Source organism: Lissotriton vulgaris, unplaced genomic scaffold (assembly GCF_964263255.1).
Source record: "Lissotriton vulgaris unplaced genomic scaffold, aLisVul1.2 SCAFFOLD_3487, whole genome shotgun sequence".
In the NCBI taxonomy this organism is placed as follows: Eukaryota; Metazoa; Chordata; class Amphibia; order Caudata; family Salamandridae; genus Lissotriton; species Lissotriton vulgaris.
In genome coordinates, this window is record NW_028254135.1 from 151,035 (window position 1) to 223,123 (window position 72,089).

The 72,089-nt window shown below is 48.0% G+C and overlaps 1 protein-coding gene across 1 annotated transcript; it reads left to right on the plus strand.

Moving 5' to 3' along the window:
* Positions 1-7,138: 7,138 nt before the first annotated feature.
* Positions 7,139-51,526, plus strand: LOC147659665 (transcription factor LBX2-like). Its single transcript, XM_086951566.1, has 2 exons — positions 7,139-8,726; positions 50,705-51,526. The coding sequence occupies exons 1-2, from the start codon at positions 8,402-8,404 to the stop codon at positions 51,181-51,183; spliced, it is 804 nt and encodes a 267-aa protein (XP_086807692.1). The 5' UTR covers positions 7,139-8,401; the 3' UTR covers positions 51,184-51,526.
* Positions 51,527-72,089: the final 20,563 nt, after the last annotated feature.

Consider the following 72,089-nt stretch of genomic DNA (forward strand, 5'->3'; position numbering starts at 1 on the left):
ATCGGCCCCCTCCCTCATAGACACACCCACGCAGTACAGAGGTGACAGTCAGATGCACCCCTGAGAAGCTGCCTCAGGAGACAGGCGTCCGTGGAGACACAGCCAGGATGAGACAGGCACACACTGTCTCAGGAGCCGTCACGGGTGGAGCGAGCCTCTCGGCTCCAGCTGCGCGTCAGCAGAGAGGCCTTAATTCAGGGTTATTCACACATTCACGGAAAGGTGAGAGGAGGGGGTGCAGACTGCAGGCACGAGCAGAAATGTGCACAAACGCGTCTGCACGTATGTGATTACACACTGAACATACGTGTGTGTAAATAATATCCAATGCATAGCTGTATTAAACTGCCTCTCTACAACCACATATAAATGATATTATATGCATATCTATATGAGCATAGATTATCCAGCCCCATATCACGGAAATAAACGCCCCCTTCATCGCCGTTCCTGCCCGGATCTCACTGTCCTCAAGAGCAGGTTCAAGCCTCGGTTGTTTTAAATGTCTATGCTTCTCAGAAGCAGCGCCCAGACGCCCCACCCGGGGTGAGTTGTGCTATACCAACTGTCCGTAAAAAAAAAAAAAAAAGATGTTTGTATGTGTGTTCGTAAATATACTATGTGTATATATTAATTTTAAATACATGTGGGATATATATATATATATATATATACATATATATATATATATATATACATATATAAATATGGTGATCATGTCTGCATTAAGCATAGATATTTATGTGAATATATATATATATATGTGTGATTATAATGTATGTATGTGCAATATGCAAAATATATATTTTATATACTCAGATACATATCTATGCACACACAAACACACGTATGTGAATAAGCGAGTTTTTTTTATTATAAACAAACTAAAGAATATACATGTGTTCGTATGTTGGTGTGTGCGAGAGCTTTGCTCATTTGTTCATATTTTTCTAGAAGTCGTTAAAAGCCTGTGGCTAATTTTAAGACGCAGCTGTCACTATAATAGTGTTTGTAAGACGGCCGTTAATCAGAATATATATATATATATATATATATATATATATATATATATATATATATATATATATATATATATATATATATATATATATGAGTGTGTGTGCGTGGGTGGCTGTATTTGCGTGTGAAATGTATAAACAGAATAAATGATGTATTAATATAGTCATTTTCTTCTTGCGCACACACAGTTCGTCGCAGCCGCACCCCTCAATGCAGGCAGGACCGGGGTTTGCGGGTCCCCGAATGTCCGGCGGAAAGTCCACTTTGCTGGCTTCAGCGGCTTCAGACAGAGCGCGAGTAGCGCCCTGAAGTGGCGGCGGCGCTACAAGGATCGGGTGTGCGCAGACATTCGTGGTCGGGGGGACTTTGAACAGCTTCAAGGCAGGTGGAACCTGTGGCGATGCTGCTTTGACAAGGATGAAGGTAGAGGGGGGGGGGGGCGTGCGCACGTCTGCCCCCCCTCCCCACGACAGGACTCGGGGACGCCCCAAGAAAATGAAGCATTTACCATAAAGTGATCGCCCACCTCGTCTACATTCAGAATGAAATGTACCTGGTTTATTCTGGCTCACTGAGTGTGATACGTCTATCGAGTTTGTTTTCCAAATTGAATTAAAGCGTTTTAACCGACAAGAATTGACGCAGAATTTCCGTTTCTTCCAACAGTCACGGATGCCCTGAAGCCGCTCCTTCGAAAGCCTTTGTTTTATGTATTTGTTTTACCTGCGCGCAGGGTTGTTTGAAATGCTGCACTCTCTATAGAAAGCGCCTAGACGTCGACAATGCGGCACTCGAGACCCTATAGCGCTTCAATAGATAACTACAATAACATTATCTTGACCGTGTCACGGCCGCCGCGGACCGTGGGGGTCTCAGACACGCAGGGTGCGTGAGGGGGAGCCTGCCTCCGGGCGTGAAGGAAGCCCCCCCCCCCCCTCAACAATAGCCCCTCTCACTGCCCCAGGCGTCTGTTCGTTTACACACAATGCAATGATGTTGGGCGCCATATAATGTAATTATCCTATAGTGAAACGGAGGCCAGAGGGAACAACAAAGGCTGCCCGTATGCGAGATAGATGAATAAATCTGTACACATCTCTCTCTCTCTCTCTCTGTCTCACTGTCTGTATATATATATATATATATATATATATATATATATATATATATATATATATATATATATATATATATATATTCTCTGTCAAAAAACAAAACAACATTATATATATATATATATATACAGAGAGAGAGAGAGACAGGCATGCAGATACATACATACTCTGGTCGAAACGCGTCCTTTTTGTCATCGAGTTAATTAAAATAATGAATACCTGATCGCCGTGAGTGCTGGGAGAGGAGGCAGGGAGGAGATATTTAAATTAACATACATTGGAAACTAGCTCACGCCTTTCCTCTTGCACGTGCTTATCACACTTACCGTTCCTCGTTCTACTCACCACTCACTGTTGCTGTGTCAGTCATAACACTTATAAAACATGTGCCTTGTGCCCCCAAAGTCCCGATAAGGGGGCTCCGCATTGAACCTTTGGAACTTTAAAACTAGTTTATAATGTAACAAAAACTATGAGGTGAGCTCCGCGCGCCCCCGCTGGCAGCGGCGCTTTGCACGATGTTGTAGCGCCTTTCTAGATTAAAGGGGCTCTGTATTTCATAGCGCGGACTATGGGACTCCGCCCCAAACAGCGCCTTGAGGCAGAGTCCCGCGCACACAGATTCAGTATAAACAAGTAGAGTGCTACTACATGTAATTCAACTCTACTTGTTTATACTGAATCTGTGTGCGCGGGACTTTGTTTCTTAACTCTTAGATGTGAATTTTCACATTTAAATTGAGGGTTCTTGGGGTCCCCCCTCCCTGCTAGCACCAGTTACTGTTGTATTTTCATTTTATATTCACGCTAATACTGTCTGAGCGCCAATATTTCCCGAACACTTACTACCCTTTCTCTGTTGTGTAGCGCCTTGAGGCAGGGCGCTGTGGTCGCGTCCGCCTGCATGCTCGGGGTGAAGATGCCGACAGATTGTTAGGACTGTGGGTGTCGAATACTTTGATTACGGGTGTCAGGTAGACTTTTATAATTGTGGGTGTTAGACATAATTGTGTGTTTGCGCGTGTCTGACAAAAGTTGTGTTTGTTGGTTTCTGACGCAATCTTGTGATGGCGTCTCTGCCACGCCGCTGTGACTGTAGGACTCTGCCAGAATGGTGTGATTGTGGTATCTGTCACACTGTTGTGGCTGCAGGTGTCTCCCTCAATGTTACAGTTGGGGTGCCAGGGACCACGCTTTGTTAGTGTGTTTGCGCTTGATAGGCGTGGGTGTGTTTGTCTGACATAATGTTATCATTGTGGGTGTCTGACAGACCGGGGTTCGCGATCTGTGACGTACCACTGTGGGCTCGCCATAACGGGAGCGCGATGTGTTTTCCAGGTGTGAGGTATGGAATATGAGGCCGAGTGTCTGACGTACATCGTCGGCTCGGTATGTCTGCAGACGTGTTTCCGGGTGTCTGACAGGGTCTATTGATGTGATGTCAGAGTGCCTGACTGTAGACTGTGGCTGTACAATGTCACATGACGTGGGGTATGGGGGTCTGGCTGTAGATTGTGGTTTCAACACAAATAACAATGCTTGCGTCACACGGCGCCCAGCTTTGTGTTTCCAGGAACAAAGGTTTGATTATTTTTTAGCGCCGGTCTCTGTGCTGTTCACGGCCCTGCAATGTCTGTCGAGTCAGTGATAGTTGGGTAAGAACACACATACAACAGGAAGCCCCAGTGTGTGTGTGTGCGTGTGTGTGTGGTGTGTGCATCGGCGCTCTTATCGATGTATCCTTAAAAAACGAGAAATGTGGCAGTATTATTATAATTATGGATCGTTTAAAAACCTATTTTACAGTATTTAAAAATGCAAAACTCTACAACCCCGCACCCCACGCACACAGAATACACACCCAGGTGACGTGGGGTCTGCTCCAAAGACAGGGACACGAACCCAACAGGCTGACAGACTCGTTTGTACAGTTCACCACCACCCGCATTAGCATTTCAGGGTTTTTACATTGGAGAGACTTATGTGATATGTTTCTCTGGCCGCCGATAGAAGGAAAGGTGCTTGTTTTTCCGACCAAGAAAAGGTTTTTTTTGTTTTTTGTAACCGGAAAGTGCAGTCCGGCACAGCCTGTTCTGCTGTCTGTGTACACAGCACAGGCAGTATGTCAGTAATCATGGCAGGCACTACAGACAGCATATGTTGACTACAGAGGTGTGGGGGGGGGGGGTTAAAGCTGCTCTCTGCGGCTGTCACTGGGGTTCAGACCTTGTTTACATGTCATACACAAGACACTTCTTGATCAAAGGGCGTGACGAGGAGCCGGCATCGTGTATGACGTCTGAGTGTCATCATAATTACGTCACATGCTCAATAACATAAAACCACCGTGGAATATGGGCTTTGAAACCTCTGCTTTTACGAGAAAACAACCCCCCCCCCCCTCTGTAAATAAGCACGGGTGTGTACGTACATGTACATGTATGTGCATGGCATGATTATAGACATTCCTTCTCACACAGGTGTTCACATCTGCACGAGTACAGATGTGCGCCTTGATAACAGCACGTGGCCTGTGACCGAATGAATGTAGTGTACCCCGGATGTGCACGCGCTTTGAAAAGAGGCCCCGACGGCCCGACCTTCCAGGCCCCCGCCATACCCTCCGCCCCCCCCTCCCCACCCCCATAAAATGGACTTTCTCTTTAGCCCTCCTGACATCTCTACCCGTCTCTTTTCTTGCCCAGAGGCGCTTTCTCGAAGCTGTAAGTGTTTGTCTCACCATTCGTCTGGAAGTTTGTTGTGCATCATACCACCTTGAGCAAACAAAAAATGGTTTAAAAAAATCAACGTGTAATTCCGAACAGGGGCCCCTAAGATATGTGTTGCCCGGCCCCAAAAATCCTAAAATGACGCTGGCTTTGCATACTGACTGCTGTGCACCTTTGTACCTTGTACACTTGTGCATTGCACTACGGGCCCTGCCTGACTTTTCTCTGCTCTAGACTCCCCTTTGCTGTCCCCCTACAACTCCCCCCGGCACTTAAGTACTACACAGCTGCTCAGATAACGATCATTTTATTACACCCCCCTGCAGGTAGCACCTCTCCCGTTTCTAAGCGCTGTGAATGCCAGCCATCCCTCAATGTAATGGTGTTCATCTTACCGACCTCGGAAGGATGGTCTTGATGCGAGCTCGGGAGCAGGGAGGGGGGAACCATCTCACTGAGCCATCCTGACCAATGCCTTATTATCAGGTCCCACGGACAAAAGAAGAACACGTTTAATACAAGTGAGCAGTCTGTGGATAAAAGTGAACAGTCTGTGGATAAAAGTGAACAGTCTGTGGATAAAAGTGAACAGTCTGTGGATAAAAGTGAAGTCTGTTGATAAAAGTGAACTGTCGGTAATAAAATTGAACAGTCTGTTGATAAAATTGAACAGTCTGTTTATAAAAGTGAACAGTCTGTTGATAAAAGTGAACAGTCTGTTGATAAAAGTGAACAGTCTGTTGATATAAGTGAGCAGTATGTTAATAAAAGTGAACAGTCTGTGGATAAAATTGAACAGTCTGTTGATAAAAGTCAACACTCTGTTGATAAAAGTGAACAGTCTGTTGATAAAAGTGAACAGTCTGTTAAGACATGTGAACAGTCTGTTGATATAAGTGAGCAGTATGTTAATAAAAGTGAACAGCCTGCTGATAAAAGTGAACAGTCTGTTGATATAAGTGAGCAGTATGTTAATAAAAGTGAACAGCCTGCTGATAAAAGTGAACAGTCTGTTGATATAAGTGAGCAGTATGTTAATAAAAGTGAACAGCCTGCTGATAAAAGTGAACAGTCTGTTGATAAAAGTCAACAGTCTGTTGATAAAAGTGAACAGTCTGTTAAGACATGTGAACAGTCTGTTGATATAAGTGAGCAGTATGTTAATACAAGTTAACAGTCTGTTGATAAAAGTGAACAAACTGTTAATAAAAGTGAACAGTCTGATGATAAAGGTGAACAGTCTGTTAATACAAGTGAGCAGTCTGTTGATATAAGTGAGCAGCATGTTAATATAAGTGAGCAGTCTGTTGATAAAAGTGAACAAACTGTTAATACAAGTGAACAGTCTGTTAATAAAAGTGAACAGTATGTTGATAAAAGTGAACAGTCTGTTAAGACAAGTGAACGGTCTTGATATAAGTGAGCAGTCTGATAATAAAAGTGAACAGTCTGTTGATAAAAGTGAGCAGTCTGTTAATAAAAGGGAACAGTCTGTTAAGACAAGTGAACAGTCTTGATATAAGTGAGCAGTCTGATAAAAGTGAACAGTCTGTTGATAAAAGTGAACAGTCTGTTGATAAAAGTGAACAAACTTAATAAAAGTGAACAGTCTTGATAAAAGTGAACAAACTGTTAATAAAAGTGAACAGTCTGTTGATAAAAGTGAACAAACTTAATAAAAGTGAACAGTCTTGATAAAAGTGAACAAACTGTTAATAAAAGTGAACAGTCTGTTGATAAAAGTGAACAGTCTGTTGATAAAGGTGTACAGTTTGTTAATACAAGTGAACAGTCTGTTGATATAAGTGAGCAGTCTGTTGATAAAAGTGAACAGTCTGTTGATTAAAGTGATCAGTCTGTTGATAAAAGTGGTGAGTGCAGCGATGGGCAGAGGGCGGTACCTCCGGTGGCACCGCCGGTCACACAACCAGGAGGCTGCATCCCACCGAGCCGTGCCAAGGACGAGCAAGGCCCACGTGTCCGACGGCTGGGAGAGGGCTGTGGGGGCGGGGCCCTCTGACACTCACTCCAAACTTTGTCACCCTTCTGCCAGCCCCTCCCCCGGTGCCCACCGTTGGCACGGCCCCTTTAAGCCAGGACAGTGGGGTGGTAAGTGGCCGCCTGCCATTAATTCATCAGCGCCCAATCAGCACAGGCACTCGTTAGCAGGCTGCACTGGGGAGGGGTGTGACTGAGGCCCCCAGACCCCTCCCCAGAAGCAGCAGAGGGGCTGCCCCTTCCTGCCTGTTTATTCTGCATTCGTGCTCAGTGCGGGGCACTGCGGGCTGTTCTGCACTCCCTCCTGCCTGGGGTGGTGAGCCGGACTTGTCTCTCTGTGGGTGGACTGACTGTCCTCTCCGGACACTCTGCCTGTCCACTGGTGATCGGACTGCCTGTCCCCGGACACTCTGCCTGCCTCCTGTGAGTGGACAGCCTGCCCTCTCTCTGGACACTCTGCCTGCCTGCTCTGTGAGTGGACACTCTGTCCTCTCTCTGGACACTCTACCTGCCTGCTCGTTGAGTGGACAGCCTGCCCTCTCTCCTCTATGGTTAGGCAGCTTGCCCTCTCTCTGGACACTCTGCCTGCCTGCTCTCTGAGAGGGGGGCCTGCCCCCTCTCTGGACGCCTGCCTCTTTTGTTAGCGGGCAGCCTGCCTTTCCTAAGGATACTTTGCTTTGCTCCTCTCTGGGTGGACAGCCTGTTCTCTTTCCGGACACTCTGCGACCCTTCTCCGGACACTTTGCCTGCCTCCTCTCTTGGACGCTGCCTGTCCTCTGTGGGTGGACCGCCGGACCTTTCTCCGGACACTTTACCTGTCCCTTCTGTGGGTGGACCGCCTGCCCTCTCTTGGACGCTGCCTGTCCTCTCTGTGGGTGGACTGCCTGACCCCTCTGTGGGTGGACAGCCTGACCCCTCTGTGGGTGGACAGACTGCACTCTTGGTGGGTGGACCGCCTGCCCTCTCTTGGACACTGCCTGCCCGCTCTTGGACACTCCCTTGGACACTGCCTATCCTCTCTTGGACGCTGCCTGCCCTCTCTTGGACACTGCCTGTCCCCTCGGTGGGTGGACCGCCTGTCCCCTCGGTGGGTGGACCGCCTGTCTCCTCGGTGGGTGGACCGCCTGTCCTCTCTTGGACGCTGCCTGTCCCCTCTCTCTGGGTGGACCGCCTGTCCTTCCGAAGGGTCCTTCCTGTCCCCTCCGAGGTGCGCCCTGGACAGACCGTGGACCCCGCGCCGATCCTAGCGCCTTGAAGACCACCCCTGGCCGCAGCAGCGCAGCTTCATGGAGGGGCCCCGGGGAGAGGAGCCACGCCTCGGGCCCTGAGATGAGACTTAAGGACCCCTCGGCTTCCGGAATCTGCCTTTTTGTTTCTGGGGGGGCATCGGAGGACGCCCGGGGCAGAATGAGGATTCGGGGGGCTTGCTGAGGGCCCCTCGCCGCCGGACAGAGCGCGCTGCTCCTCGACGCACACGACCCCCCTCCCCTGCCCCTGGAGAGGGGCTGTCGGGCTTCAGAAGGGTGGGGGGTCCTGGCTATGACCTCCACCAAAGATATGAAGCCCGGGACCCTCCTGCACCCCCGGAGCGAGGAGAGGAGACGGGGCCCCCTCGACCAGCTGCCGCCCCCCGCCAACTCCAACAAGCCGCTCACACCCTTCAGCATCGAAGACATCCTGAGCAAACCCTCGGTGAAGAAGCTGCCGGGCAGCCACGGGGCCCCCAGGGGCCAGGAGAAGGGCCCCAGCCCCGCAGGGCCCAGGAACGGAGTGACCGCCCCCTCCTCCCCCCTCTGCGCCCTGGAAGAGCTGGCGAGCAAGACCTTCAAAGGGCTGGAAGTGAGCGTGCTACAGGCGGCCGAAGGTGAGTCTAGACCCTGGCACCTAGAACCTGGCAGGGACTTGGGTACCGCGCCCCTAACATGCTACAGACCTAAGGTAGACACCCTCAAACTAGATCAGACTTAAATCTGATGCCTAGAACCTGGCAGGGACTTGGGTACCGCGCCCCTAACATGTACACACCTAACTCAGGTACCCACAAACGAGAGCAGACTTAACTCTGATGCCTAGAACCTGGCAGGGACATGCTCCTGCACCTAGAACCTGGCAGGGACTTGGGCACCGCACCCCTAACATGGTACAGACCTAAGGTAGACACCCTCAAACTGGAGCAGACTTAACTCTGACACCTAGAACCTGGCAGGGACTTGGGTACCGGGCCCCTAACATGTTCATACCTAACCCTGGTACCCACAAACGAGAGCAGACCTAATTCTGATGCCTAGAACCTGTCAGGGACATGCTCCTGCACCTAGAACCTGGCAGGGACTTGGGCACCGCACCCCTAACATGGTACAGACCTAAGGTAGACACCCTCAAACTGGAGCAGACTTAACTCTGACACCTAGAACCTGGCAGGGACTTGGGTACCGGGCCCCTAACATGTTCATACCTAACCCTGGTACCCACAAACGAGAGCAGACTTAACTCTGATGCCTAGAACCTGTCAGGGACATGCTCCTGCACCTAGAACCTGGCAGGGACTTGGGCACCGCACCCCTAACATGGTACAGACCTACGGTAGACACCCTCAAACTGGAGCAGACTTAACTCTGACACCTAGAACCTGGCAGGGACTTGGGTACCGGGCCCCTAACATGTTCATACCTAACCCTGGTACCCACAAACGAGAGCAGACTTAACTCTGATGCCTAGAACCTGTCAGGGACATGCTCCTGCACCTAGAACCTGGCAGGGACTTGGGTACCGCACCCCTAACTCAGATACCCACAAACTCGAGCAGACTTAAATCTGATGCCCAGAACCTGGCAGGGATTTACTCTGATACCTAGAACTTGCCACAAACTTACTCTGATACATAGAACCTGGCAGGGACTTGGGTACAACACCCATATTTAATATTTTATTTATTCATGTATTCATTTGTAGAGCGCATGGTTACACCATATACCTGACCAAGATACCCACAAACTGGCAGATACTAACCACTGACACCTAGAACATGGCACAGACTTACTCTGATACTTAGAACCAAGTGGAAGGGACTTGGGTACCACACCCATAACATGGTACAGACCTAACTCAGATACCCACAATCTGCCACAGACCTAACTCAGGCACACATCACTTGGCATGGACTTACTCTAACACCTAGAACCTGGCAGAGACGTAACTCAGACACCCAGAACCTGGCACGCACGCAACTCAGACTCCCACAACCTGGCACAGATGCAACTCAGACACCCAGAACCTGACAGAGACCCAACTCAGACACCTAGAACCTGGCACAGATGCAACTCAGACACCCAGAACCTGGCACTGACCCAACTTAGACACCTAGAACCTGGCACAGATGCAACTCCGACACCCAGAACCTGGCGGAGACCCAACTCACACACCTAGAACCTGGTACAGAATTCAACTCAGGCACCCAGAACCTGGCACAAACGCAACTCGGGCACACAGAATCTGGCACAGACGCAACTCAGACACCCAGAATTTGGCACAGATGCAACTTGGGCACTCAGAACCCACCAGAGATGTAACTCAGACCCACCAGAACATAGCACAGCCACAACTCAGACACCCAGAACCTAGTACAGACGCAACTCAGACACCCAGAACCTAGCACAGATGCAACTCAGGCACCTAGAACCTGGCATAGATGCAACTTAGACACTCAGAACCTGGTACAGGCTCCACTCAGACACCCAGACCTAGTACAGACGCAACTCAGACACCCAGAACCTGGCGCAGACACAACTAGACGCCCAGAACCTGGCACAGACTCAACTCAGACAACCAGAACCTGGCACAAATGCAACTCGAGCACCCTGAACCTGGCAGAGATGCAACTCATACACCCAGAACCTGGCACAGTTGCAACTCGGGCACCCAGAACCTGGCACAGATGCAACCCATACACCCAGAACCTGGCTCAGTTGCAACTCGGGCACCCAGAACCTGGCACAGATGCAACCCATACACCCAGAACCTGGCTCAGTTGCAACTCGGGCACCCAGAACCTGGCACAGATGCAACCCATACACCCAGAACCTGGCTCAGTTGCAACTTGGGCACCCAGAACCTGGCTCAGTTGCAACTTGGGCACCCAGAACCTGACACAGATACATTTCAGACACCCAGAACCTGGCACAGGTGTAACTCAGACACCCAGAACATGGCACAGATGCAACTCATACACCCAGAACCTGGCACAGGTGTAACTCAGACACCCAGAACCTGGCACAAAGGTAACTCAGACACCTAGAACCTGGCAGAGATGCAACTCAGACACCCAGAACCTGACACAGATACATTTCAGACACCCAGAACCTGGCACAGGTGTTACTCAGACACCAAGAACCTGGCACAGATGCAACTCATACACCCAGAACCTGGCACAGGTGTAACTCATACACCCAGAACCTGGCACAGGTGTAACTCAGACACCCAGAACCTGGCACAGACATAACTCAGACACCCAGAACCTGGTACAGACGTAACGCTGGCACTCAGATTTGACTGTGACTTAACTGTGACACCCCAAACCCGTCACAGAACTGAGAACCCAGAAACAGACATGACTTAAGTTTGTCACCAGAATCTGTCAAACATGTAAGGCTGACACCCAGAATCAAACTCAAATGAGGCCGACATGTCCAGAATGGAACCCCGGACAAGCTTAACCCTAACAATCGACAACCAGGCACAAACCCAAAAACTGGCAGGAACTTAACTCTTTCACGCAGAAAGTGGCAGAAAATAAACTCTGACACCCACAACTGGCAGGAACTTAACTCTGACACCCAGAAACTGGCAGGAGCTTAACTCTGACACCCAGAAAGTGGCAGGAACTTAACTCTGACACTCAGAAAGTGGCAGGAGCTTAACTCTGACACTCAGAAAGAGGCAGGAACTTAACTCTGACACTCAGAAAGTGGCAGGGACGTAACTCTGACACTCAGAAACTGGCAGGAAGTTAACTCTGACACTCAGAAAGTGGCAGGGGCTTAACTTTGTACCTGTTGTGAAGCGCTCTGCTACCCTTGGGTCCTGCTAGCGCTATACTAAACTTCTAATACATAAATAAATAAATAAACGTTGACACTCAGAAACTGGCAGGAACTTAACTCTGACACTCAGAAAATGGCAGGGACTTAACTCTGACCCCCAAAACTGGCAGGAACTTCATTCTGACACTCAGAAAGTGGCAGGGACTTAACTCTGACACTCAGAAAGTGGCAGGGACTTAACTCTGGCACCCAAAACTAGCAGGAACTTAACTCTGACACTCAGAAACTGGCAGGAACTTAACTCTGGCACCCAGAAACTGGCAGGAACTTAACTCTTACTCTCAGAAAGTGGCAGGGACTTAACTGTGACACTCAGAAAGTGGCAGGAAGTTAACTCTGACACTCAGAAAGTGTCAGGGACTTAACCTTGACCCCCAAAACTGGCAGGAACTTAATTCTGACACTCAGAAAGTGGCAGGGACTTAACTCTGACACTCAGAAAGTGGCAGGGACTTAACTCTGGCACCCAAAACGGGCAGGAACTTAACTCTGACACTCAGAAACTGGCAGGAACTTAATTCTGACACCCAGAAACTGGCAGGAGCTTAACTCTGGCACCCAGAAACTGGCAGGAACTTAACTCTTACTCTCAGAAAGTGGCAGGGACTTAACTTTGTACCTGTTGTGAAGCGCTCTGCTACCCTTGGGTCCTGCTAGCGCTATTCTAAACTTCTAATACATAAATAAATAAATAAACGTTGACACTCAGAAACTGGCAGGAACTTAACTCTGACACTCAGAAAGTGGCAGGGACTTAACTCTGACCCCCAAAACGGGCAGGAACTTAATTCTGACACTCAGAAAGTGGCAGGGACTTAACTCTGACACTCAGAAACTGACAGGAACTTAATTCTGACACTCAGAAAGTGGCAGGAACTTAACTCTGACACCCAGAAACTGGCAGGAACTTAATTCTGACACTCAGAAAGTGGCAGGAACTTGACTCTGACACTCAGAAAGTGGCAGGAACTTAACTCTGACACTCGGAAAGTGGCAGGAACTTAACTCTGACACTCAGAAAGTGGCAGGGACGTAACTCTTACTCTCAAAAAGTGGCAGGAAGTTAACTCTGACACTCGGAAAGTGGCAGGAACCTGCGGATAGCAGCCCGAATGCGGGGTCAGTTTATCGTGCACTGGAACCAGGCAAGGTTGTAGGGCCGGCGCCGCGACCCTGGACTGTGCTTCGCTCTGAGGCACTTGAACCGAATTCTCGGCGTCGAGCGGGCTTTAAGACCAGATAATGCCCCGGGGGCTCAGACCTCGAGTGTATTTAAAGGGCACCAGGTCCTTTTAATACGTGTTTCCTGAGCACACTTCTAAATGCCCCAGTTCACAGTGACCCCAGGTTGGAGTGCCCCCTCTCCCGCCCCCACTAAAGGGTCTTTGGGCCTCGGTACGTACACGTTTGCCATTCTCACAGCCCAGCGTAATACAAGGGTGGGCTTTACAAGCACCCTGCTCCAGAGTAGAGCACGAGGATGGAAGGGTGGATTTCAGAAGTGTGCCCCCTTCGTTAATGGAGGGTATTAAGAAGCCCCCTACCCCCACACACGGGAACGCAGCGTGGTATTTCGAAGTGTGCCCCCACGGTAGTGGAGGGTGGTGTGTTCAAGTGTACCGCCCCCCTCCCGCCACCCCACGGTAACGAAGGATGGTGTGTACAAGTTTGCGCCCCATCCCCCCCATTTTAGTTTATTTATTTATTTATAACGTTCTATATAGCGCTAACTTGACCCGTGGGTATCAGAGCGCTTTACATATACACACTAAAGACAGAAGAACATTGCATTACATGGTAGGAAGGCGGTAAGGAAGCAAAACCGAGATAAAAATACAACATGAAAAATAGGTACACAGTGCAGGGGAGGGAGAGAAAACAAACGAAGGCTGTGTACAAGTGTGCCCCCTTCCGCCCCCCCCCCCCCCTCTACGACGGAGGGTGGCGTGTAAAAGTGTGCCCCCCTCCCCCCCTGTAACGGAAGGTGGCGTGTACAACTGTACCCCCCCCCACCCCTCGGTGACGGAGGGTGGTGTGTACAACTGTACCCCCACCCCTCGGCGACAGAGGGTGGCGTGTAAAAGTTTGCCCCCCCCCCCCTGTAACGGAGGGTGGCGTGTACAACTGTACCCCCCACCCCTCGGCGACGGAGGGTGGGTGTGTACAAGTGTGCCCCCACGTTCATGGAGGGTGGTATTTACAGGGTCCATGGCGTCCCACAAACCCCCGGATGCGGCAGGGTCGGCCCTCGGCCGTGTAATCCACTCCGGTTCACTCGCAGCCCGGATTACACCTCTCTATCGGTAATTGCCCGTGTCCGGGTATTACAGGGCTTTAAAGCGTCCGATAAGGCCCTCTCTGACAGGGGAGATCTTATCCGTCCGAGGCCTATTACACAGATATTAACGGCCCTCCTGCTAAGCCCCCGCCAGATAACCCCCCTCGCCCCCCCTCGCCCCCCCTCCCCTCGGGCAGGGCTCCCTCCAGCTCCTCTCGCCAACTTTCACCGGCCTTTTGTAACACGACATCGCATCTCTGCTTGTACCCGATGCCGCGGTGTTATTACATGGTCATACCGCGGTTTGTTGCATGTTACACACACTGCGCTGTTATTACATGGACATACCGCGGTTTGTTGCATGTTACACACACTGCGATGTTATTACATGGACATACCGCGGTTTTTTGCATGTTACACACACTGCGATGTTATTACATGGACATACCGCGGTTTGTTGCATGTTACACACACTGCGATGTTGTTACACATAGACACGGGGGTTATTGCATGTTACAGACATCGCAATGTTACTGTATGTTGTAAACAATGCCGAAATGTTATTACATGGAAATATTGCGATTTTTTTCATCCTACACACACTGCGTTGTCATTGCATGCCACACACAGGCCGCGGTGTGTTCACTTGTAGCACACACCTCCTTTTATTGCATTGTTTTTAATATAATTGAGGCTTTTCCACGCGCATTGCAGCGCTTGTTACACACGCGACGGCCTCGCTTGCTGTGCGCACCGCGATGCTTTGCAATATTATGTTGTACACACCGCAAGGGGGATTTTTTGTGTGCAACATTTGTTGCATTTTATATAAATATTGTTGTGTTTTTGTAAGAGCTCGCACGACGCATTTAATTGCATGTTGTAGTTCATTAGACGTTTTTAAATGTTGCACACATTCGAACGCATTGCATGTTGCACCCGTGTTTTAAGCGCACGCCGCGACGTCACTGCCTGTGCTACAAGCCGTCTTGTGACCCTTTGCTACACAATACACACACCCATAGAACTGTACAGTGTACACGTGCACGCCGCGGTGTGATTCAATGTTCTCGCATGTTGAGCACACCGAGATGCGTGTGCGCGCGCGCTGTCCCAGCTCCGGGCTTTAATACTTAAGCATGAATGTGTGCATGTATGATACATGTGCGGGGATCACCCCCCCCCCCCCCCCACACACACACACAGTTTCTAAGGGGCCGGAAGTGCTCAGCCAGACGTTTACATTTACAACTCTTTCCAAACTCCACATTTCATCCCCTCCAGCGCCGGCTTTAGCTTCGTCTCTGTTGTAAACGAGACAGGACAGGTTTCGGTTTGCTTTTAAAGGGGGGGGGGGGGCGGCGGTACTGTGCTTAAGTTTGATAAGTGCACCTTGGTACCCCTGCCCCCAGACACACTTCTATTTATGTATTTATTGTGTGTTAAATGCGCTAACATGCCCATCGCGGTATCAGGGCGCTGTACGGCGGTCGCCGTGCAGTCAAAACCCAGTGACTCGAAAGTATTACACGCACAACACTCTGTTTGACACGAACACACGTTGCGTCCGTCTGTGACACGTGTGTCTTGAGGGTCCTCAGCAGACAGAGCCACGGTGCGACCTTCACTCACACATACATGTTACCAGGACTCTCGGGGCCCCCAGCGCCCCTCTGGTGATAAATGTGTTTTATTGTCTCAGAAACAGCCCTTGAAACACTTCGAAAACCCGAGTCTCCGTCTGCACATAAAACACAGAGTGCGTGGGTTTATGCCACACCCCAGTTTATTATGCCCATGGATAAGGCTGGCATGCTCGAAAGGGGCCACGCGTGTTATAAGCACATGCGTAGTATCCTGATATCGACAGTTTGTAAGTGGAGTATTTCACTTCGAGATATAATGTGCACATGCTCGTGAAAACACGCTGCACGCTTCCGGGCGCACCCGCTCCTCTATTTATGATCTGTGCACGACGAATCTGTGCACTGTCGCAACTTCAGACACACTGCACACGTGTGCACACGCCAGGCCCCCTGCCGCACGTGGGATCGGTGCACGAGGACTCCACAGATACAATGTGGGTTCACACTCGTCGCACCCTCACTTCTTCGGACACACTGCACACGTGTGCACATGTCAGGCCCCCTGCAGCACGTGGGATCGGTGCACGAGGACTCCACAGATACAATGTATGTTCACACTAGGTTCACTTCTTCAGACACTGCACGCGTGTGCACGTCCTCTGTACCTGATCTCGATGCAGGGCGGCTCTCAGCGCCTCGAGGCCTCGCCCAGATTTCTAAGGCACGTGTTTAGCTCGTCATCAGTTCACGTTTCTTTGGTAAGTTTCTTTCTTCTCCTTCGGGCCTGGGCTGCGGGTTCGAGCGGCTCAGCCTCGACCCCGCTCCCGCCGAGGGGTCACTCCAGTTCGGCGCCGCTCGGATCTGTCCTCGTAGAGACGGCCGCAGCCGCGGCAGCGCGAGCACAGCAGAGCGATAATAAAGATATTAATTATAATGACATCATATATTAAGTGACGTCAGTTATTATCGTAATAATAGTGATGTAGATAATAAGAGTAGTATATATTCTATTGTATATGAATTTTATCAGTTATGTATCTGTTTTTATTTATTTTTTTTTAACTCACATATAGTTCAGTATTGTAATATAATGACTTTTAATAACCTGTATTTTTATGATGGTTTTTATCATCGAAAAATAGATTTACTGAACTGAGTAGTAGTGACGTCCGTGATAATAGACTTACGTGGATAATAATAGTTATAATAGTCGTGAGAGCGATACTCGGATGACGCACGACCCTGGCACAGGGAGAGCGCACGGGCAGCGTGAACTACAACGCCCAGACATTAATAATAGTTTATTAGTCAATTAAAAGTATACACATGATTCAAACATACAGTTCAAAAGGTTTTGATGCACAAAAAAACTACAAATGTATCGAACATTTCTTTCAGCCATTGGATAACTTGTGGCGAGACAGACACATTTCGTACCTTTCCTTCCTAAATATATAAGTAAAGACGCCGAATGCAGATATTAAAGGGGTCGGGGTGATAGTCGGGGACTGGTCTTTTCCTAATGAGTAAAGTGCACATTTGCAATAGGAATGGTTCGAATTAACATAGGTAAATCGCTATAGGTAGCAGGTGTATGCACCATGCTAAACGGACCATGTTTTTTTTCCATGGTAAAGTGCCGATGCGCAAAGCTACACATCATTAAAATGGCAAAGTGCAAAATAAAAAAGTGCCAAATTAAAAGAGGTGTTACCTCAGCACAGGGATAGGGAACGGCGGGTGTAGGGCCCCAGCAGCCGTCCTTGGGGGTTGCCTACTGCTGTGAGGTTTACCTTAAAATCTACGGATGTATCACCCCTAAAGCCGGATTCAGGGACCCCCCCCCCCCTCCAGATTATCCAATGCTCAACCTATATCCTGATCGATTCTTTGAAAATGTTCAAACGCTGGGCCCGTCAGTCTATGTTCAATGATGTGTCACGTGAGGCCATAGACCCTCCCCCCCCCTCCCCCCCCCCCAGTGCAGACCTCCATGACCTAACGCCCCGGCGCGTGTGTGGCGAAGTGGCCGGAGTCCAGCAGTCATCATGGCTGCCGCCAGCTGCTCCCAGGAGTGAAGCGGTCGCAGCGGAGTCTGTGGGGCGCTTCCTGTGCTTTACCCCTGTCGCTTCCCTCTACCAAGGGCATCCATGCCACCCTCGCCCTGCAGGAATCCACGTGTCACGGCGCTCGAATCAACCGAGGGTTGGGCCGTATTATCGTTATTTTCTCACACACCCACGCACCCCCCCCACACACACACCCACGCACACATCGAGGGAGAGCGTGAGCCGCGCGCCGTGTCCTCGCCTCTCTACCGGGCATTAATTCAGCCTAATTACCCGGAACGGCCCCTTTGAGCCACTGAGTGCTGCTTGAAGCCCCTCTGTGCTCGAGCGCCCCCCTGGACCCTCCCCCTCTCACTCCTGTGTCACGCGTCACTGACCCCCCCACCCCCCCTCGCTCACTCCTGTGTCACGCGTCACTGACCCCCGCCTGAGGTACCCGCTCTGCTGAGTTTATACAGCGGTTTCAGGCTTTACAAACCCACCTCCAGCAGCCATCTCTAGCGCCTCGAGGTGTGTGACAGAAGCGCTCACAAGAGCCATCTTGTGACTGTGGGTTCACACAAAACCCTCCACTCTCCGGCCCCCAACTACCTGAACATCAAACTGAGTAGAGCAGGTCCAGCCAGAACATTTATTTATTATTTATTTATTTAGAAGTTTTCTATAGCGCTAACAAGACCCGAAGGTATCAGAGCGCTTCACAGTAGTGGGCATGAAAACACTAAGGAGATCCAACTTACTCCTTCTTATCATTTATTATTTATATTATTTATGCGTTTTTCTATAGTGTAAACTTTACCCGAAGGCGTCAGAGCGCTTCACAATAGGAACAGAAAATTACAAATGAGCAAATTACAAAAGCAAAAGTTAAGTTACATGAGGCAAAAGTGACAATCGTGAGCCAACAAAATACAAGAGAAGCAAACATTGTATTACAAGATGAAAAAGTGACGCAGGTTACAAAAGCGTATAAAGTACAAGTAGAGGTATAATACTGCAATAAATGCTAGACGCAGAGCACCAAAACTGAAAGAAAAAAAAAATACCGATCGTTCTCTGGCAACGCTCCCAGGATATGGAACGCTCTCCCTGGAGTCCTCAGATGCGACCCCTCCTTCTCCTGTTTCAAAAGGGACCTGAAACTCCATCTCCTAAACAAATAATTTCATGACCAACGTCAACTTACCTAGACTACTATATCCGAGTTGTCTCCTCTCTCTCTGGACATTCAAGGATAGTGGGTGACCGGACTGTGTCATTCTCGCCGTTTCTTTATGTGCTCTCCCCCTCTGCTCCGCTGCATATTTATCTCCCAGGCTGTGTTTTTGTCTTTGGTTTGCTTCCTTACTGCCGGCCTCCTATGTAATGTAATGTCCTCTGCTGTTTACTGTGTGTATGTAAAGCGCTCTGATACTTACTGGTCAAGCTAGCGCTATATAGAACTTTTAAAATAAAATACAAAATAAAACTGTGAGGGACACCCCTGGTGAGAGCCGAGGGACACCCCTTATGTGAGCTGAGGGGACCACCTCGAGTGAGCTAAGGGACACCCCTGGTGAGAGCTGAGGGACACCCCTGATAAGAGGTGAGGGACACCACTCGTGTGAGCTGAGGGACACCCCTTATGGGAGCTGAGGGACACCCCTGGTGGGAGCCGAGGGACACCCTTCGTGTGAGCTGAGGGACACCCCTGATAGGAGCTGAGGGACACCACTCGTGTGAGCTGAGGGCACCCCTAGTGGGAGCCGAGGGACACCCCTAGTGAGAGCTGAGGGACACCCCTAGTGAGAGCTGAGGGACACCCCTGGTGTGAGCTGAGGGACACCCCTGGTGAGAGCCGAGGGACACCCCTGGTGGGAGCTGAAGGGCGCCCTCGGTGGGAGGTGAGGGACACCCCTGGTGGGAGCCGAAGAACACTCTTGGTGGGAACTGAGGGACACCCCTGATAGGAGCTGAAGGGCGCCCTCGGTGGGAGGTGAGGGGCACCCCTCATGCTTACATACACATGCCATTTATAGAGGAGTTTCCGCACGGTTTATAAAGTGCTATGTGTAGACTTCAGAGCGCTTGACTGAGAGTGACGTGCACAGCAGAGTGGTAAGGTGGGGAGTTTAAAAAAAAAACTTCTCTTATTTTTTTAATTTCTTTGCGGCTGAACCAAAATAACAATATATTAAATACATTAAGGGGCATATTACCAAGCAATAGTGATAATTATCGCTATTGCTTGGTTAGAGACAAAAATTTATCGCCGACCTGCGGCGATTTTCATCGCAGATAAACCTTGGTATTATCAAGGTTTCTCACAAATGCGATAAAAATCGGCCGCAATGCATGAATATCGCTGAAAAGTCAGCGATATTCATGCATTAGCGAGCTAATGCTCTTAGCCATGTTATCCACCTCCCATTGGATGACATGGCTAAGAACTGCTCAGGGCAGGTGTTAGCTTTTGGAGATATTCACGCTTAGCGCGAATATCTCCAAAAGTTGGTAATAGGAGATAGCGATGTTAAAGACTGTTTTCATTCGCTAACATCTTGGCACGCCCACTTTGCATGTCATTAGTGATAAATATCACTGACATGCAAAGTGGGGCCCAAGATGGTCGCTATCTTCTACTAGCCGTCGCTAACTGGTGTTAGCGACAGCTAGGTAATAGGGAGATCATTTTATCTCCGCTTTCTTGGCTTTTAAAGCCAAAAAAGGCGGAGATAAACCCCCTTGATAATATGCCTCATAAAGAGTAACACACGTGTATTGTGAGGCAACACAACTGTTTCAGCTTACTGGTAACATTTCAAAGCATTTCATGGTGACTAACATTTTACTGTAACTTCCTTATGACATCATGGAAGTTTAAGGCACAGGTGCTTTTTATGTGTTATATGTGTGAATAAGTGTACCCAGGACACTTTAAAACTAAAGGAGTTTATCTGTTGCAAAAGTGAAAATATCATAGGATTTGTACATTTCCCCACACATCAGAGAATTCATAACATGAAAGTATTTGTAATATTTTTAGGAAACGAAAACGTTCAAATTTTGAACAGCAGAATAATATTAACATTATCTAAGAGTTGGTCGACACCTCTGTAGCTATTACCCTCACCCGCTGAGCTACCTGCCTGGCCTCGCTCTTCGTTCTGGCTCCTGGGGCACGTGTGCTGTGCACGCGCGCGCGTGCCCGCAGCCCTCGGCAGTGTCACGCTTGCTGCTCGCCCTCGTGAGAGTGACTGCCTGAGATAGTTCAGGAAAGCTGGGGTGACATCCCTGTGACGTCATCAAACGCACGACACCACAGCTATGATGTCAGCAGTGCACAAGAAGACATATTGGATTTACCTTTATTGACGCCTCTGTACGTGTGTGTGCGTGTGTAGACGTGGGCATGCATGCGTATGTTTACATGTGTGTGTGTAAAGATGGGGTGTAGTCTGTGTTGTAAGCAGGCACAGGGGTGGAAAGTGCATTTTCCTGCCCCCCCCCCCCCATCACACACACACACCCCGGGGTGCGCACATTGCCGCCTCTTGTACCCGGTTTATCCCCCTGGGGGGGCCCGGGACACACAGGGGGTCGGCACAGCTGGCGCTCAGAGCAGGGCGCCCCCGGACCCTGGCACAGGGCGGCAGCACCAGGACAGGCCTCGCTTCACCCCACCCCCTCCTGTACCCCGTATTCGCGGACCCTCCCCTCGTTGGACGGAGCTGCTGCCGCTCCTGTGACGGCGGCGCCTGTGGAACTAAATAAAAGAAATGCCGAAAGCGTTACCTATAGGGTCGTGTATCCCTCCGCGGGCTTCAGGGGGCATCGCACCATGAGGGTGAAGGCCCCGAGGCTTGTAAATGCCGCCAGGACCCCGATATGGCAGCACGGGGCATTGCCACATGATATACATTATGCATTTTTATGTTTCATGCAAAGTAGGAGGTGCATTTCTGAAGAAATTGTATCTGTAAGAATGAGATGTTTATTGAAAATATACTGTAAAAACTTGGACTACACTGTGCGGTTGTCTTTCGCAAAAAAGCACACACTAATCGTGTAGTTATGAATGTAGGATTTTAGAATAAAGAACCTTTTGTGGTAAAAATACAACAAGGAACAGAGGAAGTGTTTAGTGAAAATATAAAGTAAAAACATTGGACTGCACTGGGAGGCTGTCTTCCATAAAAGAAGCACCCACTGATGAATGGTGTAGGTATGAATGTAGGATTTTAGAACAGAGACCCTAAATGTTGCAAATAAGACAACGAACGAAAGAAATGAATGGTGAAAATGTAAAGTAAAAAAAATGGATTCCCTCCTGCCGCTGCCTTCCGTAAAAGAAGCACACACTAATGAACTGTGTAGTTATGAATGCAGAATTTTAGAATAAAGACCCTTTATGCTGTAAAAATACAACAAGGAACAAAGAAAATGTTTAGTGAAAATATAAAGTAACACTATGGACTGCACTGTGTAGTTGTCTTCCGTAAAAAAATACGCAATAATTAACTGTGTAGTTATGAATGTAGAATTTTAAAATCAAGACATTATGTGTAGTAAAAATACAACAAGGAACAAAGGAAATGTTTAGTGAAAATATTAAAGTTAAAAAATGGGAGTACACTGTGTCGTTGTCTTCCGAAAAAGAAGCACACACTAATTAATTGTGTAGTTATGAATGTAGAATTTTAGAATACCCTATATGTTGTAAAATACAACAAGGAACAAAGACAATGTTTAGTGGCAATATTTAGCAAAAGAATTGGACTGCACAGTGTCGTTGTCTTCCGTAAAAGAAGCACACACTAATTAATTGTGTAGGTATGTGAATGTAGAATTTTTGAATAAATACTCGTTATGTTGTAAAAATACAACAAGCAGCAAAGGAAATGTTCAGTAGAATTATAAAGTAAAAGAATTGGACTGCAGTGTGTGGTTACCTACCGTAAAAGAAGCGCACACTAATTAATTGTGTAGGTATGTGAATGTAGAATTTTTGAATAAATACTCGTTATGTTGTAAAAATACAACAAGCAGCAAAGGAAATGTTCAGTAGAATTATAAAGTAAAAGAATTGGACTGCAGTGTGTGGTTACCTACCGTAAAAGAAGCGCACACTAATTAATTGTGTGGTTATGACTGTAAAATTTTAGAATAAAGACCCTTTATGTTGTAAAAATACAACAAGGAAGAAACGAAATGTTTAGTGAAAGTATAAAGTAAAAAAATTGGAATAAATTGTGCGGTTGACTGCCGTAAAAGAAACACGCACTAATTAATTGTGTAGTTATAAATGTAGAATTTTAAAATGAAGACCGTATATGTTGTAAAAATACAACAAGAAGCAAAATAAATGTTTAGTAGAATTAAAATGTAAAAGCATTGGACTGCACTATGTGGTTCCCTGCCGTATAAAAAGCACGCACTAATTAATTGTGTAGTGATACACGTGGACTTTCAGAATAAACGCCCTTTCTTCTGTGTAAACAACAAAAGCTGTGTGAGAAGGCGCGGATTGTCGAAGCTGCTCCTTGAAGGTGCTGCGAAGCCCTGGCGGCGGCACAGCGCCTGCCCTCGCTCACGGATGTGTCGTTGATTGAACACTGTGCAATGCCGAGGCTGCTGACACTGTGCGCGTGGCTCAGGGGTGTCATTATGAAGATGAAACACATATTTCACTGGGAATGTGAGATGTTTGCCGTATTTCGAAGGTTCTGTGAATTATCTGTGCAACGTGTATAATAAAAGTACCAACACGTCACGTGTGTGCGCATGTATGTGCCTTGTACTACAAACACGCAGACATTATGTGCATTTTTTGCTACTTTTGTCGCATGGAAACAGCACTTTGAATAGACACACTTCGAGAGAATGGCGCCTTAATTCGCAGAAACAGCCTCCTTGCAAATTCATTTAATCAGGACGGACTGGGAACCGAAACCGGCCCTGGCAAAGTGCTCGGCCGGCCTCCCCCAGGGGGTGGATTGGGGTGCGACCGTGCTCTTTGCCAGGGCCGGTTTTTGCCGATTTTGTTACAGGGCCGTTTTTGCAGCTATGCTGCAAAAAACGGCCCTGTAACAAAAACGGCCCCCTGGGGCCCAAAACCGGCCCCCACCCATGCGGCCGACCGGGGGATTGCCCGGTGCCCGCAACGGCCAGTCCGGGCCTGCGGGCAAGCCGCAGTCTGTTTTTACCCCCCCCCCCTCCCCCTCAGGCTAGTTAGACCCCCCTCCTACCCCCCCCCCCCCCCGCCCCCTTACGCAATGACGCCCAGACCCCTCCGCTGCATGTCACGCCTGCCCTCGTCCACAAACTCCGACCCAAGCGGACCCTCCGACGACTGACAACGCAATCAGGGCCGTTGTTAGCTCTCGCAGCCCCAAAGATCCCTTCTTCGCTCCGTAGAGCTGCCCCGTCCAGATGTCTGCAGCAGGAGAAACTTGACACAGTTTGCGAAATGTGCCCCATTCCGCCCCCTTCATTCGCCAGGTGAAATGCCCCATTACAGCTCCCCGAAGCCTGACTGCGGTGGAGCGCCTCGGCCGGAGACGTTACTATCCTCGGATGAGACATGTCCTTCTCGGACCGGGCTCCTGCTGGTGTCTCAAGTGAGAGTGAAGCACCAGCCACAGGAGACGCCGGCAGGGACCGGATCACGCGAGGTCCGACTCCAGCAACCGCATCTCACGCATCGCGCGGATTTTCACACAAGTGTCAGGAAAATGATTCAACTGAATTTCGCACACGCACTAATTAGACGCGCCCTTCTGGGCAACACACATATTTCCCCCTTACTTAATATGTTCGATACTAGGACGTTCAGCATTTTACTTTCTGCAGTTTATGAATATTCATCTGTTTGAAATAACGCGTCATGGCTGTGGGTTTGGAATGCGCCATACAAACAGACAACTGGTTACAGCGTACCATAGCGCAATGGAGCAATCTAGCGCCTCTGGAGGCGGTTACAAAGGACCGGCCACCCTTCAGGTGCTTGGATTATTTCCTTCCTGTGAATTGTGGGTTTTGAACCCACCCCTTTTAGTAGAACAGAAAAAAATAACTATGTTAGAGATATGTGTACATATGTTTGAGTATTTGTACATACATGTGCTGACTGGTGTGTGCGTGTGAAGTGAGTTTCTTTAAATACTAAACTATCACCTCTAAATCCCGGATATTATCTGTCTTTGATCACACGCGCTCGACAGACGGCGCTAGCTCCAGTGTCCGACTCAAGGCGCTGGAGCACAATTGTAGTGTTTGCGAGTGTGCTCCGGGATTTACAGGGACAGTCGCAGCAGCAACACGCATCGGAATAATAATACAGCATAATAGGAAACCAACAACATTATGGACAACAGCGAGAATCATTACTGCAATAATTGCATTCTCACAAAAGTGCTAAAAATAACTATAATAATACAATGTTGTTCATATTGTTTGTAAGTCGAAGCTTCTCCAGCACGGGCCCCTTGCAGCTGCTTTAATAAAGATTTACATCTCGCAAACTAGGATGTGTTTGCTTTTCAGCAGGACCAATAAGTGTTTTTATGGCGGGGCTCATTGGTACGCATGTTATCTTTCCCGCGCGCCCAGTGCCAGGACCCCTGGCCCCCGCCGAAGCAAGACGATCCGCCGGACCTACAACGCCGCCACCCTCAACGCACTCAACGACGGCCGAATCCCGGGATGCTACCGAGCCACCCCGAGACACACCCACGGACCCTTGGGCTGCACCGCCTGCAAGTTCACCTGCATCCGGACCTGCCGCGCACCAACACCCGCCAAGCCGACCAACAGCAGCAACCACCTCAAGTGCATCCTGCTCAACACCCGCTCCGTCCACAGACACGCCATCGAACTCTGGAACCTCATTGACACCACAGCCCCTGACGTTGCCTTCCTCACGGAGACCTGGATGAACGCCTCTTCAGCGCCCGACATCGCCATCGCTATCCCAGAGGGCTACAAGATCACCCGGAGGGACCGCACCGCCAACCAGATGGGAGGAGGCATCGCCATCATCCACAGGGACACCATTCGCATCACGACCAACACCGACGACATCCTGACCACCGCCGAACACCTACTCTTCCAGATCCACACCGACCCGAAGATCACCCTCAGAGGCACCCTGATCTACCGACCCCCGGGACCACGCACACAATTCAGCGAGGACATCGCCGACTTCGTCAGCCCGCATGCCCTCCCCTCCGCTGACTACATCCTCCTGGGGGACATCAACTTCCACCTGGAGAACAACAACGACCGCAACACCACCACCCTGCTCGCCAACCTCGCCAACCTCGGACTCAAGCAGCTGGTGACCACCCCCACCCACCTCGCCGGTCACACACTCGACGCCGTCTTCTCATTCAGCAAAGACATCGCCTTCACCCATGCCACTGGACTCCACTGGACGGACCACAGCTGCGTCCACTTCACCTTCATAAGAACGACGATCCACCACCACCAGCAACAGGTTGCCCGCAGAAGCTGGAACAAGATCACAGCCGACCAGCTCGCCGCTTCCATGAGCCAGCACCCTCCCGCCAGCTCAGCGAACCCCAGCCAGGCCGCCGACAACCTCACGAAGTGGATCAGCAACTGCGCGGACGAACTCGCCCCACTGAGGACCCCGCCTAGCAGACCCGGCAGCAAGAAGGCCCCATGGTTCACCGACGAACTCATGAGCTCTAAGATGAACTGCCGAGCCCTCGAGAAAGCCTGGAGAAGGGAGCCAACACCAGACAACATGACCACCCTCAAGCTCGCCACCCGGAAGCACCACCAACTGATCCGCGCCACCAAGAAAACTGCATTCAAGGACCAGCTGGACAACAACGCACACAACAGCAAGGAACTCTTCAACATCGTGAAAGAGCTCTCCAACCCCAACGCCGGAAACAACGACATCACCCCATCGCAAGAATTCTCTGCAACTCCCTCGCCTCCTACTTCCACAACAAGATCGCGGACATACACAACAGCTTCAGCACCCAACCGACGAACGCCACGACCGACACGACCGAACCAACGCCCCCCACCACCACCCTCCGCGCCTGGACCCCGATCAGCACCGAAGACACCGTCCGCATGATGAACTCCATTCACTCCGGATCTCCGACCGTCCCCTGCCCTCACCACATCTTCAACAAGGCCGACGCTGTCATCGCACCCCACCTGCGGGACATCATCAACACCTCCTTCACCACCGCCACCTTCCCTGAGAGCTGGAAGCCCGCCCAACTCAGCGCTCTTCTCAAGAAACCAACAGCGGACCCCACCGAACTCAAGAATTACCGCCCCATCTCGCTGCTCCCGTTTCCGGCCAAAGTCATCGAGAAGACCGTCAACAAGCAGCTGGCCGCCTTCCTCGAGACGAATGGATCCCTCGACTCCTCGCAGTCTGGCTTCCGGGCCAACCACAGCACCGAGACCGCGCTCATCGCTGCCACCGATGACATTCGAGCCCTGATGGACAACGGAGAAACAGCGGCCCTCATCCTCCTAGACCTCTCCGCGGCCTTCAGCACCGTCTGCCACCGCACCCTAGCGCAGCGCCTCAACAACGTCGGAATCCAGGAGAAGGCACTGGAATGGATCATCTCCTTCCTCGACGGAAGGACACAGAGAGTCCGCCTACCACCGTACAAGTCAGAGGCCACCGAAGTCATCTGCGGCGTACCCCAAGGATCCTCGCTGAGCCCAACCCTCTTCAACGTCTACATGAGCCCCCTCGCGGCCATCGCACGCCAACACAACCTGAACATCATCTCCTACACCGACGACACCCAGCTGATCCTCTCCCTGACCAACGACCCCGCCGCCGCCAGAGCCAACCTTCACGAAGGGATGAAAGAGGTAGCCGAGTGGATGTCGACCAGCCGCCTGAAGCTGAACTTGGACAAGACGGAAGTCCTCATCCTGGGATCCTCGACCTCCGCCTGGGACGACTCCTGGTGGCCCCCCGCCATGGGCACCGCACCCAAACCGACAGACCATGCACGCAACCTGGGCTTCATCCTGGACTCCTCCCTCTCCATGACCAAACAAGTCAACGCCGTCTCCTCGTCATGCTTCAACATTCTGCGCATGCTACGTAAGATCTTCCGGTGGATCCCCACCGAGACCAGGAAGACGGTCACCCAGGCCCTCGTCACCAGCCGACTGGACTACGGCAACGCCCTCTACGCCGGAACCACCGCCAAGCTCCAGAAGAGACTCCAACAGATCCAGAACGCCTCAGCCAGACTCATCCTCGACGTCCCACGACACAGCCACATCTCCGGACACCAGAGAGACCTGTACTGGCTCCCGGTCAACAAGAGAATCACCTTCCGTCTCCTCACCCACGCACACAAAGCCCTTCACGATCAAGGCCCGAGCTACCTCAACAACCGCATCAACTTCTACGCTCCCAAACGACACCTCCAATCAGCCAGTCACGCCCTCGCCGCCGTCCCCCGCATCCGAAGAGCGACGACAGGAGGAAGGTCCTTCTCCTACCTGGCCGCAAAGACCTGGAACTCCCTCCCGACCGACCTGCGCCTGACCCAAGACCACCTCGCCTTCAGGAAGAAGCTCAAGACCTGGCTGTTCGAGCAGTAGCAGCACCCCCCCCCCCCAGCGCCTTGAGACCCTCTGGGTAAGTAGAGCGCTCTATAAATGTCTATGATTGATTGATTGATTGATAGAAGCATGAAAGGCCGTGCCAACCCCGTATGACCCGGAACTGTCAGTCCTGCCCGTTCTCTACCTCCGGCACAAACACATCGAGTAGGAGCAGAGGTCGGGGTGTGATCATCCAGATTGGACTATGCAAATCGCCTTTATTATTATCTTGGCCTGCCAAAGCACCTAATTAGACGTCTTCAGATGGTACAAAATGCGGCTGCGAGACTGATTCGGCGTGTCCCTCTCCGTACACATGTCTGTCCGCATCTAAACGTGCTCCACAGGCTACCAGTGGCTAAAAGAATCGAGTTCAAGGCCTTGACGCTTGCTTTCCGAGCCACACATGGTAAATGCCGCAGCGACCAAAAACAATGACTACGCGGTTACGCGCAGTCTAGATCCTTACGGTCCAATTCGCCAAAGCTTCTCTGCGCGCCTCGTTTCAAGGAGGCTGGCATGGGGCAGATCCTTTACGGATGAAACTCCTTGCCAAGTGATTTCAGCAGCATAGGTACAGAACCCCTTTTTAGGAAAATGGTTAAAACTTGGCTCTTTAGGGCAGAATAATTGGGCGAGGACGAGGCTGTCCGGTTTGCCATCTACTGATCGCTTTAGCGCCGGGACACCTCTGTTTGAGGTAGCTGTTGCGCTCTATAAGTGTCTGTATTATTATTATTATTATCATGGCACCCGCCCAACAGGGTCGAATCTGATGTCACAGCATGAGACTGTAGCCTAGGAGTGACGTCACAGAGCACGAGGCAGCAGGCCTAGTGTGACGTCACGGCATGAGACTGTAGCCTGGGTGTGACGTCACAGAGCATGAGGCAGCAGGCCTAGTGTGACGTCACAGAGCACGAGGCTGCAGGCCAAGTGTGACGCCAAAGAGAATGAGGCCGCTGGCTGAGTATGACGTCACAGAGCACGAGGCCGCAGGCCGAGTGTGACATCACAGAGCACGAGGCTGCAGGCCAAGTGTGACGTCACAGAGAATGAGGCCGCAGGCCGAGTGTGACGTCACAGAAGACGAGGCCGTAGGCCAGTGTGACGTCACAGATCACGAGGCAGCAGATCGAGTGTGATGTCACAGAGGACGAGGCCGTGGGCCAGTGTGACATCACAGAGCACGAGGCAGCAGGCCTAGTGTGACGTCACAGCATGAGACTGTAGCCTGGGTGTGACGTCACAGAGCATGAGGCAGCAGGCCTAGTGTGACGTCACAGAGCATGAGACTGTAGCCTAGGTGTGACGTCACAGAGCACGAGGCTGCAGGCCAAGTGTGACGTCACAGAGAATGAGGCCGCTGGCTGAGTATGACGTCACAGAGCACGAGGCCGCAGGCCGAGTGTGACGTCACAGAGCACGAGGCTGCAGGCCAAGTGTGACGTCACAGAGAATGAGGCCGCTGGCTGAGTATGACGTCACAGAGCACGAGGATGCATGCCGAGTGTGACGTCACAGAGCACGAGGCTGCAGGCCGAGTGTGACATCAAAGAGCATGAGGCTGCAGGAAGAGTGTGACATCACAGAGCATGAGGCTGCAGGGTGAGTGTGACATCACAGTGCATGAGGCCGCAGGGCGAGTGTGATGTCACAGCGGACGAGGCAGTGGGCCAGTGTGATGTCACAGAGCACGCGGCTGCAGGGCGAGTGTGACGTCACAGAAGACGAGGCCGTAGGCCAGTGTGACGTCACAGATCACGAGTCAGCAGATCGAGTGTGATGTTACAGAGGACGAGGCCGTGGGCCAGTGTGACATCACAGAGCATGAGGCTGCAGGCCGAGTGTGACGTCACAGAGCATGAGGCTGCAGGCTGTGATGTCACAGAGCACGAGGCTGCAGGCTGAGTATGACGTCACAGAGCATGAGGCTGCAGGCCGAGTGTGACGTCACAGAGCATGAGGCTGCTGGCCGAGTGTGACGTCACAGAGCATGAGGCTGCAGGCTGAGTGTGACGTTACAGAGCACGAGGCTGCAGGCTGAGTATGACGTCACAGAGCATGAGGCTGCAGGCCGAGTGTGACGTCACAGAGCATGAGGCTGCTGGCCGAGTGTGACGTCACAGAGCATGAGGCTGCAGGCTGAGTGTGACGTTACAGAGCATGAGGCTGCAGGCTGAGTGTGACGTTACAGAGCATGAGGCTGCAGGCCGAGTGTGACGTCACAGAGCATGAGGCTGCTGGCCGAGTGTGACGTCACAGAGCATGAGGCTGCAGGCCGAGTGTGACGTCACAGAACATGAGGCTGCAGGCCGAGTGTGATGTCACAGAGAATGAGACCGCAGGCCAAGTGTGACGTCACAGAGAATGAGGCCGCTGGCTGAGTATGACGTCACAGAGCACGAGGCCGCAGGCCGAGTGTGACGTCACAGAGCACGAGGCTGCAGGCCAAGTTTGACGTCACAGAGAATGAGGCCGCTGGCTGAGTATGACGTCACAGAGCACGAGGATGCATGCCGAGTGTGACGTCACCGAGCACGAGGCTGCAGGCCGAGTGTGACGTCACAGAGCATGAGGCTGCAGGAAGAGTGTGACATCACAGAGCATGAGGCTGCAGGGTGAGTGTGACATCACAGTGCATGAGGCCGCAGGGCGAGTGTGATGTCACAGCGGACGAGGCAGTGGGCCAGTGTGATGTCACAGAGCACGCGGCTGCAGGGCGAGTGTGACGTCACAGAAGACGAGGCCGTAGGCCAGTGTGATGTCACAGATCACGAGGCAGCAGATCGAGTGTGATGTCACAGAGGACGAGGCCGTGGGCCAGTGTGACATCACAGAGCATGAGGCTGCAGGCCGAGTGTGACGTCACAGAGCATGAGGCTGCAAGCTGTGATGTCACAGAGCACGAGGCTGCAGGCTGAGTATGACGTCACAGAGCATGAGGCTGCAGGCCGAGTGTGATGTCACAGAGCATGAGGCTGCTGGCCGAGTGTGACGTCACAGAGCATGAGGCTGCAGGCCGAGTGTGACGTCACAGAGCACGAGGCTGCAGGCCGAGTGAGACGTCACAGAGCATGAGGCTGCAGGCCGAGTGTGACGTCACAGAGCATGAGGCTGCAGGCCGAGTGTGATGCCACAGAGAATGAGACCGCAGGCCGAGTGTGACGTCACAGAGCATGAGGCTGCAGGCTGAGTGTGACGCCACAGAGCACAAGGCTGCAGGCTGAGTATGACGTCACAGAGCACAAGGTTGCTGGCCGAGTGTGATGTCACAGAGCATGAGGCTGCAGGCCGAGTGTGATGTCACAGAGCACGAGGCTGCAGGCTGAGTATGACGTCACAGAGCACGAGGCTGCAGGCCGAGTGTGACGTCACAGAGCACGAGGCTGCAGGGTGAGTATGACGTCACAGAGCATGTGACTGCAGGCCGAGTGTGACGTCACAGAGCATGAGGCTGCAGGGTGAGTATGACGTCACAGAGCATGTGACTGCAGGCCGAGTGTGACGTCACAGAGCATGAGGCTGCAGGCTGAGTATGACGTCACAGAGCATGTGACTGCAGGCCGAGTGGCATGAAAGAGAACAAGGCCACAGGTGGAAAGTCACTTCACAGAAGGTAAGGGTGTTTCACCTCAAGGAAAGCGAGGTTGAATGTGACAGATGGGGCAATGGGAGGCAGGCAGACAAGCAGGCATGCAGGCAGACATGCCAGCAGACAGGCAGGCAGATAGTGATAGACAGGCAAGCAGGCAGATCGACAGGCAGGCAGACAGAAAGGCAGTCAGCCAGTCAGTCATTCGGACAGACAGGAAGTCAGACAGACAGACAGGCAGGCAGGCAGATAGAGATAGACAGACAGACAGGCAGTCAATTCAATTCAATTCAAAATAACTTTATTCGGTTTTTAAAAGGAAAAACCATAAAAGTTCATAGAAATACATTTTTATACATTGGTTCAATTAAAATAAAAAATAAAAAAAACTGTTAAGAGTCATAAGTTTAAAATACAATTTATAAAATCACAATGTGTTTTTTTTAAAAAAAATGGGTAAACTTTTACTGCCATCCCTTACGGTCTCTTCATTCATTTAATTATCAGAGATTAGACCGATGGCGTATGCAAAATTTCAGGAAGCGTACAATTGCTTTTGCTATCAGTTCATTTTCAAGGTATTGTAGCGCCAGGTAAGCTGGGCGACATTGGCGTAGGCCCCAGTATTTGAGTATGGGCAATAGCCATTGTCTGCGGGGAGCCTCAAAGAATTTACAAAATAAGACTGTATGTATCGTTGACTGTTGTGATTGGGAATCGCAAGGGCACAACAACAGTTTTGATGACCAATCATTCTGTGTGGGGAAACAGACCATTAAATGGAACATATTGAACCTGAAGCGTGTCAAAAGTAGTTTTTCAAATTGAGTCATATTATACATCAAATAGGGTTCGACAGATGATACTGTTTGCACCAATAAACTTTGTTGTACAGAGGGTTTATGGATTTCTTTTATCAGACGTATTTGATGCAGATGTGAAAGACATGCTTTCCTCAGTTCTAGTTTGGGAATACTGCTTAAAGATGTTGGATCTGTATAGTAATGACTGTAACCCATGTCTTTTAGAAAGGCTTTTACGTAGGCTGTCCATTTCATCCGCCCATAGTGCTCAAGCGTCTGTATGTCTTGGATAATGAGTCTGGTTAGGTGGCATTGTTCAGTGACCCAAATTCTGCGCCAGAGCATTATAGGTTGGGTTCTTATAATGTCCTCCAGATGGTCTATGCCCAGCTCTTCGTGACAGGCATATGTAGAGGAATTTTTCGGTAGCCCTAGTAGGGATCTTAAAAAGGCGTTTTCTATTTTTTGTAAGTCAGTCACATTTGCGTACCCCCATATCCCTGCCCCATAAATAGCGGTACTGACACATTTTGCCTTGTAGATTTTTAACGTTTCTAGAGGTGGCTTATGACCCAGTTTTTGAACAAATGATCTCAAGGCCGTTGTTGCTTTTAGAAAGGATAGTTTCCTAGCAGTAATTGCTGCTTTCCACTTAAATTTGTCATCAATGACGATTCCCAAGTATTGGTAAGTGGCTGTTCTTTCCAAAGCTTCTCCTTTCACAAATAGTCTTTTAGGTTTCATGCTTTTCCTCCCCGCATGACAGGCAGTCAGACAGAGAGGCAGGCAGATAGATAGATACCCTTCGTACAAGAAGCTGTACTCAGAGTGGCACCCTTGGTTCTGGTGGTCAGAGGGTGGGACGTTCGGAGCCTGTCACCTCTGGTGTCTTGGGGGCACCTTCCGACTCAACTGAGCCCGAAGTGCACCCCTTTAGACCCTGCTAGCGAGGCAGAGCCGTCTAGGCCCCCCGGGGAGGGTGTGTGGGCTGCAAACTTAGATCTCAGTGAATCACACAACAAAACGCAATAACTCAAAGTCAGCCACTGACTTTACTTGGAAAACATCAAATAGTTCAAGTTCAAGTTCAGGAATTTGTAAAGCGCACTACTCACCCAGAGGGTCTCAACGCGCTTGTGGGAGGGGGTGCATTATTTATCGAATAGCCATGTTTTAAGTTCCTTTCTGAAGGAGATGTGGTTCTGTGTAAGGCGGAGGTGGGTGGAGAGAGAATTCCAGGTCTTGTCCGCCAGGTAGGAGAAAGATCTTCCTCCCATGGTGGATCTATAGATGCGTGGAACTGCGGCGAAGGCTTGATTGGAGGATCTTAGTTGGCGGGTGGGTATGTAGAAGGACAGTCGTGTGTTGAGGCATTCGGGTCCTAGTTTGTAGAGGGCCTTGTGTGCGTGGGTGAGGAGACAGAACGTTATTCTTTTGTTGACGGGGAGCCAGTGGAGGTCTTTCAGGTGACCGGTAATGTGATCTTGGCGAGGGATTTCCAAAATGAGTCTGACTGATGCGTTTTGGATGCGTTGGAGTTTTTTCTGTAATTTGGCTGTGATTCCGGCGTAGAGGTTGTTTCCATAGTCCAGCCGGCTAGTGACCAGAGCGTGGGTGACAGTCTTTCTAGTCTCGGAGGGGATCCAACTGAAGATTTTTTGAGCATGCGAAGTACGTTGAAGCAAGAGGATGAGACTGCGTGGACTTGTCTGGCCATCGAGAGTGAGGAGTCTAGGATGAAACCTAGGTTACGTGCGTGGTCTGTGGGTATAGGTGCTGTGCCCAGGGCCGATGGCCACCATGAGTCGTCCCAGGCGGAGGGAGATGATCCTAGGAGGAAGACTTCCGTTTTGTCTGAGTTAAGTTTTAGTCGGCTGTTTTTCATCCATTCTGCTACTTCTTTCATGCCTTCGTGAAGGTTGGTTTTGGCGGTGTTAGGGTCTTTGGTGAGGGAAAGGATCAGCTGGGTGTCGTCAGCATAAGAGATTATGTTAAGGTTGTGTTGTCGCGCGATGGATGCGAGTGGACTCATGTAGACGTTGAAGAGGGTGGGACTGAGAGATGAACCTTGTGGTACTCCGCAGATGACTTCGGTGGCCTCTGATTTGAATGGGGGAAGTTGGACTCTCTGGGTTCTCCCGGCGAGGAACGAGATGATCCAGTCCAAGGATTTTCCTTGTATGCCGGAGCCACTGAGGCGTTGTATGAGGGTGCTATGACAGACTGTGTCGAAGGCGGCGGAGAGGTCTAGTAGGATGAGGGCAACTGTTTCTCCGTTGACCAGTAGTGTTCGGATGTCGTCTGTCGCTGCAATGAGGGCGGTTTCGGTGCTGTGTTTGGCTCGAAAGCCAGATTGAGAGGAGTCGAGGGAATTGTTGGATTCAAGGAAGGCGGCGAGCTGGTTATTGACGGCTTTCTCGATGACTTTGGCAGGGAATGGGAGGAGGGAGATGGGGCGGTAGTTCTTAAGTTCAGTGGGGTCTGCTGTGGGTTTCTTCAAGAGGGCGCTGAGTTCGGCATGTTTCCAGCTTTCTGGGAAGGTAGCGGAGTTGAAGGAGCAGTTGATGATGTCACGGAGATGGGGTGCGATGATGGAGTCTGCTTTTTTGAAGATGTGGTGGGGACAGGGGTCGGTTGGTGAACCAGAATGGATGGAGTTCATTAGGCGGATGGTGTCTTCAGTGGAGATTGGGTTCCAGGCGCTGAGGTTGTTAAAGGGCGGTTTAGGTTCGGAGGTGGGTGGAGTGGACTGTTCTTTGGAGGTGTTCTCAAAGCTGTTATGTATGTCGGCTATTTTGTTGTAGAAGAAGGAGGATAACGAATCGCAGAGGTCTTGGGAGGGAGTAATGTCGTTTGAGGCTGCAGTGGGGTTGGTAAATTCTTTGACGATGTTGAATAATTCCTTGCTGTTATGGGCGTTGTTGTCGAGTCGATCCTTGAATGCTGATTTCTTGGTGGTTCGGATCAATTGATGGTGTTTGCGGGTGGCTGCCTTGAAGGTGGTCAGGTTGTCAGTGGTTGGGTTTTTTCTCCATGTTTTTTCGAGAGTACGGCATAGTTTCTTGGATTTTTTAAGGTCATCGTTGAACCAGGGGGCCTTTTTGTTACCTTGTTTGATCTGGTTGTTTTTCAAGGGTGCTAATTCGTCAATGCTGTGAGTGATCCATTGTTTGAGTTTGGTGGCACCCTCGTTTGGGTCCGATGAGAGGGCGGGAGGGTTTTGGTTGAGCGAAGTGAGGAGTTGGTCGGTGGTGATTTTGTTCCAGTTTCTACGAGGAATAGGTTGTGGGGGGTTGTGGATCGTGGTAGTTTTGTAGCTGAAGTGAACGCAGCTGTGGTCCGTCCAATGGAGGGTTGTGGTGTGATCGAAGGAGATGTGTTTGCTGGAGGTGAAGATAGGGTCGAGCGTGTGTCCGGCAAGGTGGGTGGGGGTGTCAACAAGTTGTTAGAGTCCGAGATTGGCCAGGTTGTCCAGAAGGGTGGTGGTGTTGCTGTCGTTTTTCTTTTCCAGGTGGAAGTTGAGGTCTCCCAGTAGAATGTAGTTCTCGGAGGCGAGGGCATGTGGGCTGATGAAGTCAGTGATGTCTTCGCTGAATTGATTACGGGTTCCTGGTGGCCTGTAGATGAGGGTGCCTCTAAGTGTGGTCCTGGGGTCGGTGTGGATCTGGAAGTGGAGGTGTTCAGGGTTGCAAGGTTATCGTCGGAGCTGGTCTTGATTCTGATGGTGTTCTTATGGACGATGGCGATGCCTCCTCCTGTTTGGTTGGTGCGGTCTTTTCTGATGATCTTGTAAGCGTCCGGGATGGCTATGGCGATGTCGGGTGCTGATGATGCGTTCATCCAGGTTTCTGTGAGGAAGGCGATGTCCGGTGAAGCAGTGTCGAGTAGGTCCCAGAGTTCAGTGGCGTGTCAGTGGATCGAGCGGGTGTTCAGCAAGATACACTTCAGGTGGTTAGAGTTGGAGCTGTGTTTGGGGTTAGAGGGTTTGGTGAGGGACCTGATGCAGGCGAACTTGCAGGAGTGGCAGACGTAGGGTCTGTGGGTGTGTCCTGGGGCAGCTACGCAACATTGTGGGGTGCATCCAGGGTTGGGGGCTAGGAGAGTAGAGGCGGCATACGTTATGCAGGAGGAGTGCGGTTTGCGGGGGTCAGGGGGTTTGGCGCTGGGCGCGGTCCAGGCGCGGACGGGCGTAGACGGGCTTACCTTTGGCGCACCTTCGGCGCGCATGGGGCGCGACCGCTGCGCGTGAACGCTGCGCGCGACTGCATCTGTCATATGTGGATAGTGGAAGGCGAGGGGCGAGGGAGGGTAAATATATATATTTAATATACATACACGCAGCTGATCAGTAAACATAAAATACAGCTCAGTTTAATTTGAAGCAGGTCCTTCTAGCCTTTTCCTAACTCGAGAAAAGTCTTTGATACTGTTGAAATCCATATTAATTCACTTCAAACCTTACCTAGTCTGTATGGCCCATTGATGGCACGCCCCTAGCTCTCTCTAGTCTTTCCCTAGCTAGAGATCTGGCTTCCTGCCTCAGAGATGGTTGAAAGTTTCAGCCAAATCTGGCTCCTGTCGGCAGGCGGAGACTCTGCTGGAAGTTTCAGTCACTTTCAGCTTCTGCCAGCAGGAGGAGACACTGCTGGAAGTTTCAGTTACTTCTAGATTTGGCCACCAGGAGGCGACACTGAGAAAAAAAATATGCCACTTCTGACTTCTGTCAGCAGGCTGAGACACTGTTGAGCATTTTAGTAACTTGCAGCTTGCTCCAGCAGGTGGGGACGGTGTTGAAATTTTCAGTCACTTCCTTATTCAGCTTCTGCCAGCAGGGGGCAACACCGTTGAAAGTTTCAGTCAAGCAAACACACCGCTGACCTTACATGCCGTTGGTTACTATGCCACTGTTGAGTCATTGATATTTATAGAAGCTTTCTGAATAGTGTATATATATTTATACTGTTGAAACTATACGACCATCTAATGAACAGATTTTTTCCATACTGTGAAGCCCTGAAGAAGTCTCGTTGAGACGAAACGTTTTGGCTATAATCACTTGTTAATGGAACATTAAAGAAAAATCCTTTTATGAAAAATAAATAGAAACTTCATCAAGAAATACACAACTTGGATTTGGACGTCTCTTTGTGTGACAACTGTTCTTAAATTTGTGACGTGACAAGTTCATACTATATTGTATAGTGCTGAAACTTTTTGTGTTGAATCCGCAATGTATTGTTTGCTGCAACCGGCCTGACATGTACACAGGTCTCACGCCGGTCAATCTGTACCTCCCTCTCTTCACACACATGTTCTTTCACTCTCTATCACACACACTTGCTCTTTTTCTCCACCGCTCGCTCCTACTCTTGCCTTGTTACTTTTGCTCCCTCTTTCACTTGTCCCCCTTCTATGTTTTCTCTCTCATAAAATACTCTTTCACCTTCACACCCTCTCGCAAACACTTTCTCTTCTGCTCCAGCTCTTAGTGCTTTCTCTCCCACCCATACACTCCTTTTCCCTCATCCTCATACTCGCTCACTCTCGTAGTTTCTCTCTTGTTCTTTCACACTCTTTCCTTTTCTCCACCTCTTCTTCCCTTGCTTTCTCTCATTCACACTTTCTCTGAAACACGCAGATAAATTAAATCACAGAGGGCACACACGTGCTTACACTCTGACCTTCACGCATGGTCAGGGTTGGACTGGCCTATTGAGCAATCAGGCAGTACCCGAAGGGCTGGTATGACAGGTCAGTGTGTGGTCCGGTTTGTTGTCTGTTTGTGGGCCAGTTTTATTAGCTAGTGGGCAGTGTTTTGTATTGTTAATTTTGTTATGTTATGTTAAATTACATTTATTAAGCGCACGTACGCCCGTAGGCTTCATGGCGCTGTAGGAAGATTTGCAAAGACATAACATATAACAGAGAGAGACAGAGTTAACTATGGGTAGGCTTGCCTAAAGAGCCAAGTTTTAAAAGCCTGTCTGAAAGCCAGCAGGTCTTCGTGAAGTCTCAGTGTCAGTGGCAGAGAGTTCCACAGGGAGGAGGCCAAGAAGTGAAAAGAACCGCCTCCCTGGCGTTGCTTCCTAATACGAGGCACCACTAACAAGTTCTTTTGACCTGAGCGAAGAGCACGAGAGGGGGTGTAACTAACAAGCAGGCTGCTAATAAATCCAGGGCCCTTACCTTGTAGAGCCCTAAAGATAATGCATCCAGCTTTAAAATTTTACTGTCATTACCAGAAATATCACCTGTAGCTATCACATATGCACGAAGTCTCCCATGCCCTGCAAAATACCTACACAGCGTGTTTGTACAAGACCAAAACTACCCTGATTTTCAAATGGTGATCACTTTTTAGTTCTCGGCTCTAGACGGTGCACATGTGGCTGTCTCGAAGAGAGACATGTTGTATCTACTTTGAGGTCTTACAGCCCGCCCATAGGCTTTCCAGTTGCTGGCACCATCATGGCTCGATTTTGCGATCTCCACATTTGCGGAGGGCATACATACATCATGCCTCTTCCGGTGTTTGACCCTCCCACAGAGCACCGGACGACTACTGTTAAACATATGCAGCAGCCATTTCGGAAATGGGTGACTGGTCCTCCACACGCTGGGAGCTGATCGCTGCTGGTACCGGCATTTTATGCAGAACTTAAAATATATATTTTCTATTTAGTGCTTCCTAACGTTTTGTTTTTAATAAAGTTCATTCGTGGGTTCGGGCTCTGTTCGTAGATCATGTGCTCTGTATTTAAGTGACCTAAGTCACTGATTCGGCCTTGGATAACGACCCCGACATACAGCCAGAAGGAAAGACTGCATTACTGGTGGATGATTTTCTCCATCTCAAAGTGTGCACACTCCCCATCCTATACCATGCAAACAAAACATGTTATCCAAAACGCGGAATAACACGTGGACACTAATGCTGTACGTACAGATTAGATTGAAGGATAACCTCTCAGTGCACATTTGCAAAGCACACATAAATTACAGCCTTCTAAAACAGCAGGAGATCCGATTAATAAACATAAAACAGGATTTTCAGAATGTGGTAATTTTGTATGACCTACATTCCTCGTAGTTCTGCATGCTGTACAGTATCTCCAACAATACACTTTTAACAAGCATTGGCAAAGACAATACATTTGGCAATCTAAGAGCTGTAGGTGCTGCCAATGTAAATGTATTTGTGTATGGTATGGTCTGTTTTTTTTAAGATACATTAATACATGAACATTCCCAACACCTATAGCTCTTACATTGCCGAGACCAATCAGCTTTGTCAGTGCTTGTTTATGCAGTCTGACTAACTAATGGAGCCCACTTCTATTCTTCTGCCCAAGCTTATGTGCTTCCCCATTCCAACTCTAGACATATTCTCACCTAGAAAAACACACAGATGTTTTCTTACACTAAATGACAAATAGACCAATACAGCCACACATGACCATAATATCTCTCACATAGACACACATGCAAGACACACACACACACACACACACACACACACACTTTCTCTTTCAGTCAGCCAGTCAAAGAAATGTTTATTTAGACCATTCATCTTTAAACACATATCATACACAACCATATCAACTTTGTATACGTACATCACAATAAATAACAGCATAAAACCATTTATTATATAAAATATTATAATCAATATGTCTATAAAATATACCTCATCTTTAAATCACCATTGACCCATTTTTTACGAAAAATACTATCCTCATAAAGTACCTATACATACTAATCTATATACAAATGACAAGTACTAGCTTTTTAACATCAGTCATAAACCATCCTATAGCACATGCTACATCCCAAAACACACATTTCAGTTACAAATTCCATAGCCTGTGTGCATTTTGTACGGCCATATTTTATAAAAATTGGATTTAAAAACAATTTCGGTGCAATTCAAACTTTTACACAATTCAATAAAATATGTGAAACATTGCATTTCATACTTGAGCCGCACGTACAATTTCCCTCAGGATCAATTGTGGCCACTTTTATCCTTTGAGTAACATAGCAGGGGTTAATTCTGACCATTAGCCTTAATAATTCTCTTCGACTCCAATGATTAGGTCGTGCATCCATATACGAATATATACCCCACTTCCTTTTGCCATGAGTTAAACATAAAACAGACCGATTTGTTTCACAATCTTGCGATAATTCCTTGCCTAATACCTTGAACTCACTCTTTACAAACTCAATATGTGGATTTTGCGGGCACAGCTAAATTCTCTTATCCCTGCAAACTGTATCTATAATTTTTCTGACGCCATCGCCCACTTTAATTCACTTTGCTTTATCTCATGTTTGCCCCACTGGGATAGCTTATGCTCACCCCCAGAGCTCCGCTGCCTCCAAATTCTTATCAACGCCATACGGGGCGTTATATTGCACGATACTGGGCCAGTTTCCATTCTTACAGCCTGGATCATAGCGGATCCTGGAAGAGGCAGTACATTGTTTAAACATCCCCCCCCCCTTAACATCCCGTCCACTGTTACCCCTTAAATATAATAATTTGGCTCCATGTTGGAATGGTGAAGGTGTCTTGGCTGCACAGGCTTTCAAGACGGGTCTATCTGACTTCTCACCGTAAACCTCTTCAGCCTTTATAGAGATATTTACACTTTTAGCAAAATAATATCTTACAAGAAATTATATATACATAATTGCATGCAATATCATTCTCCGACAAATCACAATTCATAAATATAACTTGTTGCTGATCACTTGTGAAAATTACAACGCAACCCCCAACCCTAGAAGCAATGCCCTTGCTCTCGATGCGTCCAGGGGGACCCTCACTTTTTAGGGACGTCTCAAACCAGACCCCCAGATCCTTATATTGCTTTAATATTTCCAGTTTGTTGGGCCCAGAAACATTTAAACTTTGTAAATTTGCTACCAAAGCTCAGCACCTTGTTTTTTTCCATATTTACTACAATTTTGTTTATGACTCGAAAATTCCATAACCATGTCCATCTTTCTTTGCAGACCTATCTCTGTCTGATCTAAAAATTACAGGATCGTCTGCATACAGGAGGCTTGTAATAGGTTTGCCATCAATTTTGGGGCGAGCACCTTTAGCCCCAATCTTCTGGTATCTGTCCCGTGTCAAATATACTCAGGAACATTTGAGAGGAAAATTCTGGCCACCAATCAGGCCGGGTCTTTATAATCCCTGCTGGGAGTCTAGCCGGCCGGCGTTTGCTGTGACGCGTCTGACAATTCTTGCTGCAAAGTCAGACCTAATGTCCTCTTTATGTCTGCCCAAGTGACGCTCTCTTTACCGCGGGCTCCATCTCTTTCCCGTATATTCCCCCCAGGCACCCCCTGCCGCCACAGTTCATGGCCCCCTGTATCTTACCAGAACCTTCCTCAACTAACTTCCAGAACTTTTTCAATATCTGTTGTTTTAATTGCTCTCCCGACATTTCTCTTGATGTATTCTTTTTTGCTCCCTAATTAACATTTTATACATGTTCTTTGTCTTCTGGAGGCTGTTATACCTTGCAAGCTCATCCCTTAGTTTGAGGTTTCTTTCCTCTTTTCTTATCTGTGCTTTTAAATTCCACATTCCTCATTAAACCAGTCTTTTCCTTCGATCAGCCTTCTCTGGTTCCTGATATCACCAGTTCTATTTCCTTTCAATTCAACCCTCTGACTCTGACTCTGGACTGCGCCGGGCGGCTTTCCCTTTCATTTGTGAGATATGAAGGGTGGTGTGGCTCACCTTAAGTTGTAGTATTCCTTCAGATAGGTAATCTTCAAATAGAAAGTTTAACACATTTCTGGGCGCCTCAGGAATGGTCCCCTCTGGCTAGTGGGGGGCTCTTGATTGAAAACTAATGTCAGGGAGGTGTGGGGGATTCCCACACGTGGGTCCACTCCCCTTCCTGAAACAGATAAAGTCGAGGCCCCCGATGAAGGGACTTTCATCCCGAAATGCACAGGGATTTCCTGCATTTTGAAACGTTTATGATGAGAAAATGTTCAACAAAAGTATCTGAGTCTATATGATCGCAACATATGACTTTTGGAATAAAATCCTGATGAAGTGCATGGATCTTTGAACCAGAGTATTATTGGAGAACCTAGAGGGTTGTTGTACCTCTACAGGAGCACCTACAGGATTCAGTGCGGGAATCCCCCACACCTCCTGACATTAGTTGACTTTCCCGTTCACACACATATGAAGACTTGGACACTCCCCACACCACGGTGTACACGCACCCTTCAGCCATATCACACAGGGATGGAGGGCACAGAGCGGGGAAACCCCTTTGAAACATGGTAGGGCAGCATACACCGACCCACTAAAGGAGCCGGCACTGCCAGTCCCATAACAGCCGGTGAGGAGAGTGGGTACTCCTACTGTCAGGGAGGCATTTCATCCTAACATGTCTATATCAAGGGAAGTATGTATGTATGTATAAATGTATGAAAGTATGTATGTATGTATAAATGTATGTAAGTAAGTATGTATGTAAGTATGTATGCAGGCATGTATGTATGTATGTAAGTATGTATGTAGGTATGTAAGTATGTAAGTATGTAAGTATGTATGTATGTATGTAAGTTTGTTTGTATGTAAGTATTTATGCAGGCATGTAAGTATGTATGTATGTAAGTATGTATGTAGGTATGTAAGTATGTATGTATGTATGTAAATATGTATGTAAATATGTATGTAAGTAGGTATGTATGTATGTAAATGTGTATGTATGAACGTATGTTAGTTTGTACGTATTTATGTCTGTAAGTATGTATGCAGGCATGTAAGTATGTATGAAGGTATGTAAGTAGGTATGTAAATATTTAAGTATGTTTGCAGGCATGTAAGTATATATGTATGTAGGCATGCAGGTATGTAAGTATGTATGGACATATGTAAGTATGTTTAGGCATATGTAAGTATGTATATATTAACGTATGTATTATGCATGTATGTAAGTATGTATGTATGTATGAATGTGTGTAAGTATGTATGTAAGTTGTTTGTAAGTATGTATGCTGGCATGTAAGTATGAATGTATGTAAGTATGTAGGTATGTAAGTAGGTATGTAAGTATGTATGTATTCAAATATGTATGTACGTAGGTATGTAAGTATGTATGTATGTATGTAAGTGTGTATGTATGAACGTATGTAAGTTTGTATGTATTTATGTCTGTAAGTATGTATGCAGGCATGTACGTATGATGGTAGGTATGTAAGTAGGTATGTAAGTATTTAAGTATGTTTGCAGGCAAGTAAGTATGTATGTAGGCATGCAGGTATGTAAGTATGTATGGGCTTATGTAAGTATGTATGGACATATGTAAGTATGTATATATTAATGTATGTATTATGCATGTATGTAAGTATGTATGAATGTATGTATTATGCATGTATGTAAGTATGTATTTATGTATGTATGTATGAAAGTATGTAAGTATGTATGCAGACATGTAAGTATGTATGCAGGCATGTAAGTATTATGTAAGTTATGTATGTACATATTTAAGTATGTATGTAAGTATGCATGCAGACATGTAAGTATGTATGCAAGCATGTAAATATGCATGTATGTATTAAAGTATGTATGTATGTATGCAGGCATGTAAGTATGTATATATGTAATTATTTATGTAGGTAGGTAAGTATGTATGTAAGTATTTAAGTATGTATGCAGGCATGTAAGTATGTATGTACATATGTATGTATCAATGTATGTATGGATGGATGCAATTGTACATAAAACGTTCAAACCTAGTGCAAAACAATAGAGTGTTGCAGAGAGCGCGGGCTTTGGGCAGGACCGAGTCTCCTCAAGAGCCGGTCTCTGGGGAGGTCGTCGTACAGGATTCAGAAAGATATCACAGATACGTTGGGGCTGGACTCGGGCACACACCCCCAAAGCTGATATGTTTAACGTGTTATTAATATTTGTTATTGATATTATTTATTTTTAATTACCTTGTTTTATAAAGCACAAACAAGGCCACCGCGGTATCAGAGAGCTGTAGAGAGATAGAGCTGTGAGCGTTGCAGTGCAGGAAGGATACATTTAGGACACTTTGTGCATAGAATCTGACAACAAGGTATAACTCAGTGGGCCATAGTGTCAAATAGGGGGAGATAACGTTTCGAAGTAGTTCTTTTGTGTGACACGTGGTTCTAGTGGACGGCTTCGACTTCCTTCTTGAGAAGCTTCAGTGAGCTATGATTGCTCTCGTTTTAATCTGGGTGGTTCGGGTGGGAGGGTTTTAGCCCTTGTAGAACCCCTCCCCCTCCTGATGGTTTGATCCTACTTGCTGGTTTTTGCGGCCAGAATCGTGAAGGGTTCTGTGTTGTGCCCGCCTCCGTCAGTGGGACCCTGGCTTCATTATACATAGTTATAATGTCCTCACTATTCAGTTATAGCGCTCTGTGTGACTACTTAAACAACACATGAAACCATATAAAAATACCATACAAATCCTAACTTCAGCTGTGGCATCACCACTCACCTGTAATCTAGTATGACACCACCACTCACCTGTAATCTAGTATGACACCACCACACACCTGTAATCTAGTATGACACCACCACTCACCTGTAATCTAGTATGACACCACCACTCACCTGTAATCTAGTATGACACCACCACACACCTGTAATCTAGTATGACACCACCACACACCTGTAATCTAGTATGACATCACCACACATCTGTAATCTAGTATGACACCACCACACACCTGTAATCTAGTATGACACCACCACTCACCTGTAATCTAGTATGACACCACCACTCCCCTGCAATCTAGTATGACACCACCACACACCTGTAATCTAGTATGACACCACCACACACCTGTAATCTAGTATGACATCACCACACATCTGTAATCTAGTATGACACCACCACACACCTGTAATCTAGTATGACACCACCACTCACCTGTAATCTAGTATGACACCACCACTCACCTGTAATCTAGTATGACACCACCACACACCTGTAATCTAGTATGACACCACCACTCACCTGTAATCTAGTATGACACCACCACACACCTGTAATCTAGTATGACACCACCACACACCTGTAATCTAGTATGACATCACCACACATCTGTAATATAGGTTTAGAGCTTTGGTTGGGTAACAATAAGGTTTTCAAGGTTTTTTTTTATTAACTGTATAATTAATTAAAATCTTTACAGTAAAAATAGAAAGTACAGAGAACAGTCATTCTAAAACGTCTTTGCTTGTTTAAAAAAGGTGTACGCCTGTACTGTTAAAAGAATGGTATAAAAAAAACTAAGTAAGGAAGAAGGGTACAGCTCCCCCAGTCTTAGACCCATTTGATTGGCCTTTCCCAGCCTTGCATGCGTAGGAATAAGTCTTTGTTTTCTTTCATAGGGGGGGCGTATGGGTGGCACTGTCAATGATACTACGTGGCAAGTTCATTCAAATCTGATCCGTTGCATTTGGGGTGAACTTCCTGAATGATGAAATGCTCTCGTTATGGGTTTTTAGTGCTAGTCTAATTTGGTGAACAAATTACGCCGATCTCGCTAGTATCATAGTGGTGGTGGTTGACAAAACACAGGGCTGATGCTTCCGAGCATGTTGTTATGCTACGATTGAGGCAGATCGGGCGCAGCAGTCGCCGGCGTTCATTCTTGAAATGAGGACAGCAGCAGAGAAGGTGCAGCCAGGATTCCCTTTTGTACGTACATAGCCTGCAGGATGTAGAGTCCCCTCTTTGGGCCCAAGTGGGGTAATGTCTGTAATCTAGTATGACATCACCACACATCTGTAATCTAGTATGACATCACCACACATCTGTAATCTAGTATGACATCACCACACACCTGTAATGTAGTATGACATCACCACACATCTGTAATGTAGTATGACATCACCACACACCTGTAATGTAGTATGACATCACCACACATCTGTAATCTAGTATGACATCACCACACATCTGTAATGTAGTATGACATCTCCACTCACCAGTAATCTAGTATGACATCACCACACATCTGTAATCTAGTATGACATCACCACACATTTGTAATCTAGTATGACACCACCACACATCTGTAATCTAGTATGACATCACCACACATCTGTAATGTAGTATGACATCACCACACATCTGTAATCTAGTATGACACCACCACACATCTGTAATCTAGTATGACATCACCACACATCTGTAATGTAGTATGACATCACCACACATCTGTAATCTAGTATGACATCACCACACATCTGTAATGCAGTATGACATAACCACACATCTGTAATGTAGTATGACATCACCACTCACCAGTAATCTAGTATGACATCACCAAACATCTTTCATACCAAACTTACATAAACAAGACTACTCACCTTAAAAATGGTGGTGCAGCCATCTGTTAATAGGAGCATGCTGCCTCTTGCTGTTTGTAAACACACATGCAAGACACCTCTCGGTTCTCTGGCCCTATAAATGACCTCCGCGGGCCCCTGGTGGGTTACTCTTTATGGTAACAAAACTACTCAGTGACGTGCCCCATCCTGGAGGTGATTCCCGGCCCCAGGCACATTTTGTTAACAGGAATATTGTACAGAACATTCTTAATGCGCTGACTGTCATAATTCGTATTATTAGTGTCTCGTTCTTAAAGAAGTAATAACAACAACAATTGTTGTTGTTTTTGTTATTTTAGAAGTACTTTTTTTCTTATTATTCTTTTTAATTATCATTGTTTTAATTTTTAGAAAATCTTATTGTGTTAGAGCTATGTTACCATTTCATTGTCATTATTTTAATCTCAATTATTCTGATTAATATTTTAGTCGTCAAATCTATTAGTATCTTATTCGTAAAGTAGTGCATGTCATATACTTATTAATGTCATTGATATACTAACTTGTGACATATTCCCCTGTTAAATATGTGTAGGTGGCGTTAACCGATATATGTTTAATTAAATAATTATTTACATTGCCTCTTCCACCTACCGCCAAGACAGCGAGAGCGTGTGTAAAAAAATCTGCGCTTTCACTGTATGTCTCAGATAATACATCTATGTGTGATAAAGGATTGTATCTGTTCATCAGAGTACCCTGCTCTAAGAGGAGAAATGACTGGTACCCAGAAGCAGCTTCCACAGTTTGTTTTAATATAGCATTGTGAAAAACAATATTAATACTTCGGAACCAACTCTACGTTTAAACTCTGAAATGCATTTCATGTATTTGTGTTCAGAATGCAAGAATCGAGCTATAAATATATTCCATGCCAGAAAAAATAAATGTGACCAAATAAAAAGTTAATTGTAACAAGTGTTCTCATAAGCACTCACTTATTTTTATTTTATTTTATTTTAAAAGTTCTATATAGCGCTAGCTCGACCCGTAGGTATCAGAGCGCTTTACATACACACCGTGAACAGCAGAAGGATATTACATTACATAGCAGGCCGGCAGTAAGGAAGCAAACCAGAGATAAAATACAGCCTGAGAGATAAATATGAAGCGGAGGGGGAGAGAGCAAAAAGAAAAGGCGAGAATGACATAGTGCGGTCACCCACTATCCATGAATGTCCAGAGAGAGAGGAGACACTCGGATAAAGAAGACTAGGCTAGTTGACGTTGGTCAGGAAAGTATTTGTTAAGGAGATGGAGTTTGAGGTCCCTTTTAAAACAGGAGAAGGAGGGGTTGCATCTGAGGACTCCAGGGAGAGCATTCCATATCCTGGGAGCGTTGCCAGAAAACGATCGTATTGGGTGGTTTTCTTTATTAACTTTGGAGGAATAAGAAGGAGTGAGTTGGAGCTTCTCAGCGTTCTGGCTGGACCTGCTCTTTTCAGTTTGTTATTTAGGTAGTTGGGGGCAGGAGAGTGAAGGGTTTTGTGTGTGATGCAGGCCAATTTATAGATACACCTCACTTCCATGGGATCCCAATTGAGGGAGTTGAGAGCTGGAGGGATGTGTTAAAATCTTTTAACTCCAGATACGAGTCGAGCGCTGCCCTTAGAGGGGCTAGGTGAGCTTTTGGAGTCTCTGTAAGGATGGCGTTCTCATAGTCGATATTAGCGAGAACCAGGGATTGAACTACTGTCTTGAGGTCATCATGGGGAAGAAAAGGTTTCAGTTTCTTAATGTGTTTTAGAGAGAAAAGAGCACTTTTTGCAGAGTTTTTGATGTGGGCCTCCATTGATAAGTTCTTGTCAAGGGTGATGCCTAGAGACTTGAGTCGGATAGGGAAAGGGGAGATGGTGTGGTTCAGTTCTTTCATTATTGTGGAAGGGAGGGGGTCCATAGTGTGGGAGGAAGGTTTTAGATTAGAAATTATATTGAAGACCTCGCTAACCGACATTAGGTCAAAGCCGACATATGCCCCCCACCCCTCCCACCCCCTCCAGTTATTACCACATACAGTGTCCCTGACCTGACAAACCAATGGTATAGTCGCAGGGATTACATTTTAGAATCAATGACAGAAAACAACCAATGGGGCCCATGCATGCAAGTCTTAGTCAATCAGTTGCAGTCTCACCGCAGGGATTTAACCCCTTGTGCTCTGGATATGATTTTTATACCACTGATTATAACTACTACACAGTCAAAGCACAGTGTGGCATTCGCCATGCATGCAGACGTGCAGTGTAATATGTAGCATGTTACATGCTATATATGAGACGGGGGGAGTGGGGAAGAGGGCACCATGACTCACTCTGGGCTTCGTCTTGTGACTCATGGCCCCTCCCCAAACTCAGCAAGGGTAAAGAATAACTTATTACAGTCTTGGTATCTGCACAGAGTGTATTGTGTCCAACTCAGCTCATACAGATTAATCACCTATATTTTGACACAAAATTCACTTAGCGGTGAATTATGAACCATACCGTATTTAATCCAGAAATAGGTATTAAAAAATAGTCAACAATAGAAACAATTGTTATAAAAAGCACTTAGTGGAAACAAAATAATTATTAAAGTTATTTTTAATGAAAAGTCGTGAGGTATTACTGTTACATTATTTCCAGCGCTTAACAAGTTTAGCGCTGGAAAGTTAATTAAGGAAAAAAGATTTTGCGCTGATTTACGTCATGTTTGTGACTCAAACACAGCGCAAAGTCTTAGTAAATCTCCCCCTAAGAGCACAATTTCAAATTTGTAAATGAAATAAAAATGATCACCCATTCAATAATTCCCCATTGATAATGTTCTAATGAGCGCCCTCTACCCGTTTATTCACAAAAAGACGACTGTCCTTGTAAACCCCAGTGGAATGGAATGAAAGAACTAGTTAAGTGCTCGGGTTTGGGCACTTTTTAAATTAAGGCTCGGCTGGGCCTCAGTTGCGATTGGAGAATGTGTACCTTTTGTTACTAAAAGCAACGTTTTTTTGGTAAATTTAGGTGAACGCTGACTGAGTTCTCACAGATAGGTTAGTAGTCGGTTCGCTGAACTCATGCTCAGTTTGGGCCGATTCACTCATCCCCAGATGTACTAAGATTCAATGAAGGCGATAAAGTGATGAGTGTGTGAATATCCCTGTGAGTGCTGACTGAGGCGCACTTTCACTACAGTTGAGCACTCCTAGTCATTCAAGTCGCCACATCTCTTCTCCCTCAGTCCCTCCTCTGCGGCTCACCATCTCACCTCATCTCCATCTCCCCATCCTCTTCCTCCTCACCTCCATCCAAGCTCTACCTCCCGCACCCTCGCCTCCACCATGTCCGTTCATTCTCCACCACGAAGTATCTCGAAGACTTGACTAACCTCTTGTTCTCTCTTCCAGGCCGGGACCACCTGAACTCCTTCGGACACCGCCAAACCTCCAAGAAGCGCAGGAAGTCCCGCACAGCCTTCACCAACCACCAGATCTACGAGCTGGAGAAGCGCTTCCTCTACCAGAAGTATCTGTCCCCGGCGGACCGGGACCAGATCGCGCAGCAGCTAGGCCTCAGCAACGCGCAGGTCATCACCTGGTTCCAGAACCGCAGGGCCAAGCTGAAGCGGGACCTTGAGGAGATGAAGGCGGATGTGGAGTCCCTCAAGAAACTTCCCCCCCATGCTCTAGAGAAACTTGCCACCATGCCCGAGCTAGAGGAAGAGACGGGGGTGCACACGGCTCCACACTCGCGGGCCCTGTCCCCCTGCGGGTCTTCCTCGCCCCAGGGCTTGGGGGGCTGCTACCCACACTCCCCGCAGTCCTCCTCCAGAGACCACACCACAGATGAGTTCTCAGAAGATGAGGAGATTGAGGTGGACGATTGAGGTGGGCATTGAGTAGATTTACGCGTCCTAGGAATATATGACTAGAGATGGGATGACAAGGAAACATGGAAGGGCCAGGAATGTATTTATTTAATTATCAAGGAATTTCTCATCTCCTCCCCAAGGCTCTGTAGCCTTCCTCTTCACCAGTCCAACGCAAAGAGCTGCCACTGGCGGATGGATGAAATGTGTGCAGTTGCGGGAACTGGAGCAACAAGTGGTCAGCGTGCTGTGGTGGCACATCTTAGGACGGCCCATTGTACCTGTGCAGGAATAACATGAAAAAGGAAGACATCTTGGTGTCAAGAAGTAATTGAGTTATGTCTCCATGGTGTAAAGGGAGGCACCTGTGAGACATCTAGTGGTATCTCCCTGATACAGCGAGAGGCCCCTGTGAGACATCTAGTGGTATCTCCCTGGTGCAAAGAGAGACCCCTTTGAAACATCAAGTGGTAGGTCGCTGATATAAAAGAAGCCCCCTGTGAGATAGCATTTGGTATCTCCCTGATGTAACAGAGGCTCCTGAGAAACATTACGTGGTATCTCCTTGAGGTAACAGGAGGTCCCTGGAACACTAAAAGATAAGGTTAATGAGTAGGGGGCGGGGCCCCCTCTGCCCCTTGATCAACTTCTGACACTTTCCAAAGACAACTTCTGCCCTCTGTTCTACCCCCCCCCCCCCCCCTCCCAAGCCCCCCTTTCATGTCTGTCAGCTGCTTTCTCGCCTCTGGAAGCAAACGGACAAAGTCATTATTACATTTGTGTTTTTACCAAATACACCTCAGATCTTAAGAAAAATAACGGGACTGCAAACTGTGAAGAAAAGCCCCCCATGCCTTTTCTTCCTTTCTCTGAAAGGGGCGGGGCGTCTCTGTTGCAATGACGTGTGACTATTCGAAGGAAACCCTGGCCTTTGTATCTTTTTCTCTCCCTCCATTGAACCCACCCTCCCCCGCGTTCACTTGGACCGGAGCAGCGGCCACCTGTGAACCTGTTCCAAGCTCCGACCAAAAACGGAGAGCCAATATGAATTAGGAAAAAAAGGAAAGGTAAATTGGTTGAATAATAAACCCCAGAAATGTAAGAAAAAAAGTCAATGAGAAAAAGATACAGAACTGGGAAAAGCAGCTGTGCGAGTGGACACCCGGGATTGCATTATTTAAGAAAAGGGCAATTTATTGTGGATTTTATTGTGAGTTTTCCTCGCTTGATGTTTTTTCCTAAATGAGGTAATTCAACATTGTTGCCGCCACCAAAGTGATCCGGACTAGCCCAGCAGCAGGGGGCTGTGGGGACATGTACATATTTTAAATAAACTCACCCCACTCCTCGAGTTCTGTGGTGATGGCGTTTCTTGGCAGGGGGGGGGGGGGGGGGGGGGGGGGGCTGGGATCAGAGACTCCATGACCAGTGGGCAGGGCAGAGGCCACCGGAAACTGGACACAGAAATCGGCAGTTCCTTTGAAACCAGTTTAGGAAATGTAAATGTATCTAGAAAGTTGCAAAAGTCTTGTGGGTGCACAGTTCTGCGAGGGCAGCCGCTGTTAATGTAAACTCTTTAGGATTACCCAGCCAGTGCTTCATTTGTAAACAAAGTAAGTGCCGGGCTGTCCTTGGAGGCACCACACACTGCCCCTGCCAGCGCTGCCAGTGATAGCAGCAACACAACTACTTACACACACCTAGAAGTGTGACAATTCGGAATATTCCAGCCCCCAAAGCTACAAGACTGGCTTGGGTGGCCGGTAACAGTCATTTTGAATGTATATTGAATTATGAATTGACTGCGGTTGGATCATCTGTAAATTAGCCAGACAGCGCCACCTTGTGTCAGACTGTCAGAAGCGCCGGTGTTGACAATGCCGATGCCAAGCACCAGAAGCCACAGGCTCAAATTAAGAGCCCTACCCAGTGAATACAGTAACGCAGCAGAGGGCGGGTGTGTTTATAGGACGGTGCATCTTGAGGTGCTGTGACTTGTCTCATACAAACATGGATAGCATTGGTTAAAAACCTTGAGGAAATTCTTACATATAATTTAAGATAATTTCCAGAAATAACATACTTGCCCTAAAACAGTGATACTCAAAGGCCAACCCGGGAGCTGCATGCTGCCCTCCTGGCCTTCATGTCAGCGTTGGCCTGCTGTTCAATCGACTCAGCTCTAGCAGTAAAAAAAATGTTAAATAAACCGGCAAGCATTTACTTTAAGGTTAATTGGTGTTAAAGAAAGGAAGTAGCTAGGGAGTGCCTCTTAAAGTTAGGAACACCTTCATTTTGAAAACATCTTTTAGCAAAAGTGTTAAAATATGATAAACTCTCCTCAAAATTCAAAAAGAGTATTTAATTAACTTGCAGAACCTTTTCACCCTTGTACATCTGATTATACAAGTGCATGGTGAAGTATTCATTTAAATATGATTGTTTACAAACCTGAATTTAGAAACATCAATTCTTCCGCCACACCCTCACAACAATGCCAGTAGTGAACTTAGAGGCAAGTTAGTTGGTAGGGGCCCCCTTTGGGCAGCCGGGGTTCCTGTTATGCATGAACAGCATTATAGTTTATTAAATCAAACACAGGAGAGAGTTTTCTACAGCACACCCTGAAGTCATGTATTTCAAGGTCCTCTTCTGCGTCATCATGAAGAAAAAGGGGGGAAAGTGAAATAAAGCAATTGCCTTTCTTGTTTCACATTGTTCAATTCTGCACCTGGAGGTATATGCTTTGCGTACCCTAACCCACCTTACCACTAATCCCCCCCAACCCCACAGTTTTGGCATCAATGTGGCTCGCGATCACATGACAAATCAAACTTTTTGCCCCTGAAAAATGTTTGTGAGTACCCATGCCCTAACATATCACTTTCATCAAATTGGAGGAGCCTTAGGCCCAAACCTACCCTTATCTCACCATCTGGTTAGTTTCAAAGCTTCATTATGTATTTGAAAAGTCTTATAGAGCGCAAACAAGACCCAGACGGGTATCAGAGCGCTGTACAAAATAACTAACGTTGACATGAGGAAACAGCATGAGTTCAATACAGTAAGGAGGCAAAGGAAGTACCTGAAACATAAAAAGTACATGGGGGTGCAAGGGGAAGACAAGGTAGCAAGTGCTCAAGAGGTAACAGCCCTACTAGTAGGTGCCATGAAGTTTTAGCAGAGCACTATGTCAAAAGGACAACTAAATACATATTGAAACACTATGTAAAGAGATTGTCAAGCAAGAGAAGGAAGTGACTTACAAATGTCATCAGGGCTGTTGCTGATGAGGTTCTTCCAACAGTAGCCATCCAACTGGAACCGGAAAGCCCACGTTTTTTTGCCAGGTAAACGGGGGTATTAAAGTGAATAGCGTTGTGCGTCAGGCAGGCTATCTTGAAGCGGATCCTTGCTTCAATGGGAAGCCAGTTAAGTTGAATTAAGTCAGGTGTAATATAATCATGCCTTCTGGAGCCTGTGATGGTCTGGAGGAGGCGCTATGAGTAGCTCTTAGCGGAGCTAACCTAAAGCCAGGAAGCCCAGCTTGGGTCGCCAAGCCATATTGTAATTGTGATAGAACTAGGGATTGGACTGCTGATTGGCTGTCCGCAGGAGGTAGGAAAGGCTTGATTTTCCTATGAGTGTTGAGCTTGACAATGCTCCTAGCTTTGGAAAGGGTCAAAACACACAGCTCCGCTGCCCTTAGTTTAATGAGCATCCTCTCAAAGAAAGGTAAACAAAGCCGGGATACTGGAGATACAGTCATGGCCCATTGAAGCGCTCTGATGTCTAAGAGGGGGTGAGAGAGAGAGTGACAGAGACAGAGAGACAAAGAGGCAGAGGGACACAGAGAGAGATGGACACACAAACTGAGAGTGACAGAGAGGCAAAGAGGCAGAGGGACACAGAGAGAGATGGACACACAAACTGAGAGAGACAGAGAGACAAAGAGGCAGAGGGACACAGAGAGAGATGGACACACAAACAGAGAGTGACAGAGACAGAGAGACAAAGAGGCAGAGGGACACAGAGAGAGACAGACATACAAACAGAGAGTGACAGAGACAGAGAGGCAAAGAGGCAGAGGGACACAGAGAGAGATGGACACACAAACTGAGAGTGACAGAGACAGAGAGGCAAAGAGGCAGAGGGACACAGAGAGAGATGGACACACAAACAGAGAGTGACAGAGACAAAGAAGCAAAGAGGCAGAGGGACACAGAGAGAGATGGACACACAAACAGAGAGTGACAGAGACAGAGAGACAAAGAGGCAGAGGGACACAGAGAGAGATGGACACACAAACTGAGAGTGACAGAGACAGAGAGGCAAAGAGGCAGAGGGACACAGAGAGAGATGGACACACAAACTGAGAGTGACAGAGACAGAGAGACAAAGAGGCAGAGGGACACAGAGAGAGATGGACACACAAACAGAGAGTGACAGAGACAAAGAAGCAAAGAGGCAGAGGGACACAGAGAGAGATGGACACACAAACAGAGAGTGACAGAGACAGAGAGACAAAGAGGCAGAGGGACACAGAGAGAGATGGACACACAAACAGAGAGTGACAGAGACAGAGAGACAAAGAGGCAGAGGGACACAGAGAGAGACAGACATACAAACAGAGAGTGACAGAGACAGAGAGGCAAAGAGGCAGAGGGACACAGAGAGAGATGGACACACAAACTGAGAGTGACAGAGACAGAGAGGCAAAGAGGCAGAGGGACACAGAGAGAGATGGACACACAAACAGAGAGTGACAGAGACAAAGAAGCAAAGAGGCAGAGGGACACAGAGAGAGATGGACACACAAACAGAGAGTGACAGAGACAGAGAGACAAAGAGGCAGAGGGACACAGAGAGAGATGGACACACAAACAGAGAGTGACAGAGACAGAGAGACAAAGAGGCAGAGGGACACAGAGAGAGACAGACATACAAACAGAGAGTGACAGAGACAGAGAGACAAAGAGGCAGAGGGACACAGAGAGAGATGGACACACAAACAGAGAGTGACAGAGACAGAGAGACAAAGAGACAAAGAGGCAGAGGGACACAGAGAGAGATGGACACACAAACAGAGAGTGACAGAGACAGAGAGACAAAGAGGCAAAGAGGCAGAGGGACACAGAGAGAGATGGACACACAAACAGAGAGTGACAGAGACAGAGAGACAAAGAGGCAGAGGGACAGAGAGAGAGATGGACACACAAACAGAGAATGACAGAGAAAGATAAACACAAAGACAGAGCGACAGAGACAGAGAGAGACAAAGAGGCAGAGGGACACAGAGATAGATGGACACACAAACAGAGAGTGACAGAGACAGAGAGACAAAGAGGCAGAGGGACACAGAGAGAGATGGACACACAAACAGAGAGTGACAGAGACAGAGAGGCAAAGAGGCAGAGGGACAGAGAGAGAGATGGACACACAAACAGAGAGTGACAGAGACAGAGAGACAAAGAGGCAGAGGGACACAGAGAGAGATGGACACACAAACAGAGAATGACAGAGACAGAGAGACAAAGAGGCAGAGGGACACAGAGAGAGATGGACACACAAACAGAGAATGACAGAGACAGAGAGACAAAGAGGCAGAGGGACAGAGAGAGAGATGGACACACAAACAGAGAGTGACAGACACAGAGAGGCAAAGAGGCAGAGGGACACAGAGAGAGATGGACACACAAACGGAGAGTGACAGAGACAGAGAGACAAAGAGGCAGAGGGACAGAGAGAGAGATGGACACACAAACAGAGAGTGACAGAGAGACAAAGAGGCAGAGGGACACAGAGAGAGATGGACACACAAACAGAGAGTGACAGAGACAGAGAGACAACGAGGCAAAGAGGCAGAGGGACACAGAGAGAGATGGACACACAAACAGAGAGTGACAGAGACAGAGAGACAACGAGGCAAAGAGGCAGAGAGACACAGAGAGAGATGGTCACACAAACAGAGAGTGACAGAGACAGAGAGACAAAGAGGCAGAGGGACAGAGAGAGATGGACACACAAACAGAGAGTGACAGAGACAGAGAGACAAAGAGGCAAAGAGGCAGAGAGACACAGAGAGAGATGGTCACACAAACAGAGAGTGACAGAGACAGAGAGACAAAGAGGCAGAGGGACACAGAGAGAGATGGACACACAAACAGAGAGTGACAGAGACAGAGAGACAAAGAGGCAGAGGGACAGAGAGAGAGATGGACACACAAACAGAGAGTGACAGAGACAGAGAGACAAAGAGGCAGAGGGACAGAGAGAGATGGACACACAAACAGAGAGTGACAGAGACAGAGAGACAAAGAGGCAGAGGGACAGAGAGAGAGATGGACACACAAACAGAGAGTGACAGAGACAGAGAGACAAAGAGGCAGAGGGACACAGAGAGAGATGGACACACAAACAGAGAATGACAGAGAAAGATAAACACAAAGGCAGAGCAACAGAGAAAGTGAGACAGAGAGAGACAAAGAAATGTAGAATAATGTGTGTAATTGACAGGTAACGGCCCTATCATACCAGGTCCTGTATTCTACAAGCTTAAAAATACATCTAGAAGCTGAGTTCCTGGCAGTGTCGAGTAACATCTGCCTCCCGTTTAAATGCAATAAAAGCCCCACAGCATTTAGCTCAGCACATGCCACGCAGGTTGCGTGATGTTACGCTTGTGTTCGTGACTTGCCCACGCGTGACTCTGTGTGTGCAGCACGTGTAGCACTGGTTATGTCTGCCAGGTGTCGTATTACAGTAAGTGCCCCGGGGCACAATGGGCATTACCGAAGACGTTTGTGCAACCCCTTCAGTAATACTGATTCAACTGGCGCACTTAAAGCACCAGCGCCATCTCCAGGGGGTGTTCTCTCATTTGCATAAAGACGTGCACTATGCAAATGAGGGGATTCCTTCGCCTCTGTGCCTGTGACATATTACAGATGCGGGTGCAGAGGCAAAGAAGCTCTCAGGGGGCGCACTCACAGTGCGCCACCTACTAGGTGGCGCACTGTGAATCCTTTTAGGTGGTGCACTGTGAATGCGCCCCCTGGGAGCAGCCTTCAGGGGGGGAGGAAAGAGGGTCCTATGGACCCCCAGACATCTCCTTGCAGGCAGGTGCAGTCACTGAGTGCACCCATCTGCAAGTGGACCTCTAATCTCCTTCAAAAGTGCAGGCGGGTTGTGTGAAAACATGGAGCGGCTGTTTTCACATGATTGCTAGGGCAGCGCGAGCTCGCGGCTGCCCTGGAGCAGCGCATTCATCGTAATAGGGCGCATTTTCATTGTTTGAGCCCGGCACACCTTTTAAAAGGTGCGCCTGGCACAATTAATGAAAACGCATAATACGGCCCCAGGAGCTCGGATTGTGTGACCGCGAGCACCGAGCTCATCGATTGCCACTGTGACGACAATGGCGCCTTTTTGACATTCCTCTGACTTCAAAAAATGGATTTGAAAACTCGGCCTCTCCTTCGACTCCTCACCTTGCTGTTTAACCCCTTCGAAGCTAATGACGAGCTGGGCTCGTCATGGCGCTTACCTGCCGTGCGCGGATGACAAGGCCAGCTCGTCTTGATTTATGGTGTTTTAGATTTTTTAGCGCAGGACGGGAAAACGCCTAGCAGCCATGTGGTTAAAGAGTTTAGTGTTTGAAAATGTAGAATTGATTACTCATTGCCTTATTTACTTTTGTTTTGTGATGATCGATTCATTATAATATCTTTTTCGATGTTTTGAAATATATGCCGAAGAAGCTCAACATATTTGGAAAAATAATGTTTCTTGGATAAAGTGTCCAGTCCTTTTAGAGTGTTTATGTTAGAACCAGAACTACACTCAGAGCCACTTACATCCTGCGGCAGGAGATGGACAGACTCTGCGCAGAGGGTTGAACATTATGCAGCAAGAAAAGGCAAATTATGCAGCGTAATGCAGCACATTTTATGGTAGTATTACATTATTATTTTCTCATTTTCCACTTGTTAACACCTCATTAGTACCAGTATATACCAAAACATAGCAACTAGCAACAGAAAAATGAACAGTCAACCTTTGCAAAGGGCCTTCACTGCTCAGCAACACGTCTGTTTTGAGCAACTCTTGAACCATTTGAGCGAGAATCAATTTGTTTCTCTTAAAACCTGCAGATTATGCCGCAGATAGTGGACTATACGGCAAATGTGGCAAATCGATGACTATGTGAAAAACGCCCCATGCGGCACAAATAAATAATTCCAGTGGTCCTCACTATATTCATATACAGTAAGACCCAGGAAACTTCACAGCCCTTTGGTCGTAAACAGAAATGTGTGTAGTGTGTGTACGCAGGAGGTGTCGGTGTGCTGCGTGCATGTCTGAACAGTGTATGTGTGTAACAGAGAATGAGAGACAACCTCAGTTTGTGTGTAACCATCTGTATGTGTCTGTTTAGGTGTATATTACTCACAAAACACAAGGGCACATACATAAAACTAAATCAGACTAAAGAGGGGAGGGGAAAGAAAAAAGAAAAGAGGACTGGTGCGCTTAACTTCTGGCCATTACAACCCGATTTGGTAAGCAACAAAGAGATACACACAACCAATTTGGAAACACCCTTTGGGGTTTTAAAAGTGCCCTCACCCTCTAGATAGTGGCATGTTTTATCATAGGGCCGCTTACACACCCTGACGCAAACCAACATTCAGGGTGGAGCGATATTATTTTGAGAGAGAATTATGAAACAGAATTATTTTAAAGGAGGGATCCAAAATGCAGAAATACATTTGTTAAAACTGTTTAAGTGGGTGCCTGCCTATATTTTATTATGGGCCCCACTTGGCAGGATTAACCACACATACAAAACGGGTATATGAGAGAACCAGCAACTCCATTACCCTGTCTGCTGTCCCGACATGTTTCAGCCTGTCTCAATCGCCCAAAAGGAACAAAGGCCTTCCTCAGGAAACAGATGCCTTATGATTTGTTATACTCCCTCCTAGTCAATCACTATATGGTAGGAAGACTATATGGCCATACTTGCCCTTACTAGGTACCCATCAAAAGGGGTACCCGAGTTTCATTGATCGTAGTCCAAACCCAGGGATAGAGTGGTAACAACATCCTGTAGTCACACTTTTGTCAAGGTGCGATGAGGTTGTGTGAGCCACTCTGCTCCGGGGCCAGAGGGTGCTGCTTTTTTCTGCCAATCAGGTAGATTTTCTACAAACAGCAGAATTTTCATCGTGAGCGGCAGCTTTCTCAACTTGAATGGGCGCGACCTACCATGACCACCCGCTTTGAGAAAACTCACCGGGAGCCAGTCTAGTGCCCGATTATCTCATAACATTGGCGAGTAATGCATGAGAAAAAACTCTGCCACGCTGCTGTTGGCTGAGTCTTTCTGGAACTCTGCACCCCAAGTGGAGCGCAGAGTGGGCAAAACTCTGCAAACTCCCCAGAGCGAGCGAAGTTTACTGCCCACCCCCACTATTTTCATAGTGCAAAATGCACCCTTGCGTGAAAAACATGCCTGAGGATGCATTTTCCACTAAGAAAATAGCACTAAATGCTAGAGGACACTATCAGCAGTAGCCAGCGGCCGCTCTCTCTCTCTCTTAGTCTGATGTTCCTCTGCTCCTGCCCCAATTACTCTTAATCACACCAGCTTGTGTAATTGTGTCCTTTCAGTAATTTTGCCTCACAAGAGTATTGAGTAGTTACTGAAATTTCTCAGATTACTCCTGCGTAATTAAAATCCCGCCGTGGCGTAGCTCCCAGCATCTACATGTGTGACCGCGTGGGCTTGAACAGTTGTTCTGAGGCCACGTTCTAGGAGGACAAGTTCCGCTTTCTGAAGGCGAGGAGCCGGTACCAGGCCAACTTTTTTTTTTTTTTACAGTTGGTTGCACAAGTGTGAATCTGAGTGACTTGGCATTTAGGAAAATTTGGGGTTCGAGCCCTTCCAGGTTCGTATTATTAAGTCCATTTTTCTCTACGTTTTGCTTGTTCTTGATGAAGAGCAGGAATTCTCGCTTGGTTGGTGTGTGCTTCAGGTAGGTGCTGGGCATCCAGGCCTGGATGAGATGTGGGCGGTGTCTGAGACACTGAAGATCTGGAGTGGAGGAGACGTGCCGGTGACCTTTGATACTGTCATCTGTGAGTAGTGCCCCAGGGGTGCCATGGAGAGGCTGAAGCTGATAGGGGACAGTATGGCGCCCTTGGGGCTCGGCAGGTGATCATGCTCTCCTGGGATCTGGGGGTGCCCGTATGAACGGAGGGTTGTGGGCTGGAGAGGCAGCAGTAGAAACAGTGAAGGACATTTCCCGTAAATCCCATTCAAGACTGCAGGATACGGTTGAGTGTGGGGGTCGATGTCGTTGAAGGTAGCTGAGAGGGCCGTCCTATCAGCGGGTAGGGGTCATCTTTATCTGTGGGCTTAGAGAAAAATAGCGAGAGAGAATGAGAGAGTGTGTGAGTGAAAAAGAGACATTAAAAAATGAGCAGATATATATAAGAGAGAACCCGTTCATGATGGGGGGTACAACTTTGCCTATGGATACCATTGTGGTGGGGGGTCTCTAAAATGCTAAAGGTCGGTAACATTATACCTCACCCGTGGGGTGAGCGTGAGGTGTGCTCGTCCGCGACCTCATCTCATCTCTAGGGGGGTTTTGAGGGTGATCAGAACGGCACAGACTTCACGCGTATCACGATAAGGTGGTGGTGTGGGGCCATGAACAAGAAGAGAGCCCTCATTGAAACTGAGATCTGCTTCCGAGCCTCGTGGCGCTATTAAGCACCTTAATCAAAGGAGAAAGGATCACTTGTCCTGTACAACCTTCGGGACTGCAGGAGTCTGTTGGTATGGCGTCCCAATGTAAAAGACCCTCATGCACGTGATGGGTACGGTGGTATTCAAGCGGTATATCTTGATTCTCCGCTGTATATGTCACGTGTGTGCATAATCATTGGGTCAGTGAGTTATGCAGCCTCCACCTGGAGGATCTAACCCAAGGTTGTGCCAGTAGTGAGCCAGTGATAAGGAATCTAAAAAGGCCCAGAAAACCAGATAATTGACATTTATTAAGACTGGGTTCGGGTCTAGTAAACTCTATAGGTGTGCACCTTTTGGTGTATTATGCGTCATAGATGCACCCAGAGTTATAAGTGAAAAATTTTTGTGAAGGGGAAGTAGGGAATGGTCAACATGTTTCTGCCCTCTCTGCCTTAATTAGGACTTACAGGCATTCGTCAGGACCGTTGTGCGACTGGAGTGAGGGAAAAATTAATCATAAAGTGCTCTCAAAAAAATTTGTGATCAGAAAATAGGATATGTTAACCTGTTTTCCTTGAATAAAGGTCTCAATGTACCTCGAGCGTCTATAGTATGCGCTCCTATTGGATGCAGGGCTCGGGAAGGACTGTTGCGTCCGTTCCTCGCGTCTACGTTGCAGACGCTGCTCGCTGTCACCCGAAATTTTTCCCTCACTCCAGTCGCACAACGGTCCTGACGAATGCCTGTAAGTCCTAATTAAGGCAGAGAGGGCAGAAACATGTTGACCATTCCCTACTTCCCCTTCACAAAAATTTTTAACTTAGAACTCTGGGTGCATCTATGACGCATAATACACCAAAAGGTGCACACCTATAGAGTTTACTAGACCCGAACCCAGTCTTAATAAATGTCAATTATCTGGTTTTCTGGGCCTTTTTAGATTCCTTATCACTGGCTCACTACTGGCACAACCTTGGGTTAGATCCTCCAGGGGTGAGGCTGCATAACTCACTGACCCAATGATTATGCACACACGTGACATATACAGCGGAGAATCAAGATATACCGCTTGAATACCACCGTACCCATCACGTGCATGAGGGTCTTTTACATTGGGACGCCATACCAACAGACTCCTGCAGACCCGAAGGTTGTACAGGACAAGTGATCCTTTCTCCTTTGATTAATGTATACTACTTTTGGAAACTGAAAGGATCCGCCTTTCCACCTCCCCCCCTTCTGATTAGAAGCTATTAAGCACCTGTCACGGGAGGGGGCGGTCAGCCCAGCAAGGTTCGTACCATACATATCGCCTCTGATTACCCTTGGGTCCTCGAGGCGCTAGATCTGGAACAAGTGGCATCGCTCAAAATGAAGCAGTCTAGATCGTTCCAATCTAAATCTTGGTTCAACTCCGACGAGAGGAGACAATTCAGACAGTCAGAAAAGTTATAGAGACAAAACCCCTCTACAGTGAACCTCTCACTCCTGAGAGCAGCACGGCTTTCCTACAAGAAACACATCTTCAGAGAAAAAGACACTTTTTTTATCTAACAACTTGAACAAGCTAAGACCAGACCCAGGGAGCTCTCCAACATTATTAAACATCAAACTACCCTTTCCTCCCCACACAAAACAAAAGCCACCAATGAACGCTGTGAAGACATTGCCAACTTCTTCACTGATAAATTTGCAAAAAATGGACAATCCATCATCCAAGTCACAAATCTGACATCCCTACCAACTTTCCCCTCTGCCTCACTCCCCTACATGGCAGCACCCCTCCTAATGTTACCAAGGACCCCACGGCCTCTATAAAAACTCATTTCAACTTTGATCTCCTTCAACTGAAAAACAAAGCGAATTGGGCTGATTTTCAACCTATGACTGAAAGTGAAGTCTTTAAATTAATTGTGAAGTTGAAACCCACATCCCACACTTCCGATCCTAGGCCTTCCATAATAGTTCAAAACCTCGACCATATCATTGCCCCATTCCGGACTAAAATCATCAATTGCTCTCTCTCCTCAGGCAGTGTTCCTGACTGCCTCCAACTAGGCCAACTCACACCCATACTCAAAAAGCCAGGTGCCGACCCCCATGAGCTAAATAACCTCAGACCTATCACCAACCTTCCCTTTCCAGCCAAAACACCGGAGAAGTGCGTCCTACAACAACTAAACTAACACATAGAAGAAGACGACCTCCATGACTCCTTGCAATCGGGGTTCAGGAAAGGCTGAAACTGCTCTGCTCGATATCTTGGATGACATCCGCAGATCCTTGGATGAAGGTGAGGCATGCCTCCTAATCCTACTTGACCAATCAGTGGCCTTCGATACCGTAAATCACCCTGCTTTACTTGAGACACTCAAGAACCGTGCTGGGATGAACAGCACCGTTCTAAGATGGTTCACATCGTACCTGCAACATCGCTCGCAACAAATAAAAATAAACAACTGTTTCTCAAAACCAAGGCTAGTTCCTCATGGTGTATCCCAAGGCACTACTCTATCCCCGGCCCTTTTCAATCTCTTCATGGAACCCCTTACGGTTATCCTGAACCAATCGGGGGTCAAATATCGCCTATATGCTGATGACTCCCAACTCTATTACAAAATCAAGTCACCCAGTGGCATCCTTCATCTGAATATCACACTGATCAAGATACAAACCTGGCTTAATATCAACCACTGAAAGCAGAACCCAAACAAAACCGAACGACTGCTTCTCTCCCTGAAAAAGAACCTGCTACCAGTCCAAGTACGGCTCAAGAAACTGCTCTCCAACACCGTTACCTCCATACGTATCACCCTGGACAGAAACATGTCATTGAAAGCCCACATCAACAACTCAGCCAAAGGAGCGCACCTCACACTAAAACGCCTCAAGAAAATCCAACCTTCCATTCCCCCTGGAGATTTCAAGACGGTAGTGCAATCACGTGTCCTCTCAAAACTGGATGATGGTAACGCCATCCTCACAGGCACTCCGAAGACTCACCTGGCCCCCTTAAGTTCAGTTCTCAACATGGCAGCCCGGCTAATTATAGGTTGCAATCAGTTTGAGCACATCACACCGGCCCTCAAGAGCCACAATTGGCTCTCAATCGAAAGAAGATGTTTCTACAAGACCGCTTGCATCAACCACAAAGCCCTCCACACACATTACCCCCAACTATCTGGAGAACAAATTTTCAGAAGCTGGTAGAGACAGATCTCCAAGGAGCTCCAACGCACTTTTTCTCAGACCTCTCAGCAGGGCTTTAAGTGGGCCGGGTCTCACTGGTGCTGAGCACCGTCAGTTTTATAAAGGGGACATTGAATCGGGTCTCCATCGGGCTCTGTTTTGTGATCAGGTACAGGAGTCTGTTTTTTTCAGGACTGCAGTGACAGCAGGCACATCACTCACTTGTGGAGCAGTTATGGTATGACTCATGTGAGGTAGGGGTTATAGGGGAAGGGAATCCTTTAAAGAGAGTCATTTTCTCTGTGGATTTCCCTTCTCTTCTTGAAACTCAGGAGCAGCAACATTGCTGTGGTGTCACCGGGGCTTTAAGTGGAAGCTTTTTCAATATTATATACAAGCCATAGTTGCTGCTTATGTATCTTATGCAACTGACAACCATTGACAAAGCCAATAGTCCTGGCTTGTTGTAGGCATGATGTTACTTATATCATATCTCTGGATCACTGGATGCAATGACAGAAACAGCAAAATACAAGTCAGGCGGCACATTATGCCAAGCCACGCCCTTAATTGAATTAGCCACGCCCCTTTGAGAGACCCTCCAGTTTTTCATCCCACTTAACACATGCATCACACACAAAACCCTTCACTCGCCGGCCCCTAACTACCTGAACAACAAACTGAAAAGAGCAGGTCAATCCAGAACACTGAGAAGCTCCAACTCTCTCCTTATTCCACCAAAAATGAAAAAGAAAACCACCCAATACCAATCATTCTCTGGCAACCTCCCAGGATATGGAACGCTCTCCCTGGAGTCCTCAGATGCGACCCCTCCTTCTCCTGTTTCAAAAGGGACTTGAAACCCCTCCTCCTTAACAAATACTTTCATGACAAACGTCAACGAACCTAGACTTCAATATTCAACATCCGAGTTGACGCCTCTCTCTTGACATTCAAGGATAGTTGGTGACCGGACTGTGTTAAACACCTTATTTTTCATGATGGATTTTTTTTTATCCCTGGTTTGCTTCCTTACGGCCTGTGCACTATGTAATGCAATTTCCGTCTGTCCTTTTACAGGATGTATGTAAAGCGCTTTGATACCTACGGGTGAAGCTAGCGCTATATAAAACTTTAAAAATAAAATACATGAAAAAGGCCTGGCACCACCATTTACCACCGTAATATACGTCCACTTGATGGAGGGATGTGGTCAAGGGTATCTACTCCGCCTTTCATTCCCACAAGATTGATGAAAGGAGGGGTGAAAAGAGCTGAGAGTGCGGGAGCAGCGCTGCGCACACAAGGCGCTCTTCCCGCCATCACTCGTGGCGGCACCAGAAGAGGACCAGCCCCCCCCCCCCCCCCCCCCCCCCCCCCGCCTGCGCTCAATGCGGCCGCAAGACTTGTTTTCACTTGTTTATTCTATTAGGAGAGAAGGAAGGGAAAGAAAACGTGTTAAGTCCCGAGGGGGCTGTGTGTGTGTTAGTGGTGGTGAAGGGGGGGGGGGGGCACAAATGAAGCCCCGCCAGCCGGAGTGCGCAGCCTGCTAGCAGCCCCCCGCCATATGGTTTCTGAATCTGGGCAGCACCCACTCGTCACCATGATTGATTAAGTGCCCGCCCCCTCCCGGGCATTAACAGCTTTGTCCCGGCGCAGCCCCTGACGCACGGCATCTGTGCGCCGAGGGGCGGTCGGAGGGGCCATGAATAGCAATTGATTAGCGCGGGGCGCGCTAATGAATAAGAGTCAATGGGGGGCTGTAAGGGGCCGTCTGCTCGCCGCGCCCCCACCCTCCCGCCTATTTGTAACACTTAACCAGATCAATGGGTTGTTTTCGGAAGGGGGGGGGGGCAGTCAGGCTGAAGTTATGAGTTGGGTTGAAAAGTCAACAGCCCCCCCCCCGCCCCCTCCTCAGCGACTCTCACTTTCTCAGCTCTCAGCGCCTAAGGGCCTGTGCCCAACTGCTGCCCTCCTGTGCTTTCACTGCCCCTTTCACCCGTTACCGCCCCCACGGCCATCGCCCCCCTCCTTTGACACCCCCTTTCTTTCTTTATGTCTTTATCTTTCTTCTCGTTGCCTTCCTTCTTCTGTCCTTTATTTCTCTTCCCTCCATTTATTCTCAGTTCGTTTTCTCTTTGAAGCCGCTCCCTCGGCTCCTTTCTTATTTTCCACTCCCTTCTTTACTTCTGCACTCGGATATTTATTTCTCCCTTCTCGCCTTTCGCTTATCTTTTTTCCTCCTTTCCACTCTCTTCCTTCTGTCCACCCACCCTTCCTTGCCTCTTCCCCTCCATCCTTCAATCATGCCTTCTTCACTTCCCTCGTCTGTCCTTTCCTTATTCTCTCCGTCTATCCGCCCCGCGCCCTCCACACCTCTATTGTCCATCTTTCCTCCCTCTCTCTATCCGCCCCCCCCCCGCCCTCCACACCTCTCTTGTGTATCTTTCCTTCCTCTCTCTCTATCCGCCCCCGCCCTCTGCACCTCTCTTGTCCATCTTTCCTCCCTCTCTCTATCCGCCCCCCCCCCGCCCTCTGCACCTCTCTTCTCCATCTTTCCTTCCTCTCTCTCTATCGGCCCCGCGCCCTCCACACCTCTCTTGTGTATCTTTCCTTCCTCTCTCTCTATCCGCCCCCGCCCTCTGCACCTCTCTTCTCCATCTTTCCTCCCTCTCTCTATCCGCCCCCCCCCCGCCCTCCACACCTCTCTTGTGTATCTTTCCTTCCTCTCTCTCTATCCGCCCCCGCCCTCTGCACCTCTCTTGTCCATCTTTCCTCCCTCTCTCTATCCGCCCCCCCCCCGCCCTCCACACCTCTCTTGTGTATCTTTCCTTCCTCTCTCTCTATCCGCCCCCGCCCTCTGCACCTCTCTTCTCCATCTTTCCTCCCTCTCTCTATCCGCCCCCCCCCCGCCCTCCACACCTCTCTTGTGTATCTTTCCTTCCTCTCTCTCTATCCGCCCCCGCCCTCTGCACCTCTCTTGTCCATCTTTCCTCCCTCTCTCTATCCGCCCCCCCCCCGCCCTCTGCACCTCTCTTCTCCATCTTTCCTTCCTCTCTCTCTATCGGCCCCGCGCCCTCCACACCTCTCTTGTGTATCTTTCCTTCCTCTCTCTCTATCCGCCCCCGCCCTCTGCACCTCTCTTCTCCATCTTTCCTCCCTCTCTCTATCCGCCCCCCCCCCCGCCCTCCACACCTCTCTTGTGTATCTTTCCTTCCTCTCTCTCTATCCGCCCCCGCCCTCTGCACCTCTCTTCTCCATCTTTCCTTCCTCTCTCTATCTGCCCCGCGCCCTCCACACCCCTACCCCCTCTGTCTCCTTATCTCCCCTTTGATGCCGGATTCCGTGACATCTCATTGCAGGAGGGCCCGCGGCCTCCCCCATGGGGCTGAGGGTCCTTGGCCCGATGGGGCCCTCTGCAGCCCTGACAGCAGCCCCAGGCCTCAGATCTCCACAGGGGAAGTGATAATAGAACCATTTGCCTGACACAGATGCTTCACAAGCCCCCCCTCCCCCCCATACATTCACCCCACACTTCTCACACCCTTGGCACGTGGGAGTCTCACATCACAAACGGTCTTTTCAGTTGATAACGTTTCTCTTCTGCGAAAACCACAGAGAGCTTTTATCACCGCGAATAATTAAAAAAAAGAAAAGAACAAGTTGAAAAGTGAGCAGCCCCGAGACAAGTGCGCCCCCCTGTCCCACCTGCGGCTCCTCGCGTCTGACCCCCGCTGTGCTCCATTTATTTCATCACTACGTTTCATATTCACGACTCACGAGTGTGAGCCACATTTTTCAAAGCCTGCAGCGTCCCTCAGATCTTCGAGCCTCAGCCGTGCGACGGATCTTTACATCCAATCTTATAGGTCGAGGCGCGTGAACGGCATTTTTCTGCAGCTCTCTTTTGGCATCTGACTTCCTTCTTATGCAGTAAACATGCTTCTCTTTGTGAAGCGCTCCATGCTGCACTCCTGCCGCTTCTAAGAGCTGTGAATTCACAGGTGAAACTGTTATGAAGTTGATTCGCGCGAGTTTGAGCGACCGATAAGGGTGACTTTGTGACCACCAGATCACAGACGATGTCAGCGGCGAGTGTTTAAACACTACCCCGCCGTGCCAGTCGAAGAGGTGCACACGGCCATTGAGTAGTATCAAACGTGACCGGAGGCTGCGTAGAGGCATTAATGAACTCATTTGCATACTTCTCTGCTTTGTGGTATTCAGAGCATGCGTGGAATGTATAGGTGTAACTGGATATAGGTCACCTACACAACTGACATGCACTGATGACCCCTTTCCCATAGGCGGCTCAAAGTCGGAAGTTGAAAAAAGAGAAAACACGTTCTTTAATCTTTTAAAACACGCGCTTTTCTTTAGCCTGAATATATATTTGTCCACAAGTGTCTTTCCCGCCTACGTCACCGACCATGGATTGATGCATTTTGGTGCATTTATTGCCGACGCTACAACCGGGCCATACATTAGCTGCTCGTGCGAGGGTATACAATGTGTGCGAATACATTTGCACCTACATGGGGGGTATATACTAATCGTCCATATAACCCAGGGCGTCGAGTAAAGTTGTCGCCCTGCGTTGCGTGGAAGCGACAGAGAAGAAACGCTCCATGTTTATAAAGGTATGCAGCATGTCTGTCGTTTATAAAGGCACGCAGCATGTCTGTCGTTTATAAAGGCACGCAGCATGTCTGTCTTTTATAAAGGCACGCAGCATGTCTGTCGTTTATAAAGGCACGCAGCATGTCTGTCGTTTATAAAGGTACGCAGCATGTCTGTTGTGTATGCAGCATGTCTGTCGTTTATAAAGGTTTGCAGTATGTCTGTCGTTTATAAAGGTACGCAGCATGTCTGTCGTTTATAAAGGCACGCAGCATGTCTGTCGTTTATAAAGGTACGCAGCATGTCTGTTGTGTATGCAGCATGTCTGTCGTTTATAAAGGTTTGCAGTATGTCTGTCGTTTATAAAGGTACGCAGCATGTCTGTCGTTTATAAAGGTTTGCAGCATGTCTGTCGTTTATAAAGGCACGCAGCATGTCTGTCGTTTATAAAGGCACGCAGCATGTCTGTCGTTTATAAAGGTACGCAGCATGTCTGTCGTTTATAAAGGTACGCAGCATGTCTGTCGTTTATAAAGGTACGCAGCATGTCTGTCGTTTATAAAGGTACGCAGCATGTCTGTTGTGTATGCAGCATGTCTGCCGTTTATAAAGGTTTGCAGTATGTCTGTCGTTTATAAAGGTACGCAGCATGTCTGTCGTTTATAAAGGTTTGCAGCATGTCTGTCGTTTATAAAGGCACGCAGCATGTCTGAGCAGCATGTCTGTCGTTTATAAAGGTACGCAGCATGTCTGTCGTTTATAAAGGTACGCAGCATGTCTGTCGTTTATAAAGGTACGCAGCATGTCTGTCGTTTATAAAGGTATGCAGCATGTCTGTCGTTTATAAAGGCACGCAGCACGTCTGTCGTTTATAAAGGTACGCAGCATGTCTGTCGTTTATAAAGGCACTCAGCATGTCTGTCGTTTATAAAGGTATGCAGCATGTCTGTCGTTTATAAAGGCACGCAGCATGTCTGTCGTTTATAAAGGTATGCAGCATGTCTGTCGTTTATAAAGGTATGTCTGTCGTTTATAAAGGTACGCAGCATGTCTGTCGTTTATAAAGGTACGCAGCATGTCTGTCGTTTATAAAGGTACGCAGCATGTCTGTCGTGTATGCAGCATGTCTGTCGTTTATAAAGGTACGCAGCATGTCTGTCGTTTATAAAGGTTTGCAGCATGTCTGTCGTTTATAAAGGTACGCAGCTTATAAAGGTACGCAGCATGTCTGTCGTGTACGCAGCATGTCTGTTGTTTATAAAGGTTTGCAGCATGTCTGTTGTTTATAAAGGTAAGCAGCATGTCTGTCGTTTTTAAAGGTTTGCAGCATGTCTGTCGTTTATAAAGGTACGCAGGATATGTCTGTCATTTATAAAGGTATGCAGCATGTCTGTCGTTTATAAAGGTACGCAGCATGTCTGTCGTGTATGCAGCATGTCTGTCGTTTATAAAGGTATGCAGCATGTCTGTCGTGTATGCAGCATGTCTGTCGTTTATAAAGGTACGCAGCATGTCTGTCGTGTATGCAGCATGTCTGTCGTTTTTAAAGGTTTGCAGCATGTCTGTCATTTATAAAGGTACGCAGGATATGTCTGTCATTTATAAAGGTATGCAGCATGTCTGTCGTTTATAAAGGTACGCAGCATGTCTGTCGTGTATGCAGCATGTCTGTCGTTTATAAAGGTATGCAGCATGTCTGTCGTGTATGCAGCATGTCTGTCGTTTATAAAGGTACGCAGCATGTCTGTCGTGTATGCAGCATGTCTGTCGTTTATAAAGGTACACAGCATGTCTGTCGTTTATAAAGGTACGCAGCATGTCTGTCGTTTATAAAGGTACGCAGGATGTCTGTCGTTTATAAAGGTATGCAGCATGTCTGTCATTTATAAAGGTATGCAGCATGTCTGTCATGTATGCAGCATGTCTGTCGTTTATAAAGGTATGCAGCATGTCTGTCGTGTATGCAGCATGTCTGTCGTTTATAAAGGTATGCAGCATGTCTGTCGTTTATAAAGGTACGCAGCATGTCTGTCGTGTATGCAGCATGTCTGTCGTTTATAAAGGTACGCAGCATGTCTGTCGTTTATAAAGGTACGCAGGATGTCTGTCATTTATAAAGGTATGCAGCATGTCTGTCGTTTATAAAGGTACGCAGCATGTCTGTCGTGTATGCAGCATGTCTGTCTTTTATAAAGGTATGCAGCATGTCTGTCGTGTATGCAGCATGTCTGTCGTTTATAAAGGTACGCAGCATGTCTGTCGTTTATAAAGGTTTGCAGCATGTCTGTCGTTTATAAAGGTACGCAGCATGTCTGTCGTTTATCAAGGTACGCAGGATGTCTGTCGTTTATGA

Bases quoted from the DNA above. Each gene is read 5' to 3' on its own strand.
- LOC147659665 (XM_086951566.1), top strand. From the start codon at position 8,402: ATGACCTCCACCAAAGATATGAAGCCCGGGACCCTCCTGCACCCCCGG. The intron at 8,727-50,704 runs GTGAGTCTAGAC...TCTCTCTTCCAG, and splicing joins CGTGCTACAGGCGGCCGAAG to GCCGGGACCACCTGAACTCC.